A 60,948-nucleotide genomic window follows, 5' to 3' on the forward strand; every position below is an offset into this window, starting at 1 on the left:
GCTTCTCCTCACTCCCTGCCGCACCCCAGCCACTAGGAGCGGTGTAGTGGGCACCAGTGGGTGACTGCTTTAGGACTCCCATTCTTTGGGTACTGCCCTTGAAGGATGCAGGAGAGGACTCCCAGGATATAAAGGTACTCCAAGACCCTGCCCTGGGCAAGGATGACACCCTTGTCTCCCAAGCTGGGCCAATCAGACTCTCTCCCCTGATAGATTAAAAAAGGAGATACGTGGTGGTCAGAGGATGCTTATGCTTGAGGCAAAGCAAAGGCTCACCAACCAGAGGCTACAGAGCACAGGAGCAGCTTGGCTCCTGCCCTCCTCAAAGCAACTCGCCTTTGACTTCTGGAATGCCCCCAGAGTCTTCCCATGAAGTTCCTTATTTTGCTTGAGTCCACTAAAATTGGTTGCTTGAGGTAAAAATAACCACAGTTGATACAGAAGGGGAGGTGAGAAGAAAATTAACCATGTCGTCTCTCTTCATCCTCTCAATAACCACATGCTCAGTTCAGTTGCTCAGTCATGTCCCACTCTTTGAGACCCCATGGACTGCAGCATGCCAGGCTTCCCTGTCCATCACCAATTCCTGGAGCTTGCTCAAACTCATGTCCATTGTGTCAGTGAAGCCGTCCAACTATTTCATCCTCTGTCATCCCCTTTTCCTCCTGCCCTCAATCTTTCCCAGCATCAGGGTCTTTTCCAATGAGTCAGTTCTTCACATCAGGTGGCCAGAGTATTGGAGTTTCAGCTTCAGCATCAGTCCTTCCAGTGAATATTCAGGACTGATTTTCTGTAGGATGGACTGGTTGGATCCCCTTGCAGTCCAAGGGACTCTCAAGAGTCTTCTCCAACACCACAGTCCAAAAGCATCAATTCTTTGGTGCTCAGCTTTCTTTATAGTCCAACTCTCACATCCATACATGACTGCTGGAAAAATCATAGCTTTGACTAGACGGACCTTTGTTGGCAAAGTAATGTCTCTGCTTTTTAATATACTGTCTAGGTTGATCATAGCTTTTCTCCCAAGGATCAAGTGTCAAGTTAAATAAAGTGTCTTTAACCACATGTGAGTAGGATTACTGTTCCTATTTTACAGATTAAGAAACAGACTGGGCTCCTAAAGCCATAACATTGCCCAGGTGCAAACTGGGAATTAGTGGGGTTGATGACAGCCCAGCCGTGGTCTGCCTGATTGCCAAGGCTGCTTTCCAGCCTTCCTAGTGTGTCCCCACATGCATTAACCCAGGCCTGATATTATCTTGGGGTTAAACCCGGTTCCCTTTGGAGTTATCTGTATCTTTTAAAAAATTATTTTAGGGGTAAAATGTGCATAAAATTTATCATTATTGATTTGTAGCACATTCACACTGTTGTAGAATCCTTATCACTGTCTAGTTCCAGAACATTTTCATCGCATCAAAAGGAAAGTCTCTCCCCATTTCCCTGTCCCCCACCCCAACATGGCAACCACTCACCTACTCTCTGTCTCTATGGATTTGCTGACCTTGGACTTTTTATGTAAGTGGAATCATAGAACACGTGGCATTTGTGCTTGGTTTTTTTTGCTTAGAATTAGGTTTTCAAGGTTTAGCCACACTGTAGAGTGGCTCATTACTTCATTTATTTTCTTGGCTGAATAAAAGGCCATTGCCTGGATATGCCACATGCAGTTTATCCCTTCGTCAGGGGGTGGCACTTGGGCTGTCTCCCCCCATTGGCTGCTGTGAAGAATGCTGCTCTGAACAGTCATGTATAGGTTTTTATTTGAACATCTGTTTTCAGTATGTTGAGGTATTTACCAGGAGTGTAATTTCTGGGTCCTATGGCAATTCTATGTTTAATTTCATGAGAAAATGATATAGTTTTATGTCTTTCTTGTCTTGAAAATTTCCACAGCTTTCTCCCCAACATCAAGACACTATGACAAAGGACAAAGAAAAGCAGTGTTCAGAGAAAGAAAGAAGCTCCCCATAAAATTTTGAAAAAGAAACAGCTGTTCTACATCTGGTTGAAGGTTTACCAAAGGCAGGCACAATACTGAGCACTTAGTGCAACTTTCTCGAGTGTTCAGGACCTGTGCGACCAGAGTGACCTGTTACCCCAGCCTGGGGCCTGAGAGGGGGCTCTGGCCAGGGACATACAGCGTCAGTATTCATCCAGGTCCTCACCACTCCAGCAGAGTGTGAGCGGGAGGGGGTTGTGGGTAACTGCAAATTTGCATTTCAATTCCCAAATACAAATTAAAGCCAAAGTTGTCATCAAAGAAAAGATGAAGATGAGGATCAAAGTGATTCCACACTCCCGGAAAAGAAGAGATTAAAGAAGGTGAATCGAACACAATTTTAAAGAGGTTTTTAAAAGGTGTTAATGCAGGCTAATGCAGTTAATGAAGGTTAAAAAAATAAGTATTGCTCAATTAGCTTTTTCAGCTAGAAAAAGGAGAGCTTTTTTGCACCTTCCCTTATATCAAAGCCTGGATTCTTCCTCTCATGAAAAGACAGCCTCGATTATTTTAAAAGGAAGGAGAGATTAAAAATAGATTTATGATAATTGCTTCATCCATAATAGTAACAATTTATTTCTCGGCTTCTAAACTCAACCTCATAACATATGGTATATTTGCCTGCCCCCAAGCAGTCTTTGAACCAGCACTGTGAGAGAGTGAGGGTGAGCTTCGAGGAACCAATGATTAACTTCTAGGATCCAGCTTTCAGCTAGACTCTCCTCTTCGCTTGACATCATGGGAAGTAAAACAACCACAGATGGACCCAGAAAGTCCTGAATTTGATCTTTTGTCACGTTTTTACTGCTGAATATCAATGCATTGCTGTTGCTGTTCAGTCGCTAAGTCATGTCCAACTCTTTGTGACCCCATGGACTGTATAGCACATTAGGCTCCCCTCTCCTTCACTATCTCCTGGAGTTTGCTCAAATTCATGTCCATTGAGTTGATGATGCCATTAAACCATCTCATCCTCTGCTGCCCCCTTCTTTTGCCTTCAATCTTTCCCAGCATCAGGGTCTTTCCCAATGAGTGGGCTCTTCACATCAGGTGGCCAAAGTATTGGAGCTTCTGCATCAGTCCTTCCAATGAATATTTAGGGTTGCTTTCCTTTAGGACTGACTGCTTTGATCTCCTTGCAGTCCGGCGGACTCTGGAAAAAATCAGTTAAGATGAAACTTTTGAAAGTCTAAAACTCGTTCTTTTAGCATGTACAGTCAGAGAAAGTTTGCTTGATAAAATATTTTATTCAGAATTCTGACCCTGAAAACAGGAGTCTGGGAGCCAAAGAGGCACTTAGAAGACCTATAGGAGGGGGTGGCCATCCACCCCTCCAATCCTGACCTTCATGGGTCAAAAATAATGGTGGTGATGATAAGGGTGGTGATAAAGATGAAGATAGAATAACAAGGTGCTGCTGCTGCTGCTGCTACACATCTGTTGAGCCCTTACTATTTGCTAAGTAGCATACATGCTCTTCTCATTCATTCCCCTGTGAGACCCATTCTACAGATGAACAAACTGAGGCACGCAGAGACGTTTCTTCCCCCAGTTTACACAGTTGCCAAGTGCAGAGCTGGGATGTTTACACAGGACTCCCTCCAGAGTCCACAGCATCATTGACTACCAAGTTGTCCAGTTAAGATGTCTGCAAAACTAAGACAATTGTTCAGTACAAACACTGTTAGGACTTTCCGAGTTACCCACAGGGTGTAAGGGTCTAAGGGCAGGAACCAAATGAAAGCTCTCCTCTGCTCCCTACCCCCAAGGAATTCCAGCACAAACGCTCTGCATCCCACAAACAGATGCATCCTTTTCATTTGCAAATTTCCTATTCTTGATTTGGGTTGTTGACTGGCAGCCCCTCAGTCCCAAGGTCTGTAATCAGGGGCAGTTCTGCTGAGTCATGCATTTAACTCCCAGGCCCTGCAAGGCCAGAGTGGAGGACGAGACTGCTGAGTGGGCATGAACAAGAGCCTGGTTCGGGGCCCTCGGCTCCTATTTCTTGTCCTCTTCTCTTCAGATACAATGGCCACTGGAAAGTGATGGAGAGTTTGCTCCCTTTTGGCAAATGCCCCAGGAAGGAAGCCCGGAGCTCGTCCTATGGCGATGTTCATAACTCTAGGCCTCGTGCCTATTTCACAACTCAGCCCTCCTAGGGTCTTCTGCATTCTGCTAATCTTCGCTTATGACAATAATAATATGCTTAAATTCCTGCTCCTCTCCAACTGCCCCCAGGCACAGAAAGCTGCCACTATCTCTTACCCCTCCCTGCCCTCCACTCCAGCCCTACATTCCCCAGTCCTCACTGATTCCACCGTGGTGGGCATCACATCCACCCCATCACATATGTTCGCATGAGCCACAGGCTGCTCAAGGGCAGGCCTGGTCCCAGTTGTCTGTTTCCTCAGCACCTAACACATCAAGGTGCCATGGGAAATGGTTTGTTGAATAGATACGTGCATTAATACTTAGTGAATTACAAGTGAAAATAACACTTACCTTTATACCTCCGCTGTGATTTGACTGCGAAGGAAACTGAAGGCCAGAGAGGGTGAGTGACTTGCCCACGTTCACACAGTCCCTGAATCCCTTACTCCTGGTAAAGAGTTGTTGTGCAAAGCATCAAGCCTGATCCCCAGAATACAGAAGAACTCAACCCACTCTAATCTCCCCGCCTCTGCCCCTTTGCCTGAGTGGTTTGGCAACAGAGCTGAGGCTAATTCCCTCTTTCACTGTTACTCCTACATTTGAGGAATTTGCATCAAGCACCTGTCTCTTAGGGCAACCAACCCACCCGCAAACTGAAGTCAATCCTCAGGGCTTCTGTTTTGTTACAAGTGGACATCCAAGCCGTGCCTACGGCATCAGCAGCCGAAGGAAGTCAGTGACTATAGTATCAGTTCCCTCCAGCACTCCTCCACCGGTGGGAAACTCCGTCCCATTTTCAGATAACGCTAATGTTGACATTTCTCCAACTCATTCTGCCTCCCCCCTCCCCTCCTGGGTCCCTGAGACTCCAGAGAACCCACTCAAACCCTCTGCCCACATGGCTCCCCCAAACTTGAAAACAATCCCCTTCCCGACAGCCATAGTCCTAGAGAACCTCGTATTCTTCCTGTTGTATTAGCGGTACTCTGGCTGGAAATGCTTAGTTTGGTGGAGAGGAGACATGTTTATGTTCTTTATTCGTCTCCCAGGTTGGACTCAGAACCCTCACTTTATGTCAAGGCCATGTCTCTTTTCAGTTTCAGGTTCCCTGGGGCCGAGGTCTCTGCCTTCCCCTTAATGAAGTCCATATAGCATCCAGGTCTCCGTGGGGCCCACGGCAGAGCTGGACCCAGCCCCTGGGCACAGGCTGGCGAGCAGAGAAGCAGCATCTCAGTTGGGAGGCAGGCCGCCTCCCCCTGTGCCATCCAGACTTTACAAATCACCCCAATAACTCTCTCCATCCAGGAGCCACATCTTTACTGGGGGAAGGGAGTTTTAAATTGGTAGCTTCTGAACATAACAAGCTCAAGACCAGACAAAGGCTGTGCAACAGCCCCGTGGGAACCAGTGGTTTTATGAGCCCGTCATATTTACTATTATCCAATGAGTCATCAGTGGCGTGTTTTCATTTTGAGGCCGCTGGACAAATAGGCTCTCATTGGAGCCACGCTTAATCCATTATTTACGCGTGCTCCTTGTCCTCTCCAGCGCAGCTTTGCAGACGGGAGACTCACTCTTCATCCACCAGCCACACTCACCAGCCTCAGGCACATCCTTCATTTCAAGCACAGCCCGTGGTGTTTAAAAATAGCAAACTAGGCAAACACTCTGATTATGAAATTTCTAGCTGATATTTCCCTTGCCTTTCATTAGGGAGAAAACGAGCATGAAGTGAACCCACAAGGCCCATGGGTAGAAATGAAGAGTGCTGTGTTTATGACTTCTGCTCAGAACTACTTCTCAGGAAGCTTCTGTTGGTACTGGAACAAGTGGGACTGACGCTGAATCTGGCAGTTGTGCCTAAAGATGGCGTCACTAAAGCCCAGGAAGGAGGAACAAATCGCTAATTAGCAAATTGGTCTCAGGTTTGCACTTAAAAGAACAAATCGCTTGTGAGTTATCAGAATCAGACTATATGTTTTGTGCCAGGGGAAAGGAAATGTAAGGTTTATGAAATTTAAAGTGACTCATTGAATCCAAATTTGCTTTATGCTATTGGCCACCAATGACCCGTCATCTTGGCTAAACAAGTAAACACTTTATTTTCGAAGCAGGAGGACAGCTGGTGTCTAGCTCTCCTGCTGCTGCCTGCATTGCCACTCAGAGGGCTGTGTCACTGGGACCAGGCAGAAGTCTGGAGGGGGCGACTTGGAGACCCCTCATGAGCAACTGTACAGGACTGGAGGGCGACAAGTGACGGGTGGAACTGTGAGTTGTGGGCTGGTAACCAGAAAAGGATCAGGGGGCAGGGCAGTGGATGGCAAAAAGGAAGCACATTCTAGGTCCAGTTGGATTCTCCTTGGAGCTTGAATCTGGACCAGAGTGACAAAAAGACTAAAAGTCATTGGCACTTACTTGCACCAGCAGCAGAAGCAGCAATAGCAGCCTTTTAAGATCTTTCCTCTTATCAATTCTTCCTGTTTCTGAGACCCATATGTGACTTCACATGTTGTTCTGGTTCCAGGCCCTCTGGGCTGTCTCTCCAGCCTGCCCTTCAATTGCATGAGCTCAGCTCCATCTTTACGATAAACTCCTTGTGTTGACATTAGCCAAAGTGCTTTCTGTTGCTTGTACCCAAAACTTCCTAGCAGATAAGAGCTGAAAAATGAAAGCAAGAGAGAAACACACACCAAAATCAAAGGCCCGACAGTCCTCGGGGAGGGTCAGATCAGAGAAGGAGATACCAGCCCAGGGCCCAGGGCCTGTGAAGTCAGAAGGAGCGCTCCAGGGACAGGCTTCAGCAGGCCTGGAAGCCCAGGCATCATTCTACTGGCAGCTGATGCTATTGCCAACATCTTAGACCCATGGATGTAAACTGTGAGTCACTCCCAACCTTGAGTCTGAAAGGTGCCAGATAGAGCGTGACAGCTCTTAATCTTCAAAGCTCTTATTCTAATTTTGACCAATGGTGGGAGGTCAGGTTACAAAGGTAAATATGCTTTCTGCCTAGGATGATTTGAGTTCACTGGAAGACAGCAGGGCGTTGGATTTGAATTATGTATTTATTCATTAAACAAACATTGATTGAGCTCCTGTTCTCTGCCACTATGTGCTCTGGGCCCTGGGGACATTAAGGTGACTAAGTCATAGGCCCTGCTTTTGAGCTTGAGTAAGGACGGCGTGCAAACGGCACTACACGGTCATGCATGATACGTGCCAAGAGCCCGGAACACATGCGCAGTTCAGAAGAGAGGGAGCCTTTGAATCAAGGAGAACAGGGAAGATGATGGGAGAAGCTGACATTGAAACTGCTCCTTGAAGGAGAGGGAAGGTCTCACTGAGAGTGACTCCAGACACAGGGGCACACACAACCTTGGCTAGCCTATCCTCAGTGCTGCTGGGAAGTAGGCTGACGTTAGACTGTGGAAGGCCAGGCTGGGAAGACTGGATTTTACCTACACTCAACGAGGAGCCAGTAAGGGCTCAGAGCCAGAGGAAAACAAGATCAAAGCAATGACCTGCAGAGAATCTCCTGGCAACAACCTGAAGAGCAGACAGGAAATGGGGGAGAATCTGAGCATAGGTCAGCCTAGTCCTATGGTTGCAATGGCGCAGGCAGGACCCTTCACCTGAGTCTAAGAGTGGAAATACAGAGGAAGACAGAAAGGAAAGGTCCTGACAGTGGAAAGGTCAAGAGCGTGGCATTGGAGAGCAGGCAGGTATGGAGGGAGAAGGTGACCCAAGGGGGTCCACAGGATTTGGATCAAAATAGCTGCTCAGTTCCATTAAAAGAACACCTATTTCCTGATCACCTGCTCTGTGCAGAGCAGGGGTTAGGGATGGGGAGGAGGTGCTGAGGCATTAGTGTAGGAGAGGAAAATCACAGGTCCTGGAGGACCTGTGATTCCATGCTGAGGAGCTGGACTGCTTCCTTAAGACCGGTGATTATCACAATGTGCCCCGTGCACCTGAATCTCCCTTCAGCAGCAGCGAGCGGACACTATGGCTCTCGGTACTCCACTGCCAGCTGACTTGAATGAAGTCTTAGGGGTAAGAAAAAGGAATTACAACCCAGAGGGGAATGTATGACTGTTACTAGAAATGGCTATGCTTTAAACCTCTTAAGTCTTAAAAAGTCAGTTCTTAAGTGATGTAAACCCAATCCCAAACCAAGGCCTTCATTGGGGTAGTTTCTGGCCTGGTTTCTAGACCGCCTCCATCCTCTATCCAAAGGATTAATTTCATCCCAAGACACTCGATAGTGCCGAGCTATATTTGTTTCAGAGGGAAAAAAAAAAAAAAAAAGATCAGTGTTTAGCCCAGGTAAGACATTCATAGGAGTACACAGTCCAGTGTCCCAAATCACGACCACATAGCATCCCTCACGAGGGGCCAGCAACCCAGTCAAAGCTGAGCTGTGCCAAGCCCAGCTCTCCCTTCCATCATCTGCACCGTGAAGGGTCAAGGGCAGGACTACATGTCCCTTTGGCACAGTTTTCACTTCCTGTCTTCTGAGAGCAAAAGCTCAGGCAAGAACAGACAGACAGATACACACACATACACATATACACTCCACATACACGCAGAGAAACACCACCAAACACATCCCTGTGTGTTTAGTCCCTCAGTCATGTCTGACTCTTTGTGATCCCATGGACTGTAGGCCGCCAGGCTCCTCTGTCTGTGGAATTCTCCAGGCAAGAATATTGGAGTGGGTACCCTTTCCCTTCTCCAGGGGATCTTCCTGACCCTGGGATCGAACCCCAGCCTCCTGCATTACAGGCAGATTCTTTACTGTTTGAGCTACCAGGGAAGCCCCATACATCCCTAGAAGAAATAATAATTCGCAGATGGGGAACAGAGTCTCTCCACATTTAGAGAGAATGGTTTTCTTTAACTCCATAGGGAAGCAGTTTAGTCCTTTATACTCAACAGAGTACAAAACCGAACATTTAACACCAGCTCGAAACAACCTGCGACTGGGGCTTGCAGGAGAACGCTGAGTGCGTGTGCGCTTGGCTTTCAGCCGCTGCTCCCAGGCTCCTCTGTAGCTGACAGAGCTACTTAGCGTCTCTACAGAGGTGGCACTTCTAGCTCAAAAGGGTTTCCATGCCGTCCCCGTCGGTCACCATGTAATAGAAGATAAATATGCTGAGCCTCAGAAAACATGAATGAACCAAAATGTCCAACATCCAAAGCCAGGCTGGGATTCCAGCTCAAGTCCACTTGGGCAGCCAAGTGAACTCCACCAGTGAGCGTCTGGCCTCTCCTGTGAGGTGCTGACTGGTACATGATGAGCTGTTGAACATTGAAGACGACCTTTGGTGGGCAAGATGTATCTAACGTGATATGGTCAGTCAGTTATGAGATTAAACAGGTAGAAACATGTTTCCGCCCTGCACTTGGGACTTGGTGTCTAAGTCTTCCTGATTCAGGATGTGGTCAACTCTGGGCCTTGTAACAGCTGGGCCTGGCTTCCTTGATCTTGTATGAGCCAGCCCAAATGAAACGGGCAAACTTATTCAGAATTGAGTGCCAACACCACCATGATGACCCACATCAGAGACTCATATCAGCCCTGTGAGCATATTTCCCTTGGCTTTTCGTTGAGGAGAAATTCAAAACTGAGATCTTAAATAGAAATAGGATTCCCTCTCCCCATCTCAAAAAACTGTGGAAGAAAAGAGAAGCAATCACTTTTATTTCATTTTCTCCTATTATGGAGACAATGAGAGGGGAAGACTCTGTTCTCAAAAGGTTAGTTGATTAGCAGGATGATTTGTTTCATTTCCAGGCTATAAATTCATAGGGGCCCAAATAGGTCAAGTGACTTATCCAAGGTCACACAGCCTGCAGAGCTGGAATCCTGCTGCCTGTCATGCAATAAATTATTCTTGCCTGCTTTCCACTTCCTGCATCATTACCTTGAAAACCACACACACACACATATGTACACATGCATGCTCACACACACATAGCCTCCCAGAACAAATTAGGTAGACTCTGAAGTGACTTGTCATAGCATCAGCCACAACATCACAGGTGGGAAGTTCTTGAAAGGTTGTTAGCAAACTAATGAATTCTGTAATGACTGCTCAATAATTCCCAGGGCTAAGGTGAGTCCTGAAATATTTTTCGCTTGAAGAAGATTGAATTAAAACCATGTGTATGGTGCAATTGACAAGCACTGCCCTTTTTCCTGAGAACATTTGACTATGAAGAACCCATGGAGAGGGAAGACCAAGGTTCCCTGGAGAAGCAGACCTAGGGAAAACACCTGAATTGGGTGATTAAAGGGTGAATGCTATCTCCAGTTCAGCACTAAGCCCCCACCATCCCCAGGACCACCACCATGGTTCTAGGTTGTCAGTAAGAAGTTCTGAGTACCCATTGTGTGCAGGGCTCAGTCTTGCATAGTAAGAGAGGGAACAAAATGAGAAATGTGGTCCCTGGAGGCAAGAAACTCTTGTTTTAGCTGGGAGACCCTATCTCTGTTCTGGGAAACCTCCCAGGGAAGCTGGGAGGTTCCCTGCCCTTGGGAAGCTCTCAAATTCTTTTAAGACACATAAACTTCTGAAGCTCCTGATTGGGTAGAGAAGACAAGGACTGTGCCCTTGGGAAAGACCAACCCATATGTAGGATGGAAAGAAGGGAAAAAGACTGAGTTAGACTGGGTTTGTGCTTGGGAAACCTCCAGACCAAAGGGGAAGAGAGAGTCCCTGCTGCAATAGGGAGGGACCTTTGGTCTCAGGGGGAGTCCTCACCCTAACAGGGAGTTTCATCCCCGTTTGGTACCTACACATAGTATACATCTACCTTGTAGCATCTTGCCTGGAATAATCTCTTTTGTGGCTGCCTATAACTATTAATGATTCTCTTAAATGTTCATAACCCAGCTCGGGACACCACATCTAGCCTACGTATCTCCATCTGCATTTGGCACCTGATTTATCCCATGAAGACTTCATTTACCTGTCGGTGGAGAGGCCAGTCCCAGGAGGGCCAGATGCTGAGGCCTCATTCACAGACACTCCACAAGCTCTTTGCCAGAGCAAGTGGTCCAGGTGCCTGGTGAGTCCAAGAGATGCTGGGCCATGGTGAATTTCTCAGCAGTAATAGAGAAGATGGCCATCCAAACCAAGCTTCAGAAGGCCCAGAGCAGACAGGGGGAGAAGTCTAGGGGATGATTGAAATCCACCTCTGCTTCTTCCCAATTTTCTCTTATGTGACTCTTGCTTCCCAGATCCCATCAGCCTTGGGACCAGTGGTGACTTGAGTGAGAATCACAGAGGTTTCTGGATTTGAGCTCCACCTCGTTCCCTTCCTGGGCCCCAGGTCCCAGGTCCTGCAGGGGCCTGTTAACCACACACGGCATGACAGAGGTATGGGGACGGAGAGGAAACTAGCTCTGCGCTCTGGCTCCTCCCAGCTCCTCTGTTGTCGCACCCAAAGGCAGGTGCACCGCTTCCCACCATCCTTGACTGGCTGCTTCTACTGAGCATGGTCATTTCCAGGGCCCTTGCTCAGCTTCCCAGCCCGCTTTCCCTAGGGACTTAGGGCAAGGACCCCAGGGGTGATCAAAGGGCCTTTTGAGAAATGCACTCACTGGCCAGGGTCAAACCTGAACTCGGCACCCACCCAGGGTCTTAGGGACTTGACTTTCTCCTATTTCAAGTTCAAGTCCCAACCTTCAAGGGACCTGGTAACCTCCTCCTGACCCTGAGAACATAGTGGAAAATTTCCCTTTTGCTTGAAAGTCTCAGTTCCAGTGCAAACACAACAGCTCCCATGTTCCATCATTTCTGAGAGGTGGTTTCCTGATTAGAGGCCACATCATGACTACACTACTTTATTTACTTTATTAAGAAATTTATTAAGAACTACTACCTGGAAAAAAATCAATAAACAATTCAATAAGTCAGGCAATGTAGTCTAATCATCATGAGTTAAGGTTCATTTGGGGAAGAAAGCTGTTCTAACTTGTTGACTAATCTAAATTCTGAAATAGTTTTAAATAAATACTGATTTGTAGCTCACGGACAAATCCTAACCATCTCTGCTACCACAAGGCATCAGGGTCTTCCTGGGCCAACTCCCACTGTGAGCATACAATTGCACATTGCTCTTTCAGACTCAAATGCACAGCGGTCACTGATCTGAACTGCGCTTTCTGAGTAGAGGGAGCAGGTTGAAGGTCTCTGGGATTTCAGAAAGATGGAAGAGAAGATGAAAAGACTGAACCTGGAGTTGGAGGATGTGATGTCAGACTATGCAACTCCAAGGAAGGCATTTCATCTCTCAGTTTCTTCATTGATAAAAAGAGGGAAATGATAATTATATTTTGGATTACTCCAAGGTTTGAGGAAAGAGACACAAAAGAGTCAAATCAAAAGAGACATCAGATAGAGCATAGCCAATCTTTCTCCTCCTGACAAAGTGTCTGTGATCATTGAAGTGATAATTTTGGGGAAGAAGAAGGAGGAGGAGGAATGGAAGAAGAGAGAGAAGAGAAATCAGAGGAGATCTACTTCTACCAACACTGAAAATATGAAGGAAGGAAAGGAGGGAGGGTGAGTGGAGTTAGCAAACCAGAAATTCTGATTAATTCCTGCAAAAGAGTAACCAGAAAGCACTGAATTGACTGAGCTGACAAAGGAACAAGTGCAGAGAAAAATCGTCCAACACACGACGAGTCTCGCAAGAAACAGAGATTCTTACGTGCAAATGTGAAGAGACCACCAAGAACCACTGAACATCTAAGGAAAACCTACACTGTAAAAGAGAGGCCCTGACCTCACCAAAAGGGAATGACTTCCAAAGAGGAAACAGAAGACAAATTTAGAATAAAAATGAACATATTCAGAAAGAGTCAAGATGATGACACTCATATCCAGAGTAAAAAGTTGCAATGAAAAGCAGCAATTCTTGGACATGGAAAATAGGACTATAAAAATTAAAATCATAATCAATAGGCTGAACGAAAGAATGAACATAGAGAATCTCAGATAAATAAGTTGAATGGTAGAATTGGAGAAGTCTCCCAGACCCACAGGGGAAGGTCAGAGACAACTGGAGGCGGAGGGGTCTGTGGGGAGGGAAGTTATATCAATGCTGGTGGGATCTTAAAGTTGTGCGTAGGGGGAGAGGCAGCCTGGCATTACAGAAATGATTCTTTCATCGTCACACTAACAGTTCTTGTGAGCAATTAAGCCCTTTTCTGTGTGAAATTATACAAGCATAGCCTTCAGCCTAGTCCAAGTCAAAAAAATTGTATGTTCAGAATCAATGAGATCTGAGTTAGCCACATCTGAGTGCAAAGAGCTCTCCAAGGACACACACACACACACACACACACACACACACACACACTCTCAGCCAAACTCCCCGAGCTTGCTGGTGGAAGGCCCTCCTCCTAGGGATCCTAGAGCCCAATGCTCTCTTTGCACAGATGAGAAAACCGAGGCTCAGAAGGGCAGAGCTAGTTCCCGCTCCATCCCCATACCTCAGTCTGTCTTTTCCGGAGTCTCCTTGGTGCCTAAGTTTCTGGGCTGTGTGTGTGCCTCTCCTTGAAGTCTGCCCTCCTCCCCTCTCCTTCCCTTTGGGTTGGGGCAAGCCCTGGGGCCTCAGGCAGCAGTCCAACCAAGTCAGCAGCTCTGGGAAGGAGGACATACTATGAGGAGGAGTCCTGAGAGCTGCCTTTCCATTGGTTTGGGCAAAAAGAAGGAGGCCAGCTGCTCCTGTTTCTCCCACGTATCAGCTCCCTGCATCGGCTCTGCTTGTCTGTCAGGTGGCGTCTGGACCCAGCTGGTTCTTATTGCCCCCGACCTTGACTTCTCCAGAGGGCGCCCTTGCCCTTCAGTGTTTAGTCCCCCTAGAGCATCATCCAAGCCCACTGTCTGTCTGCCCCTCCCTTCTGTGGGTTCTCCCAAAGAAAAAGGAATCTAAATTGATAAACCCCTCCTATGCACCAGACCCTTTGTGGGGCACTTGACATACTTCTTTTATTTTCTTCTTCTTTATATTGTGGTAAAATATGCATAACAAAAATTACCATCCTAGCCATATTTAAATGCACATTTCATTGGCAATAAATACATTCACACTGTTATGCAACCATCACCACCATCCATCCCCGTAACTCTTCACCTTTTAATACTGACACACAGAGAAGGCAATGGCACCCCACTCCAGTACTCCTGCCTGGAAAATCCTATGGACGGAGGAGCCTGGTAGGCTGCAGTCCGTGCGGTCGTTGAGGGTCGGACACGACTGAGCGACTTCACTTTCACTTTTCACTTTCATGCATTGGAGAAGGAAATGGCAACCCACTCCAGTGTTCTTGCCTGGAGAATCCCAGGGCCCGGGGAGCCTGGTGGGCTTCCGTCTATGCGGTCACACAGAGTCAGACACGACTGAAGTGACTTAGCAGCAGCAGCAGCAGCAGCAAACCCATGAAACGATAACGCCCCGTTCTCTACTCACCTCTGGCCCTGGCAGCCACTGTTACACTTTCTGTCTTTTTAAACTGCTTTACGTACCTCATGCAAATGGAATCAATCGTACAGTATTTGTCTTTTTTATGATCTGCTTATTTCACTTAGCATAATGTCCTCAAGGTTCATCCATGCTACAGCATGTGCCAGAATTTCCTTCCTTTTAGAAGCTGGCTAATATTCCATTGCGTGGATATACCACACTTTGTTTACCTGCTCATCTGCCTTGAACAGTTTGTTTATACCTTTTACCTATTGTAGTAATGCTACTATGAACACGGGTGTGCAAATATTTCTCTGAGATTTTTTTCAATTCCTCTAGGCATGTATTCCTGGATCATACGGTAATTTTATTTCTAATTTTTTGAGGAAACACCATACTGTTTTTCCTAGTGGTTGTTTCATTTTACAATCCCATCAAGAGTGCACAAGTGTTTCCTTTTCTCTTCATCCTCACCAACCCTGGCTGGAATACAGGAGACACGTGTTTGATCCCTGGGTCAGGAAGATCCCCTGGAGAAAGGAATGGCAACCCACTCCAGTATTCTTGCCTGGTAAATTCCATGGACAGAGGAGCCTGGCAGGCTACAGTCCATGGGGTGACAAAGAGTTGGGCACAGCTGAGTGACTAACACTTCACCAACACTTATTTTCTGGTTTTTGATCATATTCAGAGCAACCATGTGATACAAGCATCCGTCCTCACTTTTATAGATGAGAGAAAGAGTTCAGAGAGGTTAAGTAACCAGCAGAAGGCCACACAGCCAATGGATGTGGAAGCCAGGATTAAACCCATGCCTCTCTGACTCCTTGCTCCTCCTGTCTTCAAGCCAGCAACTTTGGGTCTCATAAGACTTCTGGGAAAGGGCTTTTGAACTGCAGTGACAAGTCACCAACTCAATGGACATGAGTTTGGGTAAACTCTGGGAGTTGGTGATGGACAGGGAGGCCAGGCGTGCTGCAGTTCACGGGGCTGCAAAGAGTCGGACACGACTGAGTGACTGAACTGAACTGCACTGACAAGTCATATAACCAAGGGACTTGAATTATCTAATTCCAGGTAACAGGTAAGTAATGGCTAAGTGGGGGCCTTGCCATGAGATTCCAAGTCCTACAATCAGGGAGTCTTCATGGAGGAGGCAGACTCCGTTCATTCCTACAGGGCAGGCAGGCAGAATTTGGAGAGTCAGAGAGGAAGAAGGAAGACTATTCCATGATTAGCAGGCAAGATTTTAAATCACTTTAAAAAGTAAAAGACAGTGACTCCATCTGTCTTTAAAGAGGCCAGGGGTGTAGGATAATTTAAATCAAGGAAAGAATACATCATTGTCTGGATCCCTGTACTGATGAAGTCTGGTGGTGGGGCGGGAGCCACATGGACAGTCTGATCATAGCGAAGGGAAGCTAACATGTGAGACTGTCTGCTGGTTCCCGCCCATGCTTTTCATTTACAGAAACAGGCCAGTCCAAGTAGAGGCTGGAGGGCCAAACATAGCTCTTTGTAATAAAGGGAAGGAATCCTGAGCTTCTGAGGGCAGCCCAAGAGAGAGGAGTGAAAGGGGAAAGAGAACAAAGTGAGAGAGAGAGATGGAGAGGTCCCACAGGAGTGAGGAGCCAGGAACCCAGGGGGCGGATGGAGAGCCTGGGGGAGGAGACGGTGGGGAAGGAGCAGCCCTTGGACCTTCAGGGCAGCCATGAGTGACATCCATATTGAAGTTCCCTGTGCTATGATGTGACTTCCCTGGTGGTCCAGTAGTTAAGACTCCAAGTTTCCACTGCAGGGGGCACAGGTTCGATCCCTGGTCAGGGAACTAAGATCCCTCATCCTGCACGGAACAGCAAGAAACAAAACAAAACAGAAAAATCCCACAAACAAAAATAAACATCCCATGATCCAAAATGGAACAGACAACAGTCTAAAGTTGGGTGCTGTCGGGAGGATTCCAGGTAGAAGGAGCCACACTACGAGTTTTCCATTATTCATGAAATAAAATGGGGACCTGCAGCAGTTTTAATTAAAGAGCAAAAGGAGACCCCATACATGGGAAATTTTTGTTGTTGTTCAATCGCTAAGTCGTGTCTGCCTCTTTGCGACCCCATGGACTGCAGCACACCAGGCTTCCCTGTCCTTCGCTCCTGGAGTTTGCTCAAACTCATGTCTATTGATTGAGTGATGGGAAAGTTTGGGGACAGTCAAATGGCTCACATACAGTTTACAAAAGCAGAGAAAATTGTGGAGACGTACTGTATGAATGACAGAGAAGGCAATGGCACCCCACTCCAGTACTCTTGCCTGGAAAATCCCATGGAGGGAGGACCCTGGAAGACTGCTGTCCATGGGGTCGCTGAGGGTCGGACACGACTGAGCGACTTCACTTTCACTTTTCACTTTCATGCATTGGAGAGGGAAATGGCAACTCACTCCAATGTTCTTGCCTGGAGAATCCCAGGGACGGGGGAGCCTGGTGGACTGCCATCTATGGGATCGCACAGAGTCGGACACCACTGAAGCGACTTAGGAGCAGCAGTGCATGAATGAAGTCGATGGCTTTCATTCACAGGCAGAAGCTTGATCCTCATCCAGCCATGCTGGCTATTTTCATTTCATTTCATTCAGTAGGTATGCGGCACCATTCCTGTGGCCTGGCAGCAACCGAATAGCAACTGAAGCTTGTCCATTGACAGTGCTGTCTGTCAGCACTGTTCTGAGCACTTCAAGTATCAAGTCACTTAATCCTCACCACCACCCAAAGACTCTGCTTGTCCCCATTGTGCAGATGAAGAAACAGAGGCACGGAGAGATTAAGTCATCTGCTGAGATTATGTAATAAGGGGCATGGCTTTGATATTCCACCCTTGACTGTCTGGCTCCACAGTCTCACTCTTAATCGCTTCATTATACTACTTCTCTTTGGCTCTCCAGTTCCAGTCACTGCCTTCTTTCCTTTGCTACTATTGAATAGATAGAGGAACTATTGAATACTTGGAGAGTAATAGCAGAAAGCCCATATATTCTCATGATTCATTAAGATCTAAATTTGTCATCAATCCAAAGGATAATATCAGGATCAATAACTGGAAGAAACAAGGAAAAATATTCCAGCTCAGTGGAAGGAAGGAAGACTGCCAGCATGATGAGCCATCCAAATGAATGCATGGTCTTGAGAGGTAGTGAGCTTCCTGTCATCAGAGGGATGCAGGCAAGACTTCCCAACAGCTTGATGCAGATGCACATCAGCTATGAGAGCTGTTAAGGTTCTCTCCAACCGGAGATTCCATAACTCCAGGAAATTTTGCTGATCTAGAAGAAATCATTCAAAAGAATAAGACACTAGGGATCATAAGAATCCACAGGCTTTGGATAGACCCAAGTCTATCCAAATAGACCCAAGTCTATTATATTGGCCATTCCTGAAATCTCCTTCCTCACTCTTAGTCCACCTGGTGAACTTCTACTTATCCTTTAGAGCCTAACTTGAATGACACCTCCTTCAGGAAGCCTTCCCTCCTCACTCCATTCCTACTAGGCACCAGGCTCACCCAGGCCCTCCTCACTCTCTGCTTCTCTCAGTTACCTGTCTTGCTTCTCCAATTACATCTTTCTGACTATAGGTCAGTCCCTGCCCCTAGACGGTGAGCACCCAAGGGTGGAAACCAAGCCCTGTTTATGTCTCTAAATCCACAGCTCTTGGCATGAGGAAGGTGGTCAGTGAGATCAATTCAATTCAGCAAATATGTTTTTATATCACCAGTCTATTCTATTCCTCTCTGGTCATCTGTGTTTACAGACAAGGCCCCTTGAATGCCAAACACACTTTCTCTCTCCTGCTGTCTGACCTGTGCACATTCTGTAAATGATTTATGAATGGGCAATGTCAGAGGCTCTCTTGGTTTATTTCTTCTGGGCCCATATGAGGTGATGTGGCCACATTTCCAATGGCAGAGCCCCTCGACATTCCACAGCCCAGAGGCCCATGAGCACAACTTACTCACCTCACACCTGTGTGGACACTTGGATGCAGATTCCCCCATTAATGAAGGTCTTGCTGGGCGCTATGGCATGCAGGCTTCGGCAGTCAGAGGGCTGCCACACCAAGATCTCATCTCCTCCCCCGAGGACCACAGCCGATGATATTACGGTGGAGCAAAGAGCATTAAAGGTTTACTATAAACACCTAAAGCTGTCCTCCTTTGAAGGCCTGCTGGCCAGGCTGACCCCCAATTGGCATCTGGGAACTGGGGTTTTGGAGGGTCCCCTCCATTCCCTGATGAGAGTGGCTCACTCTACCTACACTGTCCAAACATGCTTCATGCTGAGCTCCTGCCTTCCTCCTGGGAGTCGGGAGTGGTGCAGAGCAGACAGAGGTGCCTGGATGGTCAGTCTTCGCCCCCAAACCCCGCCCAACAAAAGCCCTGGTTCTGAGTCTCTAATGAGCACCCCTGGCTGAGAACAGGTCACACGTGTTGCCACTATTTGCTGCTGGAAGAATGAGTGTGTCTTATATGACTCCACCAGGTGAGGGGTCTTGGAAGCTTGTGCCTAAGAGGTTTATTTGTTTATTATCACTGTAGTAAACAAACCATTGCTGTGAGGACCACTATACGCTGAGTCCTGGAAGTCCTTCCAGTGGATCATCAAACATGGGGACCTCCAGCACAGGGTGTGAAAGTTCACTTTGGCTTCAGAGTTGTGCGAGAGTTGGGGACACTCGCCCTCTGACCACAGCTGCTTCTGCCTCTTTCCTTCCAAGATTGTTGATCCCCAGGGCATACCCTACCTAGTATCCTGACTGCTAAACTCTGACTTGAAGCTTGGTTTCCTGGGAGCCCCATCTTCAGCAGATGCAAATGCAGCACTTCAGGGCCTACAAGTCACTGGGTATTTTATTGTATGTTAATTTCATCACCACAACATCCCTATCAAGTTTTTCCGAAGGAGAAAATGGGAGCTGAGAGGCTAAGTGACTTGTCCAAGGTCACAGAGCCCGTTAGAATTGAGATAGATCTCGGGCAGGATGTTTCTGAAGTCTGCAGCCTCTCCTGAACCAAGCTGCCTTTCACCCATGGCTCTGAATGTCCAGGATTCTTCCAGGCTTTAGGACCAGTAAGCAAGCCCTCTCCCACTAAGTTATTCACAGAGGCATCTGGGAACCAGATCTGGGCAGCGCTGAGTAGGGGACAATTCCAGTCCCAGGAAAGGAGGCAGAATGCTGTCTCCCTGAAGGACTCGGAGGAGAGGATGAGTAAACAGGACTCCTGGAATGCTTACACCCACCCGCCAGCACACCTGCACACCCTGGCCAGACCTTGGACCCCCTGGGTCTCAGAGCGCAGCCCTGGAGTCTGCGCAGAGGACACGAGTCACGTGGGGCCTCATCAGCCGTCTCAGCAGCCACAGGAGCGGCCCAGAGAGTGACGGCGCTGAGAGGAACTTGGCTTCAGGCAGCCGAGGGGCTGCCACTCCGCACAGGCAGCCAGCCCAGCTGTCGGCTCCAGAGAAGACGGGGCGGCTGGGAGACGTGACAGACGGAGTCCCGGGGAGCTCATGAACCCCATCTGTCCATGGCGGGTGGGGGAGAGCCGCCCTCCCCCATTGAGGCGCGGGTTACACTGCTAACCATTCTAAAGTCGCACAGGGGCCCTGCAAACTCTGTTCTGCAGAATTGCCACAGGGTGCCACATGCCTCTCTCCTACGCCCTGTCCAGGGAGCAGCTCCATTTCTGTGCTCTGTGTTACCACCGACAGGCCTGCCGATGGATAGCGGGGTGGGCGTGGATTTCTCCAGTCCCCAGTGGAACAGCCCAAGGGGCTAGGGGCTGTCCCAGGTTTGGAAAGGCTTTCACTTCCGGAGTCTTCCCTGCTGGGAACTCCTGCCTCCAGGTCTCTGTCCCCATTCCACACTGAGTCAACAGGAACACCAGAAGTAGCCCCTTTACCCTATTTCACAAAATACCTCAGTAAATAAGCAAATAAATGCATAAATAAGTAAATACGCTTGCCCAGTTAGTCACATACACAACTAAAGCTAATGAAGACCGTGGCAGGCGCTGGGGGTCGGGGGTGGGAGTCCCATATCACAGGCCTTACTGTCAGCAACTTTAAAAGCTCCCCTCCCTTTCCTGTCCCCTTGAGTCCCCAAATTCACATGCAAATGTAAGGGATCCAGAAAAGCATAGACAATCCTTAAAAAGAAGAAACAAAGGGAAGGACTTACATGCCAGGTTTCAAAACTTATCATAGGGTGAAGGAAATAGGGAGATACGGGTCAAAGAGCAAACCTTCAGTTATAAGATGAACACGTTCTGGGGATCTAATGCCCAGCCTTGTGAATACAGATAGCAATACCGTATTGTGTAATTGAAAGTTGCTGAAAGATTACACCTCAAATGTTTTTACACACACACACACACACACACACACAATTGTAATGGTGTGAGGTGACGGAGGTGTTAACTAAGCTTATTCTGGTCATCGTTTTGCAATGTATATGTGTATCAAGTCATCACACTGAACACCTTAAACTTACACAAAATTATATGTCAATTGTATACAAATAAAGCTGGAGACAAGGTTTTTTAATTTTTTTAAAACTTACTACAGGAGAAGGAAATGGCAACCCACTCCAGTATTCTTGCCTGGAAAATCCCATGAATGGAGGAGCCTGGTAGACTACAGTCCATGGGGTTGCAAAAAGTCAGACACGACTGAGCAACTTCATTTTTTTTTTCATTTTTGTGTGGTGGGCCCTGGAGGAAAAAGCCCCTGGACGGGGACTCACTTAACCTTGAATTAGGATACAGTTTCTTAGGTATGGGACTTCCCTGGTGGCTCAGCAGTGAAGAATCCGCCTGCAATGCGGGAGACCTGGGTTCAATCCCTGGGTTGGGAAGATCCTCTGGAGAAGGGAACAGCTACCCACTTCAGTATTCTGGCTTGGAGAATTCCATGAGGCCACAAAGAGTTGGACACGACTGAGTGACTTTCACTTTCACTTTCTTAGATGTGATACCTAAATCACAAACAACAAAAGAAAAAACAGATAAAGTGGACTTCTTCAAAATTAAAAACTTTGTTTGTGTCAAAGGGCACTATTAAAAATGAAAAGACAATCCACAGAAGAGGAAGAAATATTTGCAAATTATATATCTGATAAGGATTTACTCCTTAGAATATACAAAGAACTCTTATAATTCAGCAATAAAAGACAACCCAATTAAAAAATGGACTAAGAATACAAGTAGACACTTCTCTAGAGAAGATATGCAAATGACCATTAAGCATATGAAAAGATGCTCAATATTATTAGTCATTAGGAAAATGCAGATTAAAACCACAATACCACCTCACACCCATTAGGATGGCCATTTTCACAAAAATGGACGTTGCTGACGAGGATGTGGAGAAATCGGAACCCTTACAGATTGTTGGTAGGAATCTTAAAAAGTCTGGCACTTCTTCAAAATGTTAAACACGGAGTTGCCACATTTAATATTTCTTCATAAGCAGGAGTGTTCTTGGAATTAATACCTAGGGTTGTGATTGGGATGAAGCAGAAGTCTGGGGAAGAAATGAAGCTGGGACACAGGCCAGGGGCAGGCCCTTGGCTGACTTCATGGGGAGCTCTGGGTCTGAAATGGCCCATCAGAGCTGTCCTGCATTGGGCTAAAACAACTGATCCTTGTCCTTCCTCATGGATCAGTCATCAGATGGGGCGCCCTCCCTGCCGCCACCGGAAGGGCATGACTATGTGCAAGGCAGCCCTCTGCAGCTAAGATGGCCCCCAGAGGTGGCCTGTTGACCACCCTCCCAGCAGCCTAGGCAGGACCTAGGGTGTCTGGGTGGTGCGACTATCTGTCCATCCTGCTGGTACTGAGGTATCTGTTGTTGTGGAGCAGAAGCACCCAAGCCCCAGTGGAAGGGTGTGGGGTTGGGGAGGTGGGGTCAGGGTCGGAAAGGTGCCAGCAGTAAGGGACAAGGTCACAGCAATGACAGATGCCGGGACCTGCCCTGTGGAGGCTGTGCCTGGCCAAAGGGATGGGGCAAGATGCTGGCAGTCTCTGGGAGGCCTGGGGGCCTCTGCCATGAGCTGGTCAGCTGATGTGCGCGTGGCACCTAAGTAAGGCTAGCGAGAGTTCTGCTGCGGGCTAGAGCTCCAGGGCTCACGGCGTTGTGCACTCAGTGACCCCCAGGGCTGCAGTAGGGCAGCCAGGTGGGCTGTTTGCCTGTGTGTGGGGGGTCTGGCCTCTCTGGATGCAGGTGGTTAATCCATCCAGGGGAGGCTCTGAGCTATTTCCTGAATAAAGAACCCTCGGACAGTTTATGTATCTAAAGGCGAGGTATGTGAGTAACATGGTTCCAGAGACCCTGCAGAGGCTCGTCTCCCAGGGAATGCTGGCAGAGCAAGGAGTCACCCCGAGCACGGCAGAGGAAAACAAACGCTCGAGCTGCAGCCCCCTGATCAGGCTTTTGATTAGCTGTGTGACTGTGGGCAAGTTCCTTGACTTATCTGGTCTTAGTCTCCCCCACAGTTAAATGAGAAGGAAGGAACTTCCCTGGTAGTCCAGTGGGTAAGAATCTGCCTGCCAATGCAGGGGACATGGGTTCAATCCCTGGACTGGGAAGATCCCACATGCTGTGGCGAAACCAAGCCGTTACGCTACAACTACTGAAGTCCATGTGCTCTAGAGCCCATGCTCTGCAACGAGAGAAGTGCCACAAACAATACAACTAGAGTAGCCCCTGCTCTCCACAACTAGAAAAGGCCTGCACACAGCATCGAAGACCCAGCACAGCCAAAATAAACAAGTAAATAAATTTCTTAAAAAACTTTTAAATGAGATGGGAAACGTAGATAACCTCACAGGTACATTCAGTGCTAATCCACGGGTTCATCAACCCAGCAGGAAGCTAGTCAGGGTGGGAAAGGTTCTGAGGCTTGTGCTCCCCTCCACCCAGAGGCCCCCAAAGGCAAACCAGGGCCTCCCAGGATGCTCATCACGTCTGAGCCCACCACACCCGGCTGCTCCCACTCTCTCGGGCTCTAGCTGCAAATTGGTTCCCATGATGAACACAAGCTGCCCAAATCACTCAGAGGATGGCTCGAGAAAAAGCAATTAAATGCTTTCTTAATTGTAGGATGGCAAGAGGTTAATGAGTTACTATAAAAACCAGTCCCTGCCATCTGGTGGCTGTCACCAAAGCCCACATGCAGGGAGCAGTCCCAATTTGTAAGACAGGATGACGGGATCACTCCAAGTCAGGAGAAGGGGTGGGACTCAAGAGCCAAGTGAGGCTGGGGGCCCAGAGCTGCAGAGCCCAGCACAGCCCAGCCAGCCTCCAGACATCCCCGAGCTGCATGGAGCTTCAAAACCAAGTTGGAGGGAAATCAGATGGGGAGCCAAAATCTCTCATCAGATCCAACACTGGTCGTCTCTGGGATTCAGCTCTAGTGAGGGACGGCTGACAGCCACTTGCTCAGTGCTAGTCAGGAGGAGAGGAGCGAAAAGCGACAGATGAGAGAGAAGCCCGCCAAGGCGGAGGGAGAGACAGACAGAGGCAGGGACACAGACCCTGCAAAGACAAAGAGATGCAAACCAGCCCGGACAGACGGAGAGACAAAAGAGAAAGGATGAACTCTGAAATGCCAGGAACTGGAAAACGACAGTGACATAGATAGGCTGGGAATGTGAGAAGCCGATGAAAGGGCAGGTCATTTTTTAGAATCAGAAATGGGAAAGAACCTTTGAGGGATTTGCTTTGTTCTGGGCGAAAGTGTTCTCTCCGATATTCTGCATCTCCCAGGCATCAAGGAGAATGCCTTCTCCCTTCGAGAATGTGAAGAGCAGGCATTCAGCAGAGCCAGCCTCAGCTCTGCGCCCCACCACCAACCACACACACACACTCAGATATACACAGATCCACACCTAGGCACAGCCAGTTCTCACCAGTCAGGAGCCACCTCTCCCTGTGTGGAGGAGGTCATGGGTCTCAGGCTGTCTCTCCCCTTAGCTCTGGTTCCAAGGTCCCATCTGCAGTCCCAAGCCTGGCAGAGGCAGGTCTGGTTTTCTGGTACAAAGAGGAAGGAAACCAGAAAGTTCACATATCCCAAGGGCTGCAAAGCCTGTGATTTCCGTGAGACTAAACTCACTACTAGCCCTCTCTGTCATTTTCCAGAAATTGGCTGAGAAATACAGAGGTCACTCCTCACCTGTTCCTTTGGGTCAGACTGTTTTTCCAGGGGGATTCCCCAGTGGCTCAGCAGTAAAGAACCTGCCTGTACTGCAGGAGATGCAGGAGATGCAGTTTTGACCTCTGGGTCAGGAAGATGCCCTGGAGGAGGGCATGGCAAACTGCTCCAGTATTCCGAAGAATGCCATGGACAGAGGAGCCTGGCGGGCTACAGTCTATGGGGTCACAGAGAGTTGGACATGACTGAAGTGACTGAGCACGCATGCACACACCCCTTCTTCCAGGATGAGACCTTGAGACAGTCACTTCCCAGGATTCTGGAAGTTTCCCCTCCCAGAGCAGGCTCTAACTGGCCATAGCAACAAAACAGCAACCAGCTTTCAGTGAGAGGGTGGGAACTCCTCTTCTGGGTGTTACCCACTCCACCATCACTGCTTCCCAAATTTGAGGACCATGACAGCTTGCTCCTGAAAGTCAAGATCTCAGCTTAAACAAAAACACCTATGGCTCAAAGTAAAAACAAACAAACAAGTAGGGATGTAGAGCTGGAAGATTCCAGTATCTTCCTTTTTCATGTTATCTTGAGTCCTTACTTTCCCTTCTCCTCTCTCCCACTCCATTGCCACTTGGCTGACCCATTTTCCGGAAGACTCTGTACCTGATGAACTAGAGACACAGGAAAAGTCTTGTTGATCCATCCACCTTGTGTGTGCGTGTGTGAGTGCTAAGTCGCTTCAGTTGCGCCCAACTCTTTGCAACTCCATGTACCACAGCGCCAAGCTCCCCTGTTCATGGGATTTTGCAGGCAAGGATTCTGGAGTAGGTTTCCATGCCCTCCTGCAGGGCATCTTCCCAACCCAGGGATTGAACTCAATCTCTTACATCTCCTGCATTGGCAGGCTGGCTCTTTACTGCTAGCACCACATGGGAAGCTCCCATCCATCTTACTAGGGGTTAGAAATCACCCTAAAATCTCTAGGGAAATTTAGGAAAGGGATTGCTGATGTTTCAGGGTAAAATTAAAGCTTGAAATTCCTTGTCTACACTTGGTACCCAACTAGCACAAGAGTTGACCATAAGTGTCTCTTTTACTTCCAGCAGTAAACCCAAATCCCAAGGCTGCCTCTAGCTGGCCCCACCTAGCCAGCTGGTGGGTCCCTTGAGGACTCATGTCACCTCTAAGTCTCCCAGCTTCGATCTGCCAGGTCTATGAAAAGCTCCCCTGATTCTGGTCTGGGCAGCAGCCAGAGTCCAGCAGCTGCAGGCCGCAGTGCCATTGGGTGACACCCAGGAGCCAGCAGGGCATCGGCAGTGGTTCTGAGAAGTGAGTTTGCCTGTGGTTCTTCCTTCTGTCCCTGTGCCTTTGGAAGATCCCAGTATTTCTCTTCCTGGCGATTCTGTAAACCGCTCAATTGCTTTTCTGCTTCCAAAGAAAAAGAGCGGATAGGCACACACAAGGGAGAGAAACCGAGACATAATGCTAGTTACACAGGGACAGAGAATGGAAACACTCTAATCCTTGGAACTGCCATTAAGCCATGGGCACTGGTCTCTGTCCCCCTTTGGCTTCCTTAGACCGAGCCTTCCATCTGCAAGCACACTCCTGGCGGGCCCGTGAGTTCAGAGCCCCAGGGTCATCCTGTGGCTTCAAACTTCACCTCTCAAGCTGGAAGAATTACCCAGTTCCTGCTCATTATTAGTCACCCTCTCTCTGCCCACTGCCCACACCTCCTGTGACACAGAGAAAAATGTACACACGTGCACACACCCCACACCTTCCCCGCACGTACGACTGTGGCTCGAGTTGCACTTCGCATTTTCCAGAAGCCATTGCTAGAAGGAAACGCCTTCTGTTCCTCAGCCCCTGGTCTGCTCATGTTCAGTCTCAGGACTGCAGGGCCGTGGGCAGGAGAGCTGGGAGTGAGCACAGATCAGCGTTTCCAGTCCGAGCTGTTACACAGAGACAAACCGAATGCCGTGGATGTCTACTCCATTATTTTAAACGGTGGGAAAATCAGCACCCCAAATTTGGACCCAAAGGCTTTTGTTTAACTTATTTCTCCTCAGGGGTAATTTTCACTCAAGTATGACATGTACCCAGCCAAGGAGCACCCCCCAAGATATTGGAGGCCCCTCAGTTCCTTTTGAGCCACTACCCCATCTTCTTCTTGGGTGCTGCTTTGTTAAGAAGGGTAATTCAACATCATTTTGAATGAATGAATGAATCAGAGGAAAGAGTTCAGGATAGAGGACTGATAGTGAACATGTCAGGGAACTTTAATAAGCTCAGCCCTATGAGAAAACAAACGGAACAAACCACCAAAGGATAACTCGAAAGCAAAATAATGTACAAGCAAACGCAAGACTGAGGGAACATTTTGTGCTTACTCAGAATGTCAGGGCAGTCAGAGGAAAGGACAGATTATTGCTGGAAGGGGATGTCAAAATGTGTGTGTCCCCCAGGTCTGAGTGCCATGGTGACTTGCTCTGGGCAGCTGCCACCCCCTCCCTCACAACAGTGTCCCAGTTAGTCACGACTGCCCCATCCATCTGAAAGGCTGTCAGCTATCCTGCTCTGGCTACTATCTACACTGCTGTAACCCTGCGAGTCTCTGCGGTAGCAGCTGAGGACATGGGCTCGGAGGGAGAAGCCTTGTGGTTTCAGTCCTGGCTTCGCTGCTTGCTGGCACTGCTCACCTTCTCTGGGCTCCAGTTTAAAATGAGGATCATAACAATGTTTTTGAGCGGATTAGATAAATTGATCCATATGAAGGTATATTGGTCCAGGTTCAGCCAATAAATAAAACCAGCAGGAGATACATACTAAGCGGCTTGTTGCAAGGAATTGGCTTATGAGATTGTGGGGCTGGCTGGGTGAGTCTGAAATCCACAGGGGAGGCCCTTAGGAAGGGCAGGCTGGAACTCAGACCCAGCTACAGGCCCCAGGCAGAATTTCTTCCCCTTCAGGGAAGCCTCAGCTCTGCTCTTAAAACCTTTGAACTAATCGAATCAGGCCCGTCCGGGTTGCCTTGGATCATCTCCTTTACTTAAAGTCACTGGTTTTGGACTTTAAGGACATCTACCTTCACAGCTTCCAGGTAACGCTAGTGGTCAAGAACCTGCCTGCCAGTGCAGGAGACTTAAGAGCTGCAGGTTCGATTCCTGGGTCAGGAAGATCCCCTGGAGGAAGGCAGGCAACCCACTCTAGTATTCTTGCCTGGAGAATCCCATGGACAGTGAGGCCTGGTGAGCTATGGCCCATAGGGTCACAAAGAGTCGGACACAAATAAAGCAACTTAGCACGCACACGCCTTCATAGCAATACCTAAATTAGCATTTGATTGAATAGCTGGAGACTCAGGTCTAAGCAAAGTGATATATAAAACTGCCCATCACAGAAGGGTAAGAACTGTGTCTGGCTCCTAGTAACCCACCATCACTCAAAAACATACAGCTTTTTTATTTTAAGGTTTCTAAAGCATCTACTGTGAAGTTGACGTAATGAGTCTAGCTTCGCCCTTTTTTAGCCTCCATCTTACATGCCCCATAGCATCCTCTTCCTCACCCCCAAATCTTCTTCCAAAGAAGGCTGAAGACTCACTCAAGGGAAGCAAAAGGAAGGTGTGTTGTTACTCGGTTGCTAAGTCATGTCTGACTCTTTGCGATCCCGTGGACTGAAGCAACCCTCTTTTATTCATTCTCTCACCAGACGCTGTCAAACCAGCCCAGTGCCAGGTGCTGTACATACAAATACAGGTACAAGTCAGTCCCCACCCTCCTGGAGGCTGGATGCAGCAACCCACTCTTCTGGGTTCCTCATCTCTGGTCACACGGCCCCACCAGCCCCGCAATGGGCCTGCTCTACAGATGTCCTACATCAGCACCTAGCCTATGTCAACCCTGCCCAAGCCGAGGGCACAGAGATCCAGCCCAAGCTCTGAACTAGGCACCCACCCAGAGGACACTTTTTTCTAAATCATTCAAAGAAGCCAAGAAGCTAGTGGTCCCCTGCAGTTCATTAAAGCACATACATCAGCAGAGGGGATATGCTCCCCTGGGGGTCACCTGTTATTTTACATGGGACATTTCATTTCCCCATCACAGAGCGCACATGGGATGCAGTAAAGAACTCAGTCTCTCAGAGCTCTTTCCACTCCTGTTCTGGCCTGCAGGGCCCTCTCAGGCGGCCTCTGCCCTCTCTTGCTCACTCCCGGTTCCCCCAGCTCTGTCTCCTCCAATCCCCAGAGAGGTGATGTCCTGTCCAGTGGCCACTCTGATCCCACTCCTTCATTCTAGCCTGAAGCTGCCCTGCTCAATGGCATGGTGACGCTGTCCACTAACCTTGGACTAACCTGTCCCAGGCATGTGGTTCTCCTGCCACTCTACCCTCATCCAGACCTCATCTGCCCTTGCAGAACCCATGATGGCCCAGAGAGCACCACCCCACTGCCCCTGACTCAAATACTTTCCAAGAGCTCAACTTTATACATGAGCTTGGACAGGTTAATAAACCTCTCTGAACTTGAATTCCTCCTATGAAAAGTAGATACTATCATAAAACCCATTTCAAGGAGTTGTCTTGAGAAACAAGTAAAATAATGTATATGAAATGCCTGACACATGAAATCCAGTCCATTTCCTGAATGCCCAACCTCCCTGGCCAGCTTTTGCTGCCCACCGTCCCTACAAAAAAATCAAAAGAGGCAATTCTAAAGGAAATCAACCTTAATTATTTATTGGAGGACTGTTGCTGAAGCTCTAATACTTTGGCTACCTGATGTGTAGAGCCGATTCATTGGAAAAGAATCTGATGCTGGGGAAGATTGAAGGCAAAAGGAGAAGGAGCAGAGGATAAGATGGTTAGATAGCATCACCAACTCAATGGACATGAGTCTGAGCAAACTCTGGGTGATAGTGAAGGACAGGGAAGCCTGGCATGCTACAGTCCATGGGGTCACGAAGAGTCAGACACAGCTTAGCAACTGAGCAACACAACAACTTCCTCTAAGCTTATAAGACACATATCAGGTATGTGAAACCCACACCTAACCCATCTGATGTCATGGCATCCTAGCTCCAGCTCGCCAGACTCCAGGAAACCACAGCAATGGGAGAAAGAATCTGTTTGCCTTCACATCTGCTGGGGAAGGCCTCCCACCCATAAGGGGAGCCTGGAATAACAAGCAGGGTTTGCACTGTCAGAGTTGTGATCAAAGGGAGACTCTGGGGAGTTAATGACAAGGAACTTGTTTCATGGGAGAACGAGAAGCAGATGTAGCCTTTCCACTCCCCCAACCTGCCCATGACCCCAACAATATGGGGGGGCGTGGTACAGAGGACCCCAATCTGTATGAACCCTAGCACAGAGGAAGCACTTTGTCACCTGTCAAGCACTGTATTAATGTTAGTCACTGTATTATAACTTAATTCCTCCCAGCTCCTCAGAAATGCAGTGCCCCAGGGAGGACCGGCCTGGTTATCTCCACCTGTCCTTAGGGCAATCTGCCTTTCCTCTAGAAGGAGCACATCACCAAGGAATTTCCACATGTGGGGCCCTCAGGACCCCAGCCTTCCTACAGCAAGACCAAACACGGAATCTAATTCCCGGCCCCATAGAGATTTGTGAAAGTGTTAGTCGCTCAGTTGTGTCTGCCTCTGTGACCCTGAGGACTGTAGCCTGCCAGGCTCCTCTGACAATGGGATTCTTCAGGTAGGAATACTGGAGTGGGTTGCCATTCCCTTCTCCAGGGGATTTTTCCCACCCAGGGATCGGACTTGGGTCTCTTGCATTGCAGGCAGATTGTTTACCATCTGAGCCACCAGGAGCTGGATGATTCTTGGTTTGTAGATCTTCCCTGGTGGCTCAGCAGTAAAGAATTCCTCTGTCAATGTAGGAGACATGAGTTAGATCCCTGGGTCGGGAAGATCCCCTGGCGAAGGGAATGACAACCCATTCCAGTATTCTTGCCTGAAGAATCCCATGGACAGAGGAGCCTGGCAGGTTACAATCCACGGGGTCACAGAGTCAGAAACAACTTAGCAACTAAACAACAACAACAATTCTTGGTCTGTAGCATATTCAGAGCCTTCCTTGCCTATCCGTCCCTGGATGCCAGTAATACCCCCACCCCTGCGGTAAGAACTAAAAGTGTCTCCGGACACTGCCAGATGTCCCTAGGAAGCAAAATCACCCTCAACTGAGAACCACCGGTGAAGAGCTGTCCAAGCTGCTTAAATGTGGCCTCATTAGGTTCCATGGCCCGGCTGCCCACTGCTTTCCAGCCATGGCACTGGCCTCTGCTTATACCAGACAGTCCATAGAGCACAAGTGCCTACTGTGTCCAGGGTCCCCTTCTGGGGTTCCCACTGGACACGTGTGAGTCCAGTGGCTGGAGGTCTTGTGACCCTGAGACTCTGGCCACCAGCAAATGGACAGGATCTTCATCCTAGACCAGCTCCTGTGACGTCACTTGTCTGGGTTGGAGCTCTTCAACTTCGTGCTGACTCCCCACCCCAACCAGGCTTGCTCTGGGTTTGGGGGATTAGAGTAGGATGTCATGGCAACAAGATGCTGGGAAGAAAACAAGGAGAGAAATGAAATAAATCCAGCATGGACCGTGGAACAGGAGGTCCCAGCTTCCCCAGCTTCCCAGAACCCACCAGATGACCAGTTCACTCTCATAGCTCTATAACTCCACCTTTTCTACAGTGATGACATCCTACCTTTTAAGTCATTTTTAAAGTCTTTATTTAAAGTAATATATCTACTGCTAAATACAAACTATCAAAAGCTAAATTTCCCAAACTGGGATTTTTTATTTCTGGTGTGAACTGGATATAATATTTTTCAAGGATATATTTTTGTTACAAAACCAAATGTGGTTATTTTTATTTCATTCAAATCAAGTGGGCATGGGTAATAAAATAAAAGAAGGAAACTAAACAGCTAGTTTTATTGTTTTTTTAATACCATCCCTTTTTTCAAGAAAATAAATCAACCTACTCTCTCTGCCTGTTCAGTCACTCCTGCCAAATTAATTTTTCTATAATTGCTGTAATGGAAACACACATATAAATAATACATATTATATATGTAGTCACATGTATTTTCATCAAAAGGTTATATCTTTCTGCACCTTGGTGCGTCACTCAGCACAATTTATATCAGTGACCCCCCTTCCTGGTTGGTGTCTCAGGAACCTCACTGCCCAGTTCAAATACCAGCTCTGACTTCTCTCAGCTGTGTGATCTTGTGGAGGTTAATAGCCTCTCTGTGCTTCTTCTGCAACGTGTGGGTAATGACAACATTGTCTACTTGATAAAGCGCTGAGTGGGTTCAACAAGCTTGTGTATAGCAGCGGCCTTTAACCTTTTTGGCACCAGGGACTGGTTTCATGGAAAACAATTTTTCCTCTGATGGTGGGCGGGATGGTTTGGGGATGGTTCAAGTGCGTTACATTTATTATGTCACCGCTGATCTGACAAGAGGCAGAGCTATAATACGAGCAATGGGGAGCGGCTGTAAATACAGATGAAGAGTCACTCACTCAACCAGCCCACCACTCACCTCTTGCGGTGCAGACCAGTTCCTAACAGGGACAGGTACTGCTCAGTGGCCCGGGGTGGAGATCGGAGACCCTGAGGTATGGGAAGCACTCAGAACAGCACCTGCTGCTGCTGCTAAGTCACTTCAGTCGTGTCTGACTCTGTGTGACCCCACAGACAGCAGCCCACCAGGCTCCCCCGTCCCTGGGATTCTCCAGGCAAGAACACTGAAGTGGGTTGCCATTTCCTTCTCCAATGGATGAAAGTGAAAAGTGAAAGTGAAGTCGCTCAGTTGTATCTGACTCTTAGGGACCCCATGGACTGCAGCCTACCAGGTTCCTCCATCCATGGGATTTTCCAGGCAAGAGTACTGGAGTGGGGTGCCATTGCCTTCTCCGAGAACAGCGCCTAGAGCACAGCAAATGCTCAGAAAAATGTTGCCTCCTACTACACTGTGATTCCACTACACAGCAAGACCATGCTCTGCCATGGAAATTTAAACTTTTTAAAAAACTTTGTTCTTATAAGCCATGATACAATGAATGCCCTTGTACTTACATCTTTACTCATTCATGCCATGATTTTGGAGGATAAATTCCTGGAGAAGAGACCACCAGGTTATTCAATAAGCGCTGTTTAAATTTATGTGAAAGTGAAAGGCAATCAGTCATGTCTGACTCTTTGCGACCCCATGGACTATACGGTCCATGGAATTCTCCAGGCCAGTACTGGAGTGGGTAGCCTTTCCCTTCTCCAGGGTATCTTCCCAACCCAGGGATCAAACCCAGGTCTCCCACATTGCAGGCAGATTCTTTACTGGCTAAACCATAAGGGAAGCCCATATCTATTGACAAATTACTCTCTTTTAAAAGGGTGTGGGGGTTTTCATTCTTACCCAACAGCGTGTGAGAGCTCACGTCTTCACTCTCGGCTCTGAAGGCTATCACTCTTTTTCATTGGATGGGCAAGAATAAAAACAATGCCACAATGTTGCTTTCATTCAAACTTTCTTAGTTATTTGTGAAATCAAACAATGATTTTTCTCCCAGTTTTAGAGGTCAAGTAATTTAATATTTTTCCTCTTTAATGGACCATTTGTATAGTGTGTGTGTGTGTGAATTGCCCATTTGTGCATTTATGTTGCTTCTGATTGATTTGTAGAAATGCTTGCTATGGTATGGATATTTACAGCTTTCCTGATAGAATGTGTATCGAATACTTTCTCCCAAGCTGTCATTTATGTATTTGTGTTTTGGTTTATTTATGGTGCTTTTCACAGTACAGTTTTGTTTTGCTTTTTAAAATTTTTATGTGGTCCAATCTGCCACACTTTTCTTTTTTTTTGACCTCTGGGTTTGCCACCAAACTTGGAAAGGCCCCAAGATATAGATATAGATATAGAGATACAAAGATCAAGACTGAAGTATATGATGTGTGCCTTCTGCCTGGCCTTATAAGACTATATATGTGAGATTATCTGTATACCTGCGTTAGAGAAGGATGACAGCTTAGATTATATGTCTTACATATACATAGTCCTATATTGTCTTTTAATTTGTTGATATTTTATATTTAATGCACAAACCTTTAATCCACCTGGGACATGTTACTGTATACACGGTGTGAAGCAAGTACCTAATTTTATCCTCTTGCAAATGGCTAGTGATTTCTACTATGGTTCAAAGTGTCTTAGACTTCCAAGTGCTTACCTGAAGGACTAAGGGTCTCTGAACTTGAGTCAGTCTTGCCTGGAAGAAAAGGAGTTGGAAAGGGAGTGGTTCTTTCCTCCTCTCTACCCACTCACTCTACCTGTATCACCTCCCTCTGTGACAGCAGGTGTCAACGAGGCTCTTCCATTCAGAGGGCAGGGCCAGGTGGGTGGGCAGGCTGCCAAGGGGGCTGTGAACACTCCATCACTGAGCCTGGCATTCAGGGAATGGTAAGAGCTGAGCTATGGTTATCCTGGGACCATAGTAACTTATGTGCCCAGAGAAATCATTTTCATGGAAGATGCATTTTAGGCAGAGTGGAGGCTCCAGTGACCTTTATATCATCTGTTCCCAGGTTTCAGTGAATTTACACATGCTGGCTTCCCACAATGGAAAGAAATCTAATTACTGGTGGAATAACTTACAGGTAAGGAGACCTCCAGCATGCACCCACCAGGCTATAAATCCTTAGAGCTAGATTCCAAGGAAAGTAAACTAGTTCTCAGACCAGGATGCTTCACGGGGCTGGCATTCTTCCTAACCCAGGTGTGGGCAGGAGAGCAGGTGGGCTTTAGCAGAACAGCGTGTTATCAGGGTCCAAAAATGGATCACAGCCTTGTCTAACTCCATGAAACTATGAGCCATGCCATGTAGGGCCACCCAAGATGGACAGGTCATGGTAAAGAGTTCTGACAAAATGTGCTGGAGAAAGGAATGGCAAACCACTTCAATATTCTTGCCTTGAGAACCCCATGAACAGTATGAAAAGGCAAAAATATAGGACACTAAAAGATGAACTCCCCAGGTCAGTAGGTGCCCAGTATGGTACTGGAGATCAGTGGAGAAATAACTCCAGAAAGAATGAAGAGACGGAACCAAAGCAAAAACAACACCCAGTTGTGGATGTGACTGATGATGGAAGTAAAGTCTGATGCTATAAAAAGCAATATTGCATAGGAACCTGGAATATTAAGTCCATGAATCAAGGCAAATTGGAAGTGGTCAAACAGGAGATGGCAAGTGTGAACGTCGACATTTTAGGAATCAGCAAATTAAAATGGACTGGAATGAGTGAATTTAACTCAGATGACCATTTTATCTACTACTGTGGGCAGGAATCCCTTAGAAGAAATGGAGTAGCCATCATGGTCAACAAAAGAGTCTGAAATGCAGTACTTGAATGCAATCTCAAAATGGCAGAATGATCTCTGTGCATTTCCAAGGCAAACCATTCAGTATCACAGTAATCCAAGTCTATGTCCCAACCAGTAATGCTGAAGATGCTGAAGTTAAATAGTTCTATAAAGACCTACAAGACCTTCTAGAACTAACACCCCAAAAAGATGTCCTTTTCATTATAGAGGACTGGAATGCAAAAGTAGGAAGTCAAGAAATACCTGGAGTAACAGGCGAATTTGGCCTTGGAGTACAAAACAAAGCAGGGCAAAGGCTAATAGAGTTTTGCAAAGAGAACGCACTGTTCATAGCAAACACCCTCTTCCAACAACACAAGAGAAGACTCTACACATGGACATCACCAGATGGTCAACACCAAAATCAGATTGATTATATTCTTTGCAGCCAAAGGTGGAGAAGCTCTATACAGTCAGCAAAAACAAGACCGGGAGCTGACTGTGGCTCAGACCATGAACTCCTTATTGCCAAATTCAGACTTAAATTTAAGAAAGCAGGGAAAACCACTAGACCATTCAGGTATGACCTAAATTAAATCCCTTACAATTATACAGTGGAAATGACAAATAGATTCAAGGAATTAGATCTGATAGACAGAGTGCTTGAAGAACTATGGACAGAAGTCCATGACATTGTACAGGAGGCAGGGATCAGGACCATCCACAAGAAAAATAAATGCAAAAAGGCAAAATGGTTTTCTGAGGAGGCCTTATATATAGCTGTGAAAAGAAGAGAATCAAAAGGCAAATGAGAAAAGGAAATATATAAGCATCTGAATGCAGAGTTCCAAAGAATAGTGAGGATAGATAAGAAAACCTTCCTCAGTGATCAATGCAAAGAAATAGAGGAAAACAATAGAATGGGAAAGACTAAAATCTCAGGAAAATTTGAGATACCAAGGGAACATTTTATGTAAAGGTGGGCACAATAAAGGACAGAAATGGTATGGACCTAACAGAAGCAGAAGATATTAAGAAGTGGTGGCAAGAATACCCAGAAGAACTATACAAAAAAGATCTTCACGACCCAGATAATCACGATGGTATGATCACTCACCTAGAGCCAGACATCCTGGAATGCAAAGTCAAGTGGGCCTTAGGAAGCATCACTATGAACAAAGCAAGTGGAGGTGATAGAATCCCAGTTGAGCTATTTCAAATCCTAAAAGATGATGCTGTGAAAGTGCTGCACCCAATATGCCAGCAAATTTGGAAAACTCAGCAGTGGCCACAGGATTAAAAAAGGTTGGTTTTCACTCCAATCCCAAAGAAAGGCAATGCCAAAGAATGCTCAAACTACTGCACAATTGCACTCATCTCACACGCTAGCAAAGCCATGCTCAAAATTCTCCAAGCTAGGATTCAACTGTACGTGAACTGTGAACTTCCAGATGTTCAAGAAAAGGCAGAGGAACCAGCGATCAAATTGCCAACATCCGCTGGATCATCAAAAAAGCAAGAGAATTCCAGTAAAACATTGACTTCTGCTTTATTGACTACACTAAAGCCTTTGACTGTGTGGATCACAACAAACTGTGGAAAATTCTTAAAGAGATGGGAATACCAGACTACTTGACCTGCCTCCTGAGAAATCTCTATGTAGGTCAGGAAGCAACAGAACTGGACATGGAACAACAGACTGGATCCAAATCAGGAAAGGAGTATGTCAAGGCTGTATAATTTCACCCTGCTTATTTAACTTACATGCAGATGAGAAACACTGGGCTGGATGAAGCACAAGCTGGAATCAAGATTGCCAGGAGAAATATCAATAACCTCAGATGTGCAGATGACACCACCTTTACGGCAGAAAGCGACGAAGAACTAAAGAGCCTCTTGATCAAAGTGAAAGAGGAGAGTGAAAAAGTTGGCTTAAAACTCAACATTCAGAAAACTAAGATCATGGCATCTGGTCCCATCACTTCATTGCAAATAGATGGGGAAACAATGTAAACAGTGATAGACATTATTTTGGGGGCTCCAAAAATCACTGCAGATGGTGACTGCAGCCATGAAATTAAAAGACTCTTGCTCCTTAGAAGAAAAGTTATGACCAACCTAGACAGCATATTAAAAAGCAGAGACATTACTTTGCCAACAATGGTCCATCTAGTCAAAGCTATGGCTTTTCCAGTAGTCATGTATGGATATGAGAGTTGGACTATAAAGAAAGCTGCGTGCCAAAGAATCTGTGCTTTTGAACTGTGGTGTTGGAGAAAACTCTTGAGAATCCCTTGAACTGCAAGGAGATCCGACAAGTCCATCCTAAAGGAAATCAGTCCTGAATATTCCTTGGAAGGACTGATGCTAAAGCTGAAACTCCAATACTTTGGCCATTTGAAAAGACCCTGAAGCTGGGAAAGATTGAAGGTGGGAGGAGAAGTGGATGACAGAGGATAAGATGGTTGGATGGCATCACTGGCTCAATGGACATGAGTTTGAATAAACTCTGGGAGTTGGTGATGGACAAGGAAGTCTGGCATGCTGCAGTCCATGGGGTCACAAAGAGTCGGACATACATGAGTGACTGAACTGAACTGAACTGAGAAAACGGTAGGACATCAAAATACCTGAATTCTTCCTTCTAGTAACCACCAGGATGACTTTAGCCTCTTGTTTAATGTCTTCAGTTTCCCTGTCCCCAAACATGGGTAAACATGTGTGAAGCCACAACCAAGGGACTATGCTATGAGTTTTAAATACGAATCTCCAACTTTCACAAGGCTGGAAAGTAGGAATGAGTGGTCCTGTTTTAAACATGTCAAAACAGTTTCAAAGAGGTTCAGGAAATTTGCCTGGAGTGACCTTTCCGGAAGGTTGCAGAGCTAAAATTGAAACCCCCTTGCCAAGCCCACACTTGACCACCTTCCCAGCATCCATGTTTCCAGCTTGGTGTGTAGACACCCGAGGGTTGCATGCAAGAGGTTTTTCCAGGCTTTCCTCAGAGGCCACTGGGGAGGCTCTTAAGGCTCTTCTCTCCCTTGGCCTTGGTGTGGCCTTGGCCCTGGTGACACAGGCACACGGAATCAGCCGTGCCCTGGTCCACATGACTGCCGGGCACTCGCTCCACACCAGAACCCAGGCCCTTCTAGAACTGTGTGCAAAGAGGGGAGGAATGGGAGTAATATATACACCACCATGTGTAAAATGGATAGCTAGTGGGAAGCTGCTGTACAACACAGGGAGCTCGGTTCAGGTCAGTTCAGTTCAGTCGCTCAGTCATGTCCGACTCTTTGCAACCCCATGAACCACAGCACACCAGGCCTTCCTGTCCATCACCAACTCCTGGAGTCCAGCCAAACTTATATCCATTGAGTCGGTGATGCCATCCAGCCATCTCATCCTCTGTCGTCCCCTTCTTCTCCTGCCCCCAATCTTTCCCAGCATCAGGGTCTTTTCAAATGAGTCAGCTCTTCACATCAGGTGGCCAAAGTATTGAAGTTTCAGCTTCAACATCAGTCCTTCCAGTGAACACCCAGGACTGATCTCCTCTAGGATGGACTGCCCTGTAAAGACACAGAGGGGTGGGTTGGGGTGTGGGGTGAGAAGGAGGCTCAAGAGGGAGGGGATGTATGTATACATATAGCTGATTCATGCTGTTTTACAGCAGAAACTAACAAACACAACATTGTAAAGAAATCATCCTCCAATTCAAAAGACAAAAAGCATATAACATATTATTGATAGCTTACAGTGAACGGTGTTGGATTCATGATCTCCGAAGAAGATTTAACTTCGGGGCCAGGGACCAGGCTTGATCACTAAAGAGCTTTTGTGTAGTAGAGTTTTATTAAAGTATAAAAAAGGACAGAGAAAGCTTCTGACCCAGACATCACAAGGGGGACAGAAAGTGCCCCCAGTCCCTAGTCTTAGCAAGGGAATTATATACTTTTTAATTGGTTATTACAATAAATCAAAAGACTGTCTCAAGGTTGTAAAGATCTTATTAGACCCACTCCCATAGCATACATTTTAAGATAACAGGATCAGTCAGAAGGTTTTCAAGAAGGAGAAACATGTCCTCTAGCAGGATACATTATTGTTATATGATCCTTACTAAAGAATGTAGGAAAAAACATTTGTCCTTTCCTCCTCCTTGAGAACTCCAGACCCCTATCTCTTCCTTGAAAGCCCCAGACCCCTTTCTCCTCTTCGGGGACCCCGGACTTCTTATCAACCTGCCTAGGAATTTACTCTCTCATTATTTACAAAATGTAATCAGAAAAATAAAAAGAGGGGAGGAAACAGGCCTGCCTGTGCCTGGGGGCCCCACACCACATGTCTACATGAGCAAAAGCTAAACCACAAGCCAACTGCTACATCAGCTATAATGCTCTATGCTCTACCTTGACAAAAACATCTTCATAATAAGACATAAAAAATTAATAAAGTTGTGGCTTTTATATGACTGAAAGCCTTCCATCAAAGACAAACCTAATTATTACTGTGTGTGACTGGATGTTCCATTAATGGGCTGGTGATATTCAGATAAGCATTAAAATAAAGATAGCCATAGCTCATGTATTATTTTATATTTATTTCATTGATTTTTTGCCATCACTTCAGCAAAATCTCCAAGCATGTTCATTTTTACAAAATGTCATTCTATGGACAATAATTATCTAATAATTAAAAAATAAAATGTACATTCAAGGGAATAACTGTGAATGTACTTTCATTTTTTAAATACCATAAAAATATGTGTAAAAATTGAAAAAATTAAAATTATAATTCAATAGGAGTTCAGTGAAAAGTTATTTCTTCTCTATAATATTTTAAATTGCTACCAAAATTAAATGGAAAAATATAAATCATAATAGTGAATATAAAATATTTTAATCAAAGATACTTAAAGCTGAAATTTTTAATTTCTTGAAAATTCAGATATTTAATATTTTTACAAAAATTAAACAACTTGCAGTTCTATGATTCAGCGTCCAACTAGTCGCCAGTGTACCAAGCTGATGTCATGCTTTGCACGTACTGTGTCTTGAGCAGCATATACACAAATTTAAGAGCCATATGAATTGTTTCCTGCAGTAAAATATGCTTCAGTATCTACGTGCAAGTGTTGTGAATACTGTGCTTATCCTTATCTCCAGAACCAGGAGCTGGAACATGAAGAGAAGCAAGAAAATGAATGTTTGGCACTGCTGAGAAACAATAATTCGTTGTACAAGAATCTACTGCATTCAAGCTGAGAGGAAGGATTTGACAAGTTAATTAATTTGCCTTTTCTCTTACCCAAGCACTTGTGCTCAGATCCTTCTGCTTTCTGAGGCGATGTCTGCCTCTGACATTCTTGGAGGTGTTCAGCACACCACCTTCATGCAGTTTGATGCGGTTTTCCAGGACATAAGGCAAGAGATGTGCAGAAGTGTTTCCTGGGGGCCTGAATGGTGATAGAATGAGGGCTGATGTCTAGGATTGCAGATTGCTGGGCCAGCTCTGAGCTCCAGATCCCAAGTGTCAGAGGCGTGTGTATGTGGTGTGTATATGTGTGCATGCATGTGTGTGTATGTGAGATAGAGATTCAGGGCCCTCCAAAGTATAATATAAAGCCCAGAGCCAAGGCCCCTCTGTTCAGGTTTCAGAGTGGTACAGGAAAAAGGAAGGTTTGGAAGAGTATCAGGATCCCCAAGACTGGTCCCAGGAAGACTCAGAGGATTCAACAGTCCTACTCACATGAAAGTTAAGAATTATTCACTTAGTCATGTCTGACTCTTTACAACCTCATGGACTGTAGCCCGCCAGGCTCCTCTGTCCATGAAATTCTCCAGGCAAGAATACTGGAGTGGACTGCCATTCCCTTCTCCAGGGGAATCTTCCCAACCCAGAGACCACATCCAGGTCTCCTGCATTGCAGGCAGATTCTTTACTATCTGAGCCACCAGGGAAGTCATACTCAGGGCTATGACTTATAACTGCAAAAGGATACAACGAAAAATTAGCAAAGACAAAGGTGCATGGGGCAACCTCCAAAGAGATGGAAAGCAGGCCCAGATAACAAGAGTCTTTCCCCAGTGGAGTCACACTGCACGCACTTCACACCCCAGCAATGAGCTATCACGACACACGTGAAATGCTGTCTACCTGGGAAACTCATCAGAGCCTCTGCCTGTGATTTTTACTGGGGGAAAGTGGGAAGGGGTGCTGGCCCCCTAGGCACCTGTGTCTGCCATGTACCAAGATTTCAGCTCCCGGGGGGAAACCAGGTGTTCAGCATGAATCATACTGTTTGGACCACTTAGGCAGAGTGAGTCTCTCTTACCAGTGGATGGTGGGGACACTTCCCAAACCCAAGTTCCCCCATGCCAGCTAAGGACCAGTCTTGCCAGCAGGCCTTCTAAAGAGAGCAGCTCTGGGCTTCTTTTCTCCGCAGGAAGTAACTGGGGTGCAAAAGGTGGAGGAAGGGAAGTCTTTTTCATTTCACCCACCCTTAAATTTCTCATAAGGTGAGGTCTGAGCAGAATGAGAGTTGGTGACCAGCTTCATGCCTCACAAGGTTAATCCAAGTGGTCTCATGCCAGTATGAAGTATTCATTTTCACTTGAAATAGCACTCTGTTGGATATACATACCATAATTGATTATCCAGTCTCCTAGCAGATACTGAAACTATGACAGCATTTTTATAAAGCTCATATTCAAGCATATCTAAATAACATAGTGTTCAGGAATGCCATATGTGGTTAAACTATTTTCAAATGTAAAGGAATTCAAGACAATTTTTACCTGAGATGGGGAGGAGAGAGAGGCAAAGACAAGAATCAGAGAGGAAGCAAACTCAATAGTAATGTTTCTAAGAGAGGATAGGTTCCCAGATTCATTTTATAATTATGATTTCTAATATCACACAAAGGAAGTTATGAATACATATATTCTTTTACATGTACTAATAATACATACTTTTAATGCTTTTGAACTGTGGTGTTGGAGAAGACTCTTGAAGAGGCCCTTGGGCTGCAAAGGGATCAAACCAGTCCATCCTAAAGGAAATCAGTCCTTAATATTCATTGGAAGAACTGATGCTGAAGCTGAAGCTCCAATACTTTGGCCACCTGATGCAAAGAACTGACTCATTGGAAAAGACCCTGATGCTGAGAAAGATTGAAGGCAGGAGGATAAGGGGACAACAGAGAATGAGATGGTTGGGTGGCATCACTGACTCAATGGACATGAGTTTGAGCAAGCTCTGGGAGTTGGGGATGGACAGGGAGCCCTGGCGTGTTGCAGTCCATGGGGTCGCAAAGAGTCAGACACAACAGAGCACAACAACAACAACAAAAATAATATACACAAAAACATTATAAGATTTGCCCTCTGGGCAATGGCAAGGTGTCCTTTCTGATGGTGGGTGCATGTGAGGTGGAATTTTTAGGGCTGATCACTCTCAAAACTGAAAGACGTTATAATTTAATTGACACAGAAACCCATGGTCGTATTAAATCAAATGACATTAAGCTTAATATCCTTTTATTACTGAATGGTCATAGCCATTCTGTTTCTCTCACTGAGCATCTCATTTTTGTGAATCAATTAGATTCTGTGAATCAATTTGATTTTCATTGCTCTGCATTTCCTTGTTCATTTAAATTTTGGGGGGAATAACATTGTTTTGCTTTCAGTGTATTTATTTTTACAGTTATATTCTATTTATAATAAGTGATGTTGGTTTTCTATTTATGGTACAGATGCAGTATTTCCTTTTAAAATAAGTTTCTACAAGTTAACATTTGAGGCAAATTAAATACAAATGTTAATAAAATGACATCACGAGTGGTATAGAGATGTGACAAAGTCATCTAAGAGGTGAGTGAATGACACAGCTTGGAAAACATGGTACAACTAATCAACATCCAAATATCTATGTCCAATATATATTTGGTGATAAATTTAAATTTATATTAAATAGATCAATCTATTTACTTTGTTAGGTTCTATTGGAGGCCAGAGAGTTACAAGGATGTGGGATGTGTGTGTGTGTGTGTGTGTGTGTGAGATGACCTTTATTGTTAGATTATTTTCCACCTGGAAAAGAATGGGCTTCCCTGATATCTCAGTTGGTAAAGAATCCACCTGCAATGCAGGAGACTCCGATTCAATTCCTGGGTCGGGAAGATCCACTGGAGAAGGGATAGGCTACCCATTCCAGTATTCTTGGAATCTGCCTGCAGTCTGCAACGCATAAGACCTGGGTTCAATCCCTGGGCTGGGAAGATCCCCTGGAGAAGGGAAAGGCTACCCACTCAGGTATTCTGGCCTGAAGAATTCCATGGACTGTATAGTCCATGGGGTCGCAAAGAGTTGGACACAACTGATCAACTTTCACTTTCACTTTCCACCTGGAAAAGCAATGCATAATGCTGTAGCTAAGGAAACAGGTATCTGTGAGGTTTCAATGCCAGTGCATGAGGGGGGCCACACAGAAAACTGAAGCAAGGGAGGGCCAAGGTTTAAAGACAATTAAGTGTGAAGTTATGAGTCACACTGCCTTTTAAAAGGCTTTTTCTAGACATTTGGTTACAACCATGCCCACATTTCCAAGGGCTGTGTACAGATTCACGAGCCTCCAATGGCACTACCAATTTATTGTACTAAATACATTTTTGCTTTCCTAAGACAGGGAAACAGGGAGTAACTTTAAAACTGTAAACCAACATCACAAGGCCATACATAATACAGTCTGTCCCTCTTCTGTATTATGTTAGGTCTTGTGGGAAAAGGCCCTACAGAGCAGATGATTCATCTCACCTGCCAAGGGAAGCAAAGAGCACTGTCTTACCAGATTTGAATGGTGCTGTGCTACGAGAGGTGGTAGATACAGATGAGCCATGCTTGGATGACACCAAGAAGTAAAGCCCTCAGGAAAATGTGACCCAGGAGTGATGAGGACCACAGTCTTCTAATGTCTCCACTTCCTCTCTCCTGCATTCCTCCCAAAGCCAATGGGCGATAGAAATGACTAACGGGAAGCATTGAAGAAACAATTGTATATAACACTTCCAGGGATGGAGCAAAGTAGGACAGCATATGCCCTCAACAGCTATATCCCATCACCCAGGCCCAAGGAGATGACCACAAAGAAGGCCAGACCCTAAACATTTAATTCTGAGACAGAACTGTATTATTGGAGAAGGAAATGGCATCCCACACCAATATTCTTGCCTGGAGAATTCCATGGACAGAGGAGCCCGGCAGACTATAGTCCATGGGCTTGCAAAGAGTCAGACACAACTGAGTGACTTTCACATAGCATCCAAGGAAATTAGAACTTTCACATAGCATCTAAGGAAATTAGAAATATATTTAGCAAGAATGCAGGGAAGCCATAAGAGACTTGTTCATTGATTTAACAAACCTTCACTGAGTCCCATCTAGCATTAAGTACAAATATAAGTAAGTTAGCCTAATCTTCAAGGAGCTCATAGAAATGGAAAGGGACAGGCATGTAACACTGATACAATGTGATGATCATGCTATGTAAAAATACCACATTCCAGGAGGGAAGGCTTCCCAGGTGGCTCAGTGGGAAAGAATCCACCTGCCGATGCAGGAGACGCAGGAGATGAGGGTGCTATCCCTGGGTCAGGAAGATCCCCTTGAAGAAGAAATGGCAACCTATTCCAGTATTCTTGCCTGGAAAGTCCCATGGACAGAGGAACCTGGTGAGCTACAGTCCACGGGGTTGCAAAGAGCAGAACATGACTTAGCGACTGAACAGGCAAGCACCAGGAGGTAAAGAGCCGAGATAAGGGTCAATCACCCTGAGGGCTAATGCCTCTGAAAAAAACACTTTATGAACCTCGTTGCCTAGAACACAGCCCAGCACACAGTAGGTGCTCAATAGATATTTGTTGAAGTGTTGAATGGATAAGAAGCCTGAAATAGGCTAGATAATGGTCCCCCAAGATATCCACTTCCCTGGTGGCTCAGACAGTAAAAGCATCTGCCTACAGTGCGGAAGACCCAGGTTCGATCCCTGGGTCGGGAAGATCTCCTGGAGAAGGAAATGGCAGCCCACTCCAGTATTCTTGCCTGGAATATCCCATGGACAGAGGAGCCTGGCAGGCTACAGTCCAGGTGTTGCAAAGAGTCAGACATACTGAGCGGCTTCACTTTCACTTTCATATATCCACACCCTAATCCTGGGAGCCTGTGAATATCACCTTAGTTGGCAAAAGGGATTTTCCAGATGTGATAAAGTTAAGGATTTTGAGATGGGGAGATTATTCTGGATAATCCAGACTTGCCCTAAGTACAATCCCTTTAAGAAGCATATTTGATACACAGACAGATCAGGGGGAGACAAAGTGACCTCAGAGGCAGAAAGATTGACTGCAGAGGCAGAGGAGTGATATGACCACAAGCTGAGAACGTCAGTGGCCACCAGAAGCTGCAAGAGGCAGGAAAGGGATTCTCCGCTGGAGCCTTCCCAAGGAAGCACAGCCCTGCTGACACTTTGATTAGGCCCCTAAGACAGTTCAGATTTCTGGTCTCCCACACTCTAAGAGAACAACTTTGGGTGGTTCTAAGCCACCACGTTTGTGGTAACTTGTTACAGCACCCACAGGTAACTAATACAGCCTCTGCTCTGAGAAGAAATTAAGGCAGTGGGAGCTGCAAACGCCATCTAGGCGATGCCAAGTGCTTTGGAGAGTCTGCAGAATTTGAACTGAGGCATCCTAAGACGCACATGGAGCTTGAGAAAGAAGAGTCTGGCTTGGATTGAAAACGGAGGGACCAGAGGCAGGGAACTCTGCCAAGAGGTGCTGGAGGCAGCTTGGCATGCAAAGGGAATGAGAGCCAGGCCTAGGGGATTAGCAGTGGGAACGAGAGAAGGGGCGGGTACAAAAAAAATTTCAAAGGCAAAATTGATGGAGCTTAGTGAAAGACTGAATACAGCAGATGAAGGAGAAATTTCTTCCAGCTGTGAGAGCGGAGACTGGCAGAGAGGAGGAAATTGGAGGAAAGGGGAGACGTTTCTAAATGTTTCTAACAATAGCCAGTTCATCTCAAAACTACCCCAGAGCTATGATTTGAGCTGCTCATCCAGTGAAAGAAAGCTAGGGGATCCACGCTTTTCAGTGCTGGTCACCAGTGGCTGAAGGAACATAGTATTGCCAGGGCTGCTTGCTATAAAGTATGGAAGAATTCCTTCCAACCTTCCTCCTGATCTCCCCTCAACCTAATGCCTCCCAAGGCCTAGCCTTTCAGAGTAAGGATGGGTAGGGGAGGAGGAGAGAAGCAGAGGAGAAAACTAGAGCTCGGGTCAAGCTCCCCACACATATCATCCAGCTGCTGTCTGCTGGCATCCCTGGTGGCTCAATGGTGAAGTATACACCTGACAAACAGGAGACATGGATTCAATCCCTGATGCAGGAAGATCCCCTGGAGAAGGAAATGGCAGCCCACCCCAGTATTCTTGCCTGGGAAATCCCATGGATAGAGGAGCCTGATGGGCTATATGGTCCGTGGGGTTGCAAAGAGTCGGACATGACTGAGCACGCACACAAGCACACACACCCTGTCTTGCTGGGGCACCAACCAGGGTCCAAACCAGCCATCAGAATGAGATTTAAGCCCTCACATCTCCAACAACAGGGCCCGGTTCTCACTTGCTGCTCTATTTTCATCCCTGAGGACCTGGAAGTGCACAACCTTCTGGCCAGAAGCAATCCCACTCCTGAGAATAACCCTGAGAACATCATAATTCAAAAAGACACGTGTATCCCAGAGCACACTGCAGCACTGTTTACAACAGCCAGGACGTGGAAGCAACCTAGATGCCCATCGGCAGATGAATGGATAAAGAAGATGTGGTATATATATACCATGGACTATTACTCAGCCATAAAAAGGAATGAAATTGAGTCAGTTGTAGTATGTGAATTAACCTGGAGCCTGTCACACAGAGCGAAGCGTCAGAAAGAGAAAAACGAATATCCTATATTCACATATATAAATATATATATATGGAATCTAGAAAACTGGTACTGATGAGCCCATTTACAGCACAAAAATAGGGCACAGATGTAGCGAATGGACTTGTGGACCCTGTCCTTATAGAAGAAAAGGGTGGGATACGTTGAAAGTGTAGCATGGAAATACATATATGACCATATGTAAAATAGATAGCTAGAAGGAAGCTGCTACATAGGACAGGGAGCTCAGCTCAGTGCTCTGTGATGACCTAGAGGGGTAGGATGGGGGTAGGGGTGGAAGAGAGGCTCAAGAGGGAAGATATATATATATATACACACACACACACATATGCTTGATTCACGTTGTTGTATAGCAGAAAATAACACAACATTGTAAAGCAATCATATTCCAAAAAAAAGAGAAAGAAATACATATGGATTCTGACATCCTGGGAAATTGCAAAGCACAGAGGAGTTAGTGGTTGGGACAGTACCTGGATCAGAGGAGGACATCTATTGCGAACACGAATCATGAGAACATGATCCCCCAGCTCCCACTGGGCAATTCTGCAGGTGTATCAGCTACCTGTCCTGACAACTCTCCAACCAAGAGAGCTGCCACTCTCAAGTCCCACTTTGTATAGAAGCCATCAAAGCTCAGTGTTCATCTTGGCTTCAGGGGTGGGGATGGGGGTGTGGCGAGAGAAAAGAGAGAGAGATTCCTGCATTTACTTATTTCTTATTTACTGAGCTTCTCCTGTGTGTCAGCCACCTGTTGGATGCTTAGAACCCTCCGTGAATAAGACAGGCCAAGGCCCAGTCCTCGTGATGCTTATAAATATGACCGAAAAGCCTTTGAAATGAGCCTGAGCAGAAACTTGAATCAGAACCAAATCTCCCCATTTTCCAAAAAGATTGAACTGTCAAATGTGCATATGTTCTCTGGACCAAACCAAGGCTTCTTTCCATTTGAGTCTCTCTTCTCTTTGGGATCTCCAGCAACCTGCTGGACCACAGAAACTCACGCAGCCCATCTCTTCTGACAAAGTCCCCTGAGGAGCGTGCTGCCATTCCTGAGAAGTCAATTTCATTTCACCACTCTCCAGCAGTATTACCTTTTCCCTTATGCGAGCCCCCTCATGGGCTCATTCACTCATTCGACCATGATTTATCAAGGGCACGGCAATGTGTGGACGCCAGGTGTGGACAAAGGCTGGCCACCCCAGCAGGTGCACACCAGCCAGTATCTTTCCCTCCCAGCTCGGCCGCTGGGCAGCACAGAAACAGCAGCCCCAGTCAGACAGGCCCACAAAAGGAACTGGCAGGAACTGGCACCGAGACCCAAGCTTGGCAAGTGGTAGAGCTGAAAACATAGCCCCAGACCCCTAGCTCCTATTTTAACAGGTTCTCGCACACACTACCCAGATTTGTCACTGAGAACCTGCCTGGCAGGCCTTTTCAGCCCCATTTTACAGACAAAAAAAGTGGAGGCATGAGACATGCCAGAATTTGTCCCAAGCTACACAGCTTGCCAAATTGAGGCATGGTAAGTCCTGATCTCATGACTTCGACATCTCCTTTTCTCCTGATATTGAACTGTTTCTCTCTGTTCCTGGTATCTTGTCCTCCGCCTCCCCCGAAATCACACACATACACCTCCCCCAGCCAAAATAAAAAAAATAATAATAATTAAGTTAAATTAAAAACAGAAATGTCTTTTCGGCTCTCCAGAATCTGGCAGCAGGCAGCAGCCAAGCCTCCTGAGAACACTTAGTGATTTCCAGGGGAAATCTGACCATCGCTGACATCCAAAGATACAGCCGTGTTTTCAATTAGGGGGCTGAGTGCTCGAGCTTTAGAGGCGAGGGAACAATGCAGAGTGCTCTGGGAGGGGAGGACTGACCTCTCTCAGAACCCCCTCTGTTCCCGACTAATATGTCAATAGCCTCTTAAATGGAACGTTATGTGTCTGGGATTTTACTGTCAGACTCATCCTTTTTGGGTAGGGTTTAGGGTGGTTTTTTTTTTTTTTTTTTTAATCTAAAGTTGATTGCCTCTCTCATTATCAAAGCCACCATCCATCTGTTTCCACTTTTTTAAGGGCTGCAGCAAGGAATTGAGCTGGAAATGTGTTTTTACTTGAGGTTTCAGGATTCCCCTCCTCCCGCCTTGTTGAGGGTTGTTCAAGTTTTAATGTTGTCGCTGCAATATGATCTTCCAGTAGTGGGTGGCCCGGCTGCGCCATTTGAAACTCATTTACAGTTTCATCTGAGACGATCGTCACTTTAAATTAATTAACCAAAAAGCACCAAAAATCATATGCTGGGAGAAGGAGGCGAGGAAGGAGATGGAGGAGAGTTTAAAGCAGTGAGAAACGAGTCCCCAGCCTGACTGCTTACTGCTCCTGGGTACCAGGCCCATCTTCCCTTCCCTTCCCACCAACTTTTTGAAACTAAAGAACACACATATACCATAAAAAATTCAGTATGTTGTTTTTTGAAAGGTTTCTTTGGGAAGATAAGAACTCTGTGTCGGCATCCACAAAATCAAGGCAGAGCTGTTACGGGGAAAAAAGTAGGCCTGCCCCCGGCTCGTGGAAACTTGTGCAGCACACAAGGAACCCTGGATCTGAAATGATGGCGAGAGCTGTGGGGGTGGGCCCGAGGACAGGGCAGGCAGGGGGCATTCACCTCACTCCTCCGCAGGAGCCGTTCCTTCCCACGTTGTAGGAGAAGATCATTTGTTCGTCTCATATTTGATAAGTCTGTGCATGCCTCCTGAGTCATTCAGTTGTGTCTGACTCTTTGCAACCCCATGAACGGTATAACCTGCCAGGATCCTCTGTCCCTGGGATTCCCCAGGCAAGAATACTGGAGTGGGTTGACATTTCCTCCCCCAGGCGATCTTCTCAACCCAGGTATTGAACCCATGTCTCTTGTCTCTTGCACTGGCAGACCAGTTCTTTACAATAGCACCACCTGAGAAGCCCTGGTAAGTCTGTTTTAACCCCTTATTCTGTGGCAAACACTGTGGGTGAGAAAGATACTTCAAGAGGCTTATACGATTCATCAAAATGACAGCCAACATCTGCACGGCTCCTGGAAGTCTCACATGTTCGCACTTCAGTCTCACCACAGCCCTATGAAGCATGCAGCATTATTAGTCCCTTTAATAAGGGAAAGAACCAAGGCTCAGAGAGGTCAGGAGGCTCGCTCTTGACCACACAGCTATGAAGTGACAGAGCAGGAAATCAAATCAATGTCTATGGTTAAACCCTATGGTTGGGGATCATAAAATGCAAATCAACAAGGATAGAGGGGACGTTACATCTATGGGTACCTCTACACAAATAGAATTGGGGGTCAGCAGGCTCATTTGAGAGTGTGTGTGTGCGTGTGTGTGTGTGTGTGTGTGTGTGTGTGTGTATGTGTGCAGTCAAGTGTTCTGGCCCCTGCCATCTTGAGACATGAGCTGGTGATGTGGTCAAAGGAGGTGGCTCTTTGACCAGCTCTAGAGAATTCTGGCCCCTCAACACAGAGTGAATCTATTGATGAGAAAACAATGCACTTCAGCTCTGGGTTCAATCTGACTTTCTAAAGCTGAAACACTGCAGAGTGTTTGGGCAGCAACAGATTATAATCTGTCTGCTTTTCCATGGCAACAAGTATCTGAAAGTAATTTGAGAGCCATTAACCAATGCTTGCATAATGCCTGGCTCACACCAAATATCCAAAAAACACTGGCTAGGATTGTTACTCCCCAAATATTCCCTCTTTCTCACCTCAAATCTCAGAGTTGGAAGGAAGAGACCTTAGATACGAAGGTTGGTCCTCAATCCAACCAAAACTATGAATGCTGTTCTTTAATTGTGTCCGACTCTTTGTGACCCCATGGACTGTAGCCGCCTGGTTCTCTGTCCATGGGAATTTCCAGGCGAAAATACTGGAGTGGGTGGCCATTTCCTTCTCCTATGGATTCCGCCCGAGGATGGAACCTGCATCTCCTGCATTGGCAGGCGGATTCTATACTGCTGAGTCACCAGGGAGGCACAAAAATATTGATATCTGTTACAGAATTAAGTAAACTCGATTAACATTTAGCCCTTAGTGTATAGGAAATGCTGTTGCAGTATTTACTGACGTTGTCTCAGCACAATTCTGTGAGATTTTTGATGATCCCATTTTATGGACAGGGAATCTGAAATAAGGATGGGGGAGACATCCTCTTGCATAACCAATATCCAAACCCATGCAGCTTGCCTCCAAGCAAGGACACTTAGCCATGATACTATTTATCCTGCCCAAGTCCTCGCTCCCGTCCTGAACACATGGTTATCTAGCTTGTGCTTGAACATCTCTGTGATGGGGTGTTCTTGTTGCCTTTGAGGACAACTCTGTTTGACAAAAAGTCCATTTTTTAAAAGAAAACACACGCACACACACAAAGCTTGCAATTTGCTTATGTGGCCATGCCTCTTGGCATGGGTGACCCTAGTTCCCCAACCATGGGTGGAAATCTCAGACCCTACATCAGAAGCATGGAGTCTCAGCCACTGGACTGCCAGGAAAGTCCCAACAGAAAGTTGATGTTGAGATGAAATTTTGCTTTCTGCCATTTCTACACTTTGTGCGTGATTCTGCCCGGATCTCCCCAGAATAACTCTAAACTCTATCCTCAGACTTCTCTAGGCCCAGGGGACTTATTAAAAAGCAGATCTGTTTCTAGAGATCTGGGGCGGGGCCTGTGATCTGCATGACTCACAAGACCCCAAGTGATGGCAAGTCCAGAATCCCACATTGAGGACTGAGGTCCTAGATGAGGGCAGGGCACCAGCCTGCCACCTGTCTCTACAGACAACATGTGACGGCAGAACTTCCATGCCCGCCTGTTTACACCTGTCTCCAGCTGCTACTGTGCTATAGCACAGTTGAGCAGTTACAACAGAAACCACAAGGCCCACAAACCCTAAAATAGTTAACCCTTTAAAGAAAAAGTGTACCCACCCCTGCTAGGAGCAGCGATGCCCAGCCTTTTAGGCCTCAGGGACCATTTTGGTGGAAGACAATTTTTCCATGAGCCAGGGGGTAGGGGATGGTTTGGGAATGATTCAGTCTCATTACATTTATCATGCACTTTATTTCTAATCTAATGCTGCCGCTGATCTGACCGGAGATGGCCTGGAGGTTGGGTACCCCTGCTCGAGATGACCGCCCTGCAAACCTGGAGGAGCACTGCCCTGTCCGCCACCCAGCTCACTGCAGGCCTCGCCACCTCTCCCACCAACCAAGCCTCAAGTCCCACCAGCATCCTGGTAACTGCTGAGCACACTCAGGTTTGTCAGAAGCCACTGAAAGGAGAAGCATCACCCCAAAGACTCATTGGCAGGAGTGGGTCAGGCCCATCCACTCCCTGATCTCGAGGTTCTATTCTCTGTGGGAGGGTCAGTGCTCAAACCTTCTGCCCAGGGCCTCACACCCTCACCATCCGCTTCTCCTCCCTGGAGTCCCACACTCCCTCCTAGCACTCCCTCCCCCACCCACACTCCACGGCTCCACAGACTCTCCTTGGGCTTTCTGCTTAATAATTGATAAAACTGTGCAGAATGTCAATTGTTGAGTACATTAGGAATTCTGCACCCAGGCCGACGCAGATACAGCACAGACCTCCCCTTCCTGCAGGCAGTGGAGAGTAGCTGTGACTAGCCAGGGATGTCTGACCATGCAGACATGCATCCCAGAGCCAGAGGACAGGGACCCAGGCCTGGGAGGGGACCAGGGCCCTATTAATTTCCCTGCGGGACCACTGCTCCCGTGACCTCAAGGCCTGTGTGCACTGCAGGGACGTCTCTAGTGACTGGGAATGGTTCCGAGGGGCCTCCTTTCAGCTCAACAAGGAAGCCTTAAAGATGTGGCTTCTCTTGGCCAGAGCCCCTAAACAGGGGTGATTCAAGATTGAAGAAACTTCCTGCTACACCTCAGACCTGCTTTTAAAAAATGCCTTTTCTGGGGCTTCTCTGGTGGTCCAGTGGTTAAGAGTCTGCCTTGCAATGCAGGGGACACTGGTTTGATCTCTGGTCCCAGAAGATCCCTCACGCCACAGGGCAACTAACCCTGTGTACCACAACTACTGAGCCCGAGCTCTCGAACCCATGAGCCACACCACGGTGATCAGAAGCCCGGGGAACCGCAGCTAGAGTGTAGCCCCCGCTCTCTACAACTAGAGAAAGCCTGCACACAGGAACAGAGACCCAGTGCAGCCAAAAATAAGTACATTAATTTTTTTAAATGCCTTTCTTTTTCTCAGTATTGTCCAAGAGAACTTTCTGAGATGATGGAAATATGTCCCTGCATGCCAATATAGTCACTGGTAGCCACACGAGAGATGTGGCTGCTGTAACAGAGGAACTATAGTGAAAATTGAATCCAGACCATGGCAATGAAAGACCAGGGAACTCTGCAGTGCTTCTGAATAAAACAGAAATGCCAGGACTGGGAACATGAGTGGGGGCTGAAGAAATTCTGGAAGGAGAGGGAGTCGACTCAGGCCAGGCAATAGGTAGATTTAGTTTTGACTAAACAAAAAGAAGGGGCTCCCCAGGTGGCACAGTGGTAACGACTCTGCCTGCCAATGCAGGAGACACGAGATGAGGGTTTGATCCCTGGGTTGGGAAGATTCCCTGGAGAAGGGAATGGCTACCCACTCCAGCATTCTTGCCTGGAGAATTTCATGGACAGAGGAACCTGGCAGACTGCAGTTCATGGAGTTACCAAAGAGTCAGACATGACTTATTCACTAACTAACAACAACAACAACGGCAAAGAAAAGGCACTCTGGGCAAGACGATGGTCTCAGCAGACTTGCAAAAGTGGGCTGAAGAGGCAGCCTGGTGAAACAGGCAGCAGATCCCATCCACCTGGTTAGTGTGACAGGCCAGTAGCGGGGAGAGGACTAAGGTGGGATGCTGGCCATGAAGCCCGACTTGGGGGCCTGGACAGCTCCAAGGCAGGAGTTTGGGTTTCAGTTGTTTTCTTGCTTTCTGAGAAAGGAGTGGTCCAAGGTTCCTACAGAGGTGCCTGGAAAGGCCCAGAAGCAATACCAAGGGTCAAGGGTGGGGAGGAGCCAGGGGCTGGACACAGCAGGCACTGGTACCATTCATGCAGGGTGCCGGCTCTGACCAGCAAATAAGATGCTTCCTGTCCAACCTCTGCTCCTGCCCCCTCTTTCTCACAGGTGTCGGAACCCTGCCTTCTCCTCATCCCTCATCCTCCACAGGTGTTTCCCCCAGTAAATCGTTTGCACCTCTAACTCTATCTTGGGGTTTGCTTTTTATAGGACCTGAAATAACAGAGTAGAGTAAGAGATAGAGAATCCCATTCTCTCCTAAGAGATGACATGTGCCTTGAAGGTTGAAGCATCCTCCTAACCACACAGTCCCTGACAATCTCTCTGAACATAGGATGCACTCAGAACACATCACAGTGTGAGTATGAACAGGCCCTAAAGAAGGAGTCAGGCTGCCAGGGGCTGGGGCATGGCAAAACCAGTCACACGCTCGCCTGGGTAAACCCCCAAGACCACCCCCAATGTCCTCCCCATCCCATTCTCACTCCCAGAAGGGAGGGACCCCCAAAGTTATGAGCGGTGTGCATGCTCCTACATCAGAGTCCCTGGAGGAAGAGAGGCAAGTGTGCTCACACCTGAGATCCACCCCCTTCACTGTCCTCAAATATGGGCACCAAATGTTCCAAACTTTTGATCCTGGAGTGATAACAGAACTGTGAGGAATGACGAGAAGGGGAGGGAAACCACAGACAGGGGCCGAGTAACTGGTAATGTTTTCCAGGCTTGGGGAGAGAGTGGGGGAGCAAAGAGGGCATCTGTCACCTCTGGTCCCTCCCCACCACAGCCTGCACTGTTAGGAATCGAGGCCAGCAGAGAAGGCACTTCAGCAAACATCACTTACTCTCTGGGTTCACCCATGCATTGCACTGTTTAAATCTGGGCTTTTTGGCCTCAGCACTAACAACATTTGGGGTCCGATTTGTTGGGATTGGGGGGCTGTCTTGTACATTGTAGGGTATTTAGCAGCATCCCTGGTCTCTACCACCCAGAGGCCAATAGCACTCCCCACCCCCCAGGTTGTGAGAACCAAAAATATCTCCAGATATTTCCAAATATTCCCTGAGGATCAAAATTGTCCTGACTGTGAACCACTGATATTTTTTAAGTTGTTAAAAATTGTTACTGGTTATTTACTTTTGGCTGCGCTGGGTCTTCATAGCTGTGCTGGCCTTTCTCTAGCTGCAGTGAGCAGGGGCTACTCTTCATCGTGGTGCTAGGGCTTCTCGTTGCTGTGGCTTCTTTTGTTGAAGAGCACAGGCTCTAGAGCACAGGTTCAATATTTGCAGTACACAGGCTTAGCTGCTCTGAGGCATGTGGGATCTTCCCAGACCAGGGTTTGAACCCACGTCTCCTGCACTGGCAGGTAGATTCTTTACCACTGAGCCACCAGGGAAGCCCAAAAACCACTAATTTAAATCATCAGCAGAAATTTCACTTTGGACAGAATAAAATAAATCCAAGTCCTATGGACCGTTTCTCTCCCCATCAATCTCCCCACAGTAAATGTTGTTTTCTGATTCTATTGAGTCTCTGCTAACCTGAAACTCCTCAAATGACTCTGTCCTGACCTGGTCATGAGGGTCTTCAATACCTTCCCAGACTCCAGGACCTTCTCTGTGTGTCCAGCCCCATCTGACCAAATCCCATTGGCCAGGCAGACCAGCCGAGCCCAGCAGACAGACACAGTGGTGCTGCCTGGCTAGAGAATCTTGAGATTGTCTTAGTTATGTATGCTAGCTCTTTCTGGGGTGGATCAATAATGTAGCTTTGCTTACCCTCGCTGCATTTAAAGAGAACTAATCCTAGCAGGGATTACATTTGCTGCCCATCACTGAACATCTCTTGATTTATTTATTCATTCAAGAAATAGTGATTGAGTTCCTTCTAGATGGCAGGCGCTGTGTTAGGAGCTAGGGTTATAATCATGCATCAGACAGACACACCCCTGCTCTAATGCAAGCTCTGAAGTCACACTGCTGGGGTTTGAATCCTGGCTCCACCATCTAATTGCCTGACTATGGCACATTTTTGACCTAAGGCTCAATTCCTTCTCTAAGATGGAAATAATGATAGCTTCCACCTCAAAGAGAAGTGAAAATTAAAATGGTGGGAGGCATAGAAAATGTTTAGCATGCTGCCTGGTTAAGAAAGAGCTCACTCTGTTGTGGGGTTGTCATTACGATTATGCAAGACACTATCTTCATGGCGTTAGAGTCCAGTGGGAGAAACAGACAAATTTAACATGCAATTATACAGAGTGTGAGAAATGCCTGGAGAGAAAGATGCAGAGAATTCAGGTGGGAGGATAAGGTTCAGGGAAGCTTCTGTCAGAAAGAAGTGCTGCCTAAGACCTGAAGCTTCAGTGAGATGAGCCAGAGAGAATGAGGAAGCAGGGAGTGTTGCAGGCAGAAGAAAGGCTTGTGTGAAGGCTCAGATCAAACCAGTCAATCCTAAAGGAAACCAACCCTGAATGTTCATTAAGGACTGATGCTGAAGCTGAAGCTCCAATGCTTTGGCCACTTGATGCAAAGAGCTGACTCATTGGAAAAGACCTTGATGCTGGCAAAGATTGAGGGCAAGAGGAGAAGCAGGTGACAGAGAATGATATGGCTGGATGGCATCACTGACTCAATGGACATGAATTTGAGCAAACTCCGGGAGAGAGTGAAGGACAGGGAAGCCTAGTGTGCTATACCGTCCATGGGGTCACAAAGAGTCAGACGTGACTTAGTAACTGAACAACAAAAAGACTGAGGCCAGAGCCCGGGGGTGGGGTCCTGAGTGTTCAGGGTGGCTGGAACATGGATGCTGTAGGAGTGAGCTGGAGTCACACCCATCAGTCCTGTGGGCTATATCAAGGTGTTTGACTTGACTCTAGACCCATGAGAAGCCGTAGGGATTTTTCAGCAAAGGACGGGCATGATTAGGTTTTGCTCTGGCTGGAGAAAGGAGAATTGTGTGGAGGACAAAGTTGGATGCTGCTGTAGCTGATGAGGAGAGATGACAGTGGCCTGGCCTGAAGAGTGACCACAGGAATGGGAAGAGGTGGGTGGGGTCCAAGTCCACAGAGCAGCAGGCTTTGTGATTAGCACAGCTCCAGGCATAAGGTAAATGACCCACAAATATCTGAAGGATAAGTGAGTAAATGGGGTACAATAATCAGGCCTTTGAGGGATCATGATGAGTTCAGAAGGGCCCCCAGAAATTCCTGTAGCATCCAGCCCAGGGGCAGCTTCAGGAAGCAGATTAGAAACAAAACTGGAAACATCTTCCTCTCTGCCTAGTCCTCCCCCATTGGCAACCATGACCTGTGCCAATGGAGAGAGAAGGAGCAAAGACAGAGAGAGAGAGAAAGGGAAGGAATGTCAGGGCAGCCAGAGAAGAACAACAATTCACAGCCTGGCTTGACGGGCTGCCATCTGCGGAGACACTGAAGAAATTAGGTCCAGAGTCTGGAAGGGCAGGAGCTGAGAAGAATCAGATCAAAGGCTCGGGGGCCGGCCGCAGGCACTCAGGGCTGGCTGGTGACACGTGCGGCCACTCAGGTAAAGCGCCTGGTATGCAAGGTGTTCTGCAGGTGTTTGGGTTTCCAAGATGGAGCACCCACAGGCCCACTCCCCACGATGCAGAGCAACAGCTGGGAGCTTAAGACAGGTAGGTGGCAACCGCCAGAAAGAGAAACTTATTTACATATCAATTTTTAATTAGACAACTAATTCTCATAACAATTGGAAAAATAGTACAAATAAGGCTAAAGTCCCCATGCACCAACCTCCATTCCAGCCCCTCCCTCCCCTGTCCCCAAAGGCAACCACCCCTCAGCTTCCTAAGATCACCTCCAAGCCTCTTTCTATTTATTTACAAGTGCACATAATGTTGGAGAAGGCAATGGCACCCCACTCCAGTACTTTTGCCTAGAAAATCCCATGGACGGTGGAGCCTGGTAGGCTGCAATCCATGGGGTCGCTAGAGTCGGACACGACTGAGCGACTTCACTTTCACTTTTCACTTTCATGCATTGCAGAAGGAAATGGCAACCCACTCCAGTGTTCTTGCCTGGAGAATCCCAGGGACGGGGAAGCCTGGTGGGCTGCCGTCTATGGGGTCGCACAGAGTCGGACACGACTGAAGTAACTTAGCAGCAGCAGCAGCACATAATGTGCCCCAAATAAGCAAGTGACATTGTTTTGGAGGGTATCTGTTGCTTGCTTACTGTTCAGGCTGTAAGGAGCTGTGCCCTCCATCTATAGTTGGCTTTTCTGGTTCATAACCTGTCTGGAGACCTGCCCAGGTTTGTCCACAGGGATCTGCCTCACCCTTGCTAACAGGAGCAACGTATGTATATTATACAGTGGATTTGGCCAGTGGACACTTTAGACAAAGGTATAAAATCCAAAACACTGCATTCTTCAGTGCAGGAAAGTGAAAAGTGAAAGTGAAATTGCTCAGTCGCGTCCAACTCTTAGCAACCCCATGGACTGCAGCCTACCAGGCTCCTCCGTCCATGGGATTTGCCAGGCAAGAGTACTGGAGTGGGTTGCCACTGCCTTCTCCGCCTTTAAGGATAGTGTGGGCTAAAAACCAGAAGTATCTGGGGGTTTTTGTCATTTTTCCAAAAAACTATTGTTTATTTGTTTGGCTGTACCGGGTCTTACTTGTGGCATGTGGGATCTAGTGCCCTGACCAGGGATTGAAACCGGGCCCCCTTCATTGGGACCACCGAATCTTAGCCACTGGACCACCAGGGAAGTCCCAAGAAGTATCTGTTTTTTAGGACCTACCATATAGCATAGGGAACTATAATCAATATCTTGTAATAACCTATAATGGAAAAGTATATATAAATATAATAAACATGTATTTTTATTTAATTTTTAAAAATAGATTAAATCTAGAGAGAAAAAATAAAAACACACAGAAGTACCTTCAAAAAGCTCAAAATAAGGCCCAGATTGGTAGATTCAGGAGCAGTCTTGAAGCTTGGAGGGAGATGTGGTGAGTGTCCACCTTCCACAGTGAAAACCATATTTGGGGAACAGTTCAAATGGATGATTGAAAAGAGCTGCCATGGGTGAGAAGCTGGGCGGAGAAATTGCTTCCAGCCTTGCACATACTTGGTTTAGCCAATACCACACCCAGCTGAGGTCTTAAAAGAAGATTCTCTTAGCCCTTCCTTGGGGAGGAGTTGCAGTCCTACACTGGGGCCCAACCTGACTTCTGAGCTCAAGCAGAGAGACCTCCATCTAACACTCTGGCAGAAGGGAAGACGGAGGTGACTAGGAGTCTATGGTTTGTGCACGTCTTCATCAGGGCGCACTGACCTGACTCCTCACCCACAAGCACACATACCACTAAATTCTTGGAGACAGACGGGTCTTGGATCATTGTGGCTTCTATACTGGGTCCCTTCAGATCAACACCTGAGCTTGGAGGACAGTCCAGGCTAGACTCCATAGACACATCAGGTCAGAGGGTAAAAATCAATGTAAGGCCAAGGACGCTGGGGTGGGGCAGCGGGGTCTCTTCAGTGACCCTATCCACAGGTCAGCACACTGTGACCCATGATGCCTGAAGTTCCATGCTACAGTTCCAGAGCTTGCTCAAGGCCCTCTTCTTCATCCTCTAACTCCACTAGCCTGAACTTCAACCATCTGGGCTGAACACCCACTACTCCCACATGGATGAGCTGGGTGGGTTGAAGACCCACAGGGAGAGACCCACAAGGAATGTCTGTTCTGGGCTGCCACCCTGTCTTCAGGTCACTGGCTTTGATCCTTACAGTGGGTTTCAGGCAAGTGACCCTCCCTCTCTGGAGCACACTGCCCCCATGACATAAATGGGAGCCCAACAGTGCATTGCCTACCTTCCAGGGCTACTGATGGCTCAACATAAGCTCTGGTGTGCTGCCCAGATGAGCATGGGCTGGGCGAGCTGGTAACATAACTCTACACTAAGCCTCAGTCTTCTTATCCATGAAATGGAATAACAAGAGCCTCCACCTAATAGATTGTTATGGAGACTGATGTAGATACTGCAGGAAGCACCCAATACAAGGAAGGTGCTACTAACCATAACCAAAATAATAATGATATGTAATGAAGATGATGAGCATGAGAGCCTGGGATGTGTCGCTAGCATCTCACTGAGGATTTAGCCTCCAAGCAGACAGAAGATGCTCAGCTGATCCTGAAGAAGATTCCAGGTTCTTGACTTAGTTCTTCTGATAAGAGGGCAGCTCCATCTTATCAAGCCTCCACCCCCGCCCCCAACCTTATCTCTGCTGCTGCTGCTAAGTCGCTTTAGTCGTGTCCGACTGTGTGCAACCCCATGGACGGCAGCCCATCAGGCTCCCCTGTCCCTGGGATTCTCCAGGCAAGAACAGTGGAGTAGGTTGCCATTTCCTTCTCCAATGCATGAAAGTGAAAAGTGAAAGTGAAGTCGCTCAGTCGTGTTGGGCTCCCAGCAACCCCATGGACTGCAGCCTACCAGGCTCCTCCGTCCATGGGATTTTTCAGGCAAGAGTACTGGAGTGGAGTGCCATTGCCTTCTCCGAACCCTATCTCAGTTCTCACAAAATCTCCTGACCTGTGTCACCTGGGCACTGTCATAGCTAAGTTCAGC

General features: G+C 47.0%; 1 long non-coding RNA gene across 2 annotated transcripts; it reads right to left on the reverse strand.

Annotated features, from left to right (window-relative positions):
- Nucleotides 1–21,275: 21,275 nt before the first annotated feature.
- LOC129620412 (uncharacterized) lies at nucleotides 21,276–60,565 on the reverse strand. Of its 2 annotated transcripts, none has more exons than XR_008698528.1 (4): nucleotides 59,252–60,565; nucleotides 26,626–26,785; nucleotides 24,592–24,712; nucleotides 21,276–21,656 (listed from the first exon to the last, which is right to left on the reverse strand). It is a non-coding gene; the product is annotated as an uncharacterized LOC129620412 (long non-coding RNA). The 2 variants fall into 2 exon arrangements; XR_008698529.1 differs by lacking the exon at nucleotides 59,252–60,565 and adding an exon at nucleotides 28,401–28,466.
- Nucleotides 60,566–60,948: the final 383 nt, after the last annotated feature.

Source organism: Bubalus kerabau, chromosome 10, assembly GCF_029407905.1.
Source record: "Bubalus kerabau isolate K-KA32 ecotype Philippines breed swamp buffalo chromosome 10, PCC_UOA_SB_1v2, whole genome shotgun sequence".
NCBI lineage: Eukaryota > Metazoa > Chordata > Mammalia > Artiodactyla > Bovidae > Bubalus > Bubalus kerabau.